This window comes from Populus trichocarpa, chromosome 4 (genome assembly GCF_000002775.5).
Source record: "Populus trichocarpa isolate Nisqually-1 chromosome 4, P.trichocarpa_v4.1, whole genome shotgun sequence".
NCBI classification, from domain to species: Eukaryota; Viridiplantae; Streptophyta; class Magnoliopsida; order Malpighiales; family Salicaceae; genus Populus; species Populus trichocarpa.
The window spans coordinates 15,476,906-15,548,055 of NC_037288.2; the positions used below are offsets into that span (position 1 = coordinate 15,476,906).

Sequence of the window (71,150 nt, forward strand, 5' to 3'; positions counted from 1 at the left end):
TCATAACACGTTGCTAGACATTGTACTTGATCTTTAAATATAAATCAATAAATTGATAATTAATTAATTAAGTTAATCTTATTTTATTTAGAATTATGATTTATATTTGGGTTAACCTAATAAGTCATACACATAAGAATCATTGGTCAGAAATCAAACTGAGATGATTAATCAAGTGTAACTTGATTGTAAATAAATTTTAGAAATTGAGGACTTGAATGTAATTAATATAGGGGATTACAATTCTAGACCTAAGAAAAAATCAAGTAGGGATTTGATTGAATAAATTTCTAAAATTATCTTGGAGTAATATGTGTGATATTATTTAGGAGGCAAATTGATTTATTTATTTTTATTTATAGGGTTTTTAGGTTTCTTTATAAATAGAATATTATGCATCTTATTTTTTTTGTACAGTACAGAACACCTGAAAAACACAAAATAAAAGAACTAGCACTCAAAGGCATAACAATCCCTCTCTTCTAAAAAGGTTAAGGAGATTTTTCATTAGTGGTTCGTTTGGATTACCGTTAAAGACGGACACTTGGAAGTCTTGTAGTTTGCGACACCCAGCCTTGAAGCAATTATTTAAAGTATAAAAAAAAAATATATATATATATATATATAATCTTTAGGTAATCTTTGTATAAACCCTAAAAAAACTCTAGATCTATCTATAACACGGTACTTGAAATTCCTGAAAAAAAAATTATATTTATTATTTTTATTGCATAGAAATATTTAGGAAAACCAACACCTTGCCCCTTCCCATCACATTATCTCATCTTGCATGTTATGAAGATGATGATTTAGAGCAACCATCCTTGACAAGACAAGGAGCGCATTTACATAGAGTGTATGTCTACCCTGCCATCCACATCGAATGCATGCCAGTAAAGGGGCGTTATATGTTGTTCATTGACCTGTGCTGAACATCCACTTTGCCACCTGAGTGAATTGTAAAATATTCAGAATGGTTCGTATATATTATCAAGGCATGAGCGTGACATCATAAGGAGATAGAGTGATATATATTTAATTTATTGGGTAAACTTTAAGAATCTCATTCCTATCATACAAGTCTCTTAATATTATAATTAATTAATTAATTAATTAATTAAATGTTTTTCAAATTACTAGTGGAACCATCAACTTAATTTCTCCTTGGTTGGTTTTGCTTCAAATATTAATTAAGATTTTCTATTCAAACCTAGCCTCATTTTCAGAATTCCCTTTTTGCTGGGGCACAAAGTGATTTCTCATTTATTAAATAAGTGTCTATAATAACACCAAATATCAACGACAAAGTGATTTCGTATTGTTGTGTTGGATCTATCCCCCGAGTCACGACTAAAACCATTGTTAATCTGGTGCTACAAGCAAACATCATAGCTTACCAATTATATCGATAGCCTACTCCAGTAAAACAGAGTTTATTTTATTATTATTATTATTATGCAATATAAAAGGGCTATCTCCCATTGTATAACCCAACATCCATTGGGCCCTCGGTGGAAAATAAAATAAAAAATAAAAAATCTGACACAGGCAAAGTGCTTGGAGATTCGAGGTAATCGGGATGCGCAGCATAACCGTGCTCGAATTCAGGGGTTATTTTTGTTGGCTTTAGTCATTGAGGTACAGAAGCAAAACCACAATAGCACACAGCAGAGCAAACTGAAATCAAATAGATGATGCTAGGCAACGCAAAGACTGTGAAGTCTGTTACAACTTACAAGCAAGCTTGCAAACCAAAAAAAAAAAAAAGGGGTACTTTAATCAGTTCAATGCCAAGAAGAAAGTAATGAAACCACGCTTGTTTGGGACAAAATCAGAGCCCATTGAGTGCTGCACATCGATACAGACAGAAATGTCTTGAAAAAGAAGATGAGAAATGGCATTTAAGGTACAAAACCAATATCCTTGAAGTATTCATGCTCCAAAGCACTCCTGGCGGTAATTCTTTTAGTGGGATCCAAGAAAAGCATTTTCTGATATGTAAAACATGCATACATAAGCAATTAATAGGGCATAAAACACGGCAAATATTATTAAGATTCAGTTGCATAAACTTCTTCGCATAGTGATAGTGTGGAGTATTGGGCATAACTATAAAATCCACTTACAGAGAGAAGATCCACACCAGCTTTTTCAAGAGTTGGAACTACAGTTGCCAAATCCTGCAAATTAAACCACGCATCAGAAACTTCCAAACAATACAACTCGTAAGTGAACTGAATGGCCCAAGGAAAAAAGAATGAAGAATGACACCTTAGAAGGCCACTTAGGGAATGCACTCTTGAAGTCGGGCAAAGAAGTAACTCCAGGCCAGGTGTCCTCATTTGGAGTACCCAAGATTCTTCACATGAAAACAACAATGAGTGAATAGGCATTAATAAATTAAATGCCTTTAAAATCAGTGTTTCTGTAACTTCTTCCATAACATATTTGTTTACAACAGCATGTGTGAACATCCCACGCAAATTGAACAGCTCTGCCACATTTACAGTATTTACGTCAAACAAGATAACTGTCCACACAAATGAAAAAACATGATGTAAATCACAGCCAAAGGCCAGGGAAGCCGTTACATATGAATTAACTTCAAAACAGAATAAGTTCCAGAAGAGGAGAGGATGAGAGGTGGAGGGCCATCCATGAGATGATGGTAACCCATATTGTAAATGACACAAGGTCTTGTTATAAATGTATAACAAAGAGGCTACTCATATTGGTTAACAAAACTATATCACACGACATTCTCCTAATTTAACTAGTCAGCTGTTTCGCATTATTAGCAATTTTGTGCAAGGCCAATAATTATGTCTCAAAATGTATTTCAACAAAAAAAATTAAAGGCTCTTAGCCCACTCATTCAAACAAAGGAAATGTGACAGCACTAAAGGTGCACAGTAAATATGGAACTTATGATTCCAAACTAGCCATTATAAACACTTTCTGTGGCAGCTTGGTTTGGGTTGTCTTAAACCACAACCAATTCAAGGTCAGGTTGATTCCTAGAATTTGAACCCAAACCCAGTCATTAGAACCAAAAGCCAATGCAACCCATATAGGGCTTGGTTCATTTGGATTGACTGGCTCAAAGGCTCTTTTGCGTTCCGCTTTTTCACAGTTTTGTCTTTTGTTAAAACCATGACTCAAATCAAAACAACTCAACGTTGATTTGAAAAAAGAAAAAATAAACTTACCACAGTAGAATCATCAAATATTGTATCTTATGAATAAACAACAAAACACAAATCAAGATGCACATGTGTTTTATATCGACACATCAGTTCTGAAGCAAAACTTTAACCCCTAATGTGAGATTGTTCCAAAGCAATCCTCATCTTCTAAATCAACCCAAGACACTGTAAAAAGCTAAAATCAGTTGCTTCACAGGTTGGCCTAGAGCAAATTATGCCATACTAAGAAAGACAAGGTTAGCCTCACTACTCCATCTTAATCTTAATGTTATCTTCACTTTCTTCTTACATGCCATAAGTTTATAGTGTTATAGTTTAATCTTTACTAGATGAAGAGAATTGAAAAGGGATGCAGAAAATAACTGTAGTATTGCTTGCCAGACAAATGCAATGTATCTAACAAACATTTTAAGAAAGCCAAAAGCGGTTGAGAAGTTGTAACACCTGAAAATTTTGAATAGTTCATCAATCTCCGAATCCCCTGGGAACAATGGCTTCTGGTTCACCATCTCAGCAAATATACATCCCACTGACCACACATCAACTGGAGTCGAGTAATGGCGAGATCCAAGCAGAATTTCAGGGGCTCTATACCACAGGGTAACAACCTACAGAGAAACACCAGATACCCAGAGAGTGTTGGCTGATAAAATTGCCAATATTTCATATGCCCAAATAAAACACCAATTATGATTGTCATATTATTTCCTACAAACACAGGAAAATAACAAAGAAAAGAAAACATCCAACAAAACTGGATATTTAATACTTCAAAGCTTCTACTTTTGTTTATCAGAAGAAAAGTTGATATTTAAATTCAGATATCATACCACTAATGATTTAGCAAACACAAATTCTAAATTTAGAGAAGTTAATCCAAACAAGACCCATACCTTGCATCACTATAATTAGTGCATGCCAAACGTGTGTGTGTGTGTGTGTGTGTCAATGAGAGCCAACTAGAATTGGGTGCATGTACATTTTTTGATTTGCTAGTGACAAGAGAAACGACCCCAGACCAGACACAAAATGCAAAAAGGCATGTTTTTTGCAGAAACAGATGCTTCTTTTGACAGTAAATAAACTAAATATTGTAATGATTCAGATTTAAGACATTCTAATCAAGTGTTTATTAGAATGCAGGTACATTAAGTTAAATAAAACCCAAGGCATACTGATACCTCATGTGTAAATGTCCTAACAGGTATACCAAATGCTCTAGCCAGTCCAAAATCTGCAAGCTTCAGCGCGTTGGTACGGCGATCAATAAGCAAATTCTGAGGTTTCAAATCTCGATGCAGAACTCTATGAGAATGGCAGTAAGCAATGCCACGGAGAATTTGATAAAGAAATGTCTGCAAATAGAAAAATAGTCCATATGTATTTAATCATGAGTATGATGATCACAACTATCACCAATCATTCATTCAAGTTGAGACAGAAAAGGTTAATCATGTTAATAGAGACCTGCAGAGAAGGAACACAAACACATAACCAAATGATTATAGAAGGAGGTATTCTAAAAGGAAGAACACATGAGCTTCTAGGGGGAAAGATCCGACTCACTTTAACTAGGCGTGGATCATTAGCAAATTCAGGAGAAGAATCCATGTGCTTCTTCAAATCCAAGTCTAGATACTCAAAAACCAAGTAAAGGCGCTTCTCACTGTGCACCACATCCTGCAGTCTGTCACCGGAATAAAAATCAGATAATTTGTTACATGAGAAATCAAAAGAAGGAAAGAAAAACGAAAGATTTAGACAGTTGAGGATGGTTAATGACAAAGGAGAATGAAAGTTATAGGGAAAAACAGTAGCAGAACCACAAACTAAGATGATTTGACACTACAAAAGTGGTGATAACTTTTATCAATTCATCAGAAGAAACTATTACAACTTAGTAAGGCGGTCATGTGTATAAACAATGAACAGACAGGCTGTGCAGCATCATTTAAACTTGCAAAAGATTTCCTTCTATGCTAGAAATCTAAACTCCCACTATAATCATCTAAGAAAGATGACAAGGAAAACTATCCACCCCCTTTTGCTTGTTTCCATGATATACAACAACACAACTCCATGTTTTCAACAAAATCTTGTGAAAGGCCTTTAGAAATATGTTGGAGGCCTAGTCCATAAGCATGCTTTCCAGGTTACCTCCGAAGGCTCTCTCACCTCAGGTGGGAGTTTCCTGTATAGTTTGGCATATGTTAAGGTAGTGAAAAGTTTAAAGGGAATGGAAATGACCTGACAATGTTACCATGCTGCATCTCTTTCAAGAGAGAAATTTCTCGGATAGCAGTGCTGGGTACGCCCTCGTCTTCCTGCTCCAAACGGATCTTCTTCAAAGCAATGGTCTCATTGGTGACACGATCACGAGCTTTGTAGACCACTCCGTAGGTTCCTTCACCAATTTTTTCCACTTTCTCATACTAAAACGAACAAATTAATTAAGTGATAGCCAAAAATCAATCAAACGCAAAATTAATGATGATTACATGAGGAATGTACAGAACACAACACAAATTGTTTAAGATGACTACCTGATCCATGGGAATGGGTATGGATTGGTCAAATCAAACACCGCCTCTCTCTCTGCAACAAACAAACAGAAAAGAGTTAGTAGCAATATCATGGAAGCGAATGTAGAAGCAGTGTGTAGTAGCAGAAGCAAAATCAATTACAGTGATTATTACAATCATAACAGGAGTTTGGGAAAGCAAAGAAAGAAAGAAACCCTAGCTTTTGCTATTGCTAGATTACATTGATAAATAATTGGGAGATCGATCTTACTTACCTCTTCTCTTACCAAGAAGAAAGAAAGAAAAGGAAGCACAGATACACAATCACTCACTCTGCAACTTTGTTGCTTTGCTCTTTACTCTCTTTTTTTTTTTCCCTCTCTCTCAGAAAGTAGCCACAGATGCTTTCTCTCTCCCTTTTTTTCCTTTAATTTCTCTCTTTTTAATTCAATTTATTACTAGATAAGTGGTTAGCGTTTCCTCAATTCATTTTTTTTTTTTAACATAAAAAATAATGCCCGGGCATTCTTAGCAAGTTCTAGAAAAAGAAGAAAAACCACGTTAACTCAATTATACAATTAAAAAAAAACGAAAATAAATTATCAGAATATTAAAATTGTTGCACCCACGCCGCAACTACTTTTAAAAATTAAATTCACAAGAAAAAATAGATTTTTTATTCTTTGATATAAAAAAATAATTTTAAAAAATCATCATTGGAATTTTCTAATATAAAAAGATACTTGTTTGGCCAGATATCAAAACAAAAAGGATTGACGTAATGATTTGTTTTGCCAAACATACCTTTAGCCCAAATCAAATTGAGTTGGTTGGGCATGAGGCCCAAGACCAACCATGCCCTAGCTTTTTTTTTTTGTTTTTCCTTTTTTTTTAAGGTTGGGTCCAACTCAGCCTATACAGGCTGGGCTAGACCCAGTCGGCCCGGCCTGGTCGCTACCCTAACCCAATGACCCGACTGGGCCTAGTCAGCAGGCGTGCATGAAACATTCGCACGCTTGCTACAGGAAATGATTAGTTAAAATTTAAAAGCTATAGTGTTAAGTGAATTACAATATAGCTAAACTCAGGAAAGCACTATAGTTTTTCTCACAAAATAATAAGAATTGTTGCAGTGTTTCCTATATGTTTATTTTTATTTTTATTTTTATTTAAATTATCTTTGTCGATTTTATTTTTTTTTAATAATGAGCTGGTTGAGAATTAAAATTGTAGTTTTCCTCACAAAACATTGTGAATTGCTACAGTGTTCCCCCACATTGTTTTTTTTTCTAAAATTATTTTTGTCGATTTTATTTTTTTAATATTGAGCTGGTTGAGAATTTAGTTTTGTATTTTTTTTCTTTAAAACATTGTGGATTGCTACATTGTTTTTCCACATGGTTTTTTTTGTTTTTTTTTTCAAAATTATCTTTTTGATTTTATTTTTTTAATATTAAGCTGGTTGAGAATTACAATTACAATAAAGTTAAATCATGTGGGGAAAGCATTGTAACTTTCCTCACAAAACAATGTGGATTGCTACAGTTTTTCTCCTACATGGTTTTTTTTGTTATATTTTTTCCAAAATTATCTTTGTCGATTTTATTTTTTTAAAATTGACAGTTACATGTGATTACAAGTAAGGCTAAATCATGTGGGGAAAGCACGGTAGCTTTCTTCGCAAAACATTATGGATTGTTATAGTGTTTCCCCACATGAATTTCTTTTTTTTTTTATGAATTTTTTCAAAATTATCTTTGTTAATTTTATTATGGAAAACATTGTAGCTTTCCTCACAAAACATTATGAATTGCTACAGTATTTCCCCATATTGTTTTTTTTGTTATATTTTTTTCAAAATTATCTTTGTCAATTTTATTTTTTTAATATTACAATTACAAGTAAGGTTAAATCATGTGGGGAAAGCTTTCCTCACAAAACATGCAAAAAGTTAAATCATGTAGAGAAAACACTGTAGCTTTTTCTCACAAAACATTGTAAATTACTACAACTCATTATATTCAGTCTCTAAATTTTTTATCACCAACATAACTTTTTTTTCCTCATAAAATATTAGCATCACACCTTCAGTTTATATTACTTATCTAGCACTAGTTCCAAGTATAACATCATCAGCGCACATTTGTTCCATGAGCTCGCAGGAATACGCGGCCATACCATCTAGTTACATTATAAAACAGGGGAAGAGATGAAGAGGGACTTACCTGCTTCAGACGTTGTTGGAGGACGAAGACCTGAGGTGGTGCTGGTTTGGGCGATGCTCCCTCCTCTGTTTTTGTCTTGCCTTGTGTGATTTTTGGTTTTGTGGCCTTTCTCCATTTATCCCATGTTTCTTGTTTTTGCTCTCTCTGGTTTTCTCCCTGGTTTTTCTATTCTTTTCGTTCTCTCGGTTCGTTGTTTTGTTTTCTCCCTTGTGTTTGTTCCTTCGCGTCTGTGTGTGTTTTGTTCTCAATCTTATGCTCTCCTCGATTCTCTCTGTCCTATGCTCCTCTGCTATTCTTCTATTTGTTTGTTTGTTCTCTCTCCTTCCTCTCTTTGCGCAACCTTTTCTCTGGCTTTTATAGCTAGAGAATGCCAAGCGTTTGTGCATCGTGGGGGTGAGGGACAGCAGCTGGGAGACGTGGTCCATGATTGAAATGGTTTTGGTGCCTTTACTGCTGAAACGGTTCCTAAGGAAGAAGGTGATGAATAGTTTTTTGAAACGGCGTCGTTTTCTTAATTAAAATTGTTATTTTCCATTTGGCCCCTGAACTTCTAACATTTAACAATTAGGTCCCTATTTCATTAATTAAATTAATTTCAAGCTCAATTAAGTCCCAAACTTATCAATTCTTCGTTTAAGCTCATGATTTCGTTAATTGAACTAATCCAAAGTTTAATTAAGTCCTCAAACTTATCAATTCTTCCAATTTTTGACCGATTGACTCCTATATTTATAATTCAATCCTTATTAGTTCTAAAACTTTTAATTTGTGTTGTCTTAAACCAATTCTCAAAATATTTTTGTATTCATTTATTTTTTTGTTTTTTTATTTTTTAAATTCAAAAATTGGGTTGTGACAAAAGGCAAAAATGATGACAATAAGAAGAAAATTAATGTTTTTCAAAAGAAACAAAATAACAAAACTTAATTATAAGATAACCCAACAAAATTGAAAAACAAAAGAGGATAAAATCACTTTGAGTAAACATAAACTGATATGTCAAATTCACAAGCGGAGTCACGAGGCCAAGCCAACCTCAAAGAAAACAAATTGAAAAAAAATAATGATATTTAATCCTCAACAATCCAAATGTAAAATGTTGAAATAAAAAATAAAATAAGTCAATAAAAAGAAGCTCGAAAAAATTAAACAACAATTAAGCTTGGGTATGACTCGTATGACTGCTAAATCTTGCAAGTTGCATCATGTGAACGGGATGCTAGCTAAAAAAATTGCTTTCAAGGGTAATTTGGTCATTGAAATGTGCTTCAGAAATAATAAATAAAAAAACAATCGAACCCCTAAAACTGAGTTAATTTTCTAAACCTACAACCCGTAAAATCCTAAATAAGTGTGCAATAAAGAAGCTCAATTCCAACAAATTGAATGTTGAAATATGAAAATGAGAAAAAAAATATCAATTTAAAAAATCAACCAAGGTAAAAAAAAAAATAGCAATCAAAAGAATGAGGATCAAATTTGATAGAAAAAAAAATTGAAGAATGATGAAATTATGAAAAAAAAAATCAATCTTAAAAATTCTCTCAAATTTAAAAAAATATAGGAATTAAAAGAATGAGGACCAAATATAACAAATAAAAAAAATAAATGAGGATGAAATTGAAAAAAAAACATAATTTTATAAATTATTTCAAATAAAACAAAAACCTATCAAAATGACAGGGATAAAATCTAAAGGCAAAAAACTTAAAGGGTTGCTCTGAGACTTTGGAGGGTCGACACGGAATTCGAGTAGGAGAAGAGAAGAGAAAAATAATTTATTTGTCCATCCTCAAACAAAATCATTTGACTACCTATTGGGTGCAAAATGATCTTTTACATATAATGTTTTTGTCATTATCATATTGATTAGAAACAAATTGATCTTTTTATATTTTAGATGTACAATGAAATGATTTAAACATCCTTAAAACTAAATAATTTAAAATTAGGGTCTAGAAGTTTTTCAGTCTTTTAATGATTTGATTGTTCCATGAAATTACTACATCACCCTTTAAAGAAAAAAAAAACTAAAACTAATATCCATGGGCATTTTTATTCTTTTCATGGTTTTTTCATATTAATTAATTTTAATGAGGGACAAATAAGTCTTTTAATAATTATAAATATAATTAAAAAAAAGTATTTGGTGAATTTTGAAAAATATAAATAAAAATTACATGGAATATTAATAAAAGTGGTTGATGTAAGATGAATTTTGATGATTTTTTTTTTGTAAAAAGCAAAACATAATTAAAATAAATATTTGTAAAAACTCCAATGATATAAATTTTGAAAACAAATATATTTATCTTGTTGAGTTTCCTTTGGTTACATTTTAAAAATAATGGCTATCTTAAAGAGAACGTATAGTCGTATATTATACAATAATCACAAAATTCCGTATCACAATATACACACGTGTGCCAAGCCAACTAAATTATTTCGTGTTTGTAAGAATCTTAGTGGTTGAAATTTAAGAGAAAGAGATGTAGAAAAGAGAAAATCTCTTTTGTAATAAATTATTATACTATAACTTTTTGCATCCTATGTTTTTGAATTTATTATTATTAATATATATTAAGATTTTGACATTTCGTTGTAACAATAAATTGTGAAATATAAATGTCCTTTTTACTTTCATAGATTGTTTTATTTTTTTAATTTCAAACTTAATTTAAAATTAAATATATTTTTTTAATTTAAAATCCAATAAAATATAAACTTATTTTTTGTTTTTTAATTGAATATTTTTATTTTAATTTCATCCTTTAAAATTGAATTGATTAAAAATTTATTTTTTTTGTTTTCTTTCTATAAAGTTATCTTAATATCCTGACCTGAGTTTATTAGGTTAACCTGGGTTGATTCATGTTATTTTTTGTCATTTTTTATTTGATTTTTTTTCAATTTAATCCTCCAACATTGAATTGATTGATAATTAAGTATCATAATATCCTTTTTTTATACTTTCTATGGAGTTATCATTGTCCTATAACTATGTGCTGGGCTGGTTGACTCTGATTTTTTTTTTTTTAGTTGATTTTTTTTTTAATTTTCATCCTTTAATATTGAGTTGATTGAGAATTAGTCTTCATGATTTATTTTAATTTGCGTTTAATGAGGTTATTCCGGTCTCATGACCAGGGTCACGAGTTTAATCAGTTGACTCGAGTGGTTTTTTGTGTCATTTTCTTCATTGATTTTTTTATTTCACTCTTCAATATTAAGTTGATTGAAAATTGAGTTTCATAATTTTTTTGATTTATTTTTTATGAGGTTATCCTGATCTCATGACCTCGTTTGGTGGGATAACCTATTTTGTGTTAACTCATTTTCTTGGTTGAGTTTTATTTTTAATTTCATCATATAACTTTTGGTTGATTGAGAATAGGGTTATCAGATATAGGTAGTGGATTTAACAAGTTAACCTGGGTTGATATGAATTGATTTAATATGTTATTGTTTCAATTTAAAAAAAAAAACAAATAAGATGTTGTCTTGATTTTTTTAGTTAAACTAAATTTTTATCGGTCGTTCGGGTTGTTTTTAAACCTGTCAAGTTGACTAAATCACATTAGGTTATTTCCTATATAGTTTAAAACAGAATTTATATTAAAAATCACGTTAATAATATCTAAAAAAAAATTATGTCCAAAAAAAACTTAATTCAACCCATAACACAACTCGAACAATGACATGGTTGATGTTGTTTTAATAAAGGTTGGATAGGAGTGCTTAGGCTTTAAAGTCCATACCGCACTTCTATTTTAGTTTTGTTTTTTTCTTTAAGGCACTTCTATATTTTTAGGTGATTTCTCAAGTGTATTTGGTATTGTGGTAGCTTTTGTGGTTATGATTTGAAAAAAGTTGTTTTATAAAAAGTATTTTTAGTTTAGTTTAATTTGTTATATATATGTTTGGTTAAAACTGTGGTTGAAATTGAGGTTGAATAAAAAGTAGTTTAATGTGTTTGGTAAAAAATATTTTTCAAATTGAGGTTATAAAATAACTAAAAAAATATATATATTAATATTGATGGTTTTTAATTTAAATATTGTAGATTTAACTACTACTATTACATCATTAAATAAATAATAATTTTATATCAAATATTTTTTATTGTTCCATTAACCTATCTACAATTCCATCACGCACAGTTATTAAACCCGGCCCGGCCCGGCGGGTCGACCCGGTGGCTGGACCGGTCCGGGTTTAACAAAAGACCGGCTATGGCAACAGCCCGGCCAAACCCGGGTGACCCGGGACCCGGGCGAACCAGAATGAGACCCGGTTTTTTTTTTTTTTTTTTTCAAATGTGGGATTTGAAACACATTAGTATATATACTCTATGTTCCCAAGAAAAAAGTCATGTTTTTTCAATGTGGGATAAAAAACCTTTTGGTTTAAATACTTCAACTTAAAAGGATAACATAATATTTTTTCAATGTGGGATTTGAAGCCCTTTCATATATATACACTATGTTCCCATGAAAAAAAACCATGTTTTTTCAATGTGAGATAAAAAACCTTTTGATTTAAATACTTCAACTTAAAAGGATAACATAATATCTTTTCAATGTGGGGTTTGAAGCCCTTTCATATATATACTCCATGTTCCCATAAAAAAAGTTATGTTTTTTCAATGTGGGATTTGAAACCCATTAATATATATACTATATGTTTCCAAGGAAAAAATTATGTTTTTTCAATGTGGGATAAAAAACTTTTTAAATATTCTTTTAAACTTCATAATATGTATAATCTATATTTACATGGATTTTTTCATATGAAATATTAAAACTTTATTTTTTTTTAAATTTTTCCGGGTTAATCCGGGTTGACCCGAGTTGACCCGGGTTGACCACTGAAACCCGGGACCCGGCCCCTTGGCCGGGTCAACCCCCGGGCCGGGTTTAATAACTATGCCATCACGTACAAAATTCATCCGATAAGGACTACAATTTCCATAGTTTTTTTAGAGTGCAACAAAATCAGGTAAAATATCATCAGGAACGAAATTGAGATTGCGATCAAATTCTGTAAATGTTACGTCATCATACGATCTCCTTCTAATTTATATAGTGTCATTGAGTAATATTAAATATTAGTTTTTCGAGTAAAACACAATAAAAAAAATGAATTGTTTTTACTGGATCAGACACAGTCCAATGCATTTAAGTTTAGACCGAATTCGATTCGGCCGGAAACAAAATTTAGGACGAACCCGGTCCATGCTGATAATGTACACCCAGATCGAGGCTAGCTGTAGTCAGATTGTGAACATGCAAAAGGCTTTTCTCCACTTCCTTTCTAACGACTTTCTCGAATTACATTACAAAGTTTAGAAAAATACGCCCCTAGAATAATACAAATGAAAAAAAAAAAAAAGACTTATCTTATTTTGTTAATTCTTGTCATCATTCTTTTAATTATTATTTTTTTAACTAAACCATATAATTGAATTTCATAATAGCAACCCATAATGTATCGTTGAAATAATTATTTTGCATAGCGCACAAAGAGTATGCTAAATGAAACAAACCCTAAAACATAAAACCATGGTTTGGTTAAAAAAACAGAAAACTTAAAGGTTGAAAATTATAGTGCTTCGTTTCCGCTCTGCAGGGCTGGAAAACAGAGGGGGATTGTCCAGGGGCGGGGCTTTGAAAAAGTTATAGACAATCAACTATTAGACTCTACATCTGGAAATACCCGGCGAAGAACATCACTCAATAATACTGCGAAGAACATCACTCAATAATACTGCTTCGTTTTGGCTCTGTCCTGTCTTCCAAACCTTGAACCCTGGAAGAAAGTAGTCAGCATCATTCCAACGTTTTAATAATGTCAAAGAGAAGGGACCTTGTACATCTCCTTGGGGATCTAAATAATGCCACAAAAAACTTCCCGGATCACAATCAATAATCTGAACATTATCTCTATGCCTCGGGCCTTCATCTTCTTCACTGTCGCTCAAATCAATCACCAGCACGTCCATCGAGCATTGACGGTGCTTGTTATCTTCTATGTTGACAGGCAGCATTTCATCGTTGCTCTCCCCGATGATGTTTGTTAATTGCTTTGGCTGATCTTCAACAAAATGCTGATGATCTGAAATAGAATCGTGAGATACCAATGAGCAATAAGAATTGAAGGTTAAGACTACCCTGCTGATTCTTGCACGGATGAGAAACCTTCTGAATAGAAATTAATTCATTCACGACGACCAAAGATAAGCAAATGAATTCCCTCCTTTTTAAAACCAATTCATAGTTTCTTCCCAAGAGAACGGAGTATAAAACATCTAAAATAAGCGAATTATACAGATTCTAACTTTCTGGCGGAATGATTCACTAACCTGACAGTGAACCAGACCTGATGAACCATAAAATGATGAAGCTGTAAGTGCCGGCATGCACACCTCCAATAGGAGGCAGGGGGATAAATGCATGGAAGGGAGGTTTGGCAAGGGGATGCAGCATCCTTTGTGGAGAAAAATCATTTCCCAACATGTTGAGGGATATGAGGGTTTAGAGTTAAGACTATATAAAACTAGCACAAGCAGGATTTCTTAAATTTTTATTGTTTGTTTTATAGGCAATCTTGCGAGTAGCATAGGTTGAAGTATGTTATGCAGCATCCTTTATTGCCCCCCGTCTAATTTAAAAAAATCAATTCAATTTTCCTAGTCTAATAAAAAATCTCACTATTTTCTGTCATTACCCCTTACCACCAAATGTGATAGAATTGCATCACTCCCTATGATAGAAAACAGTAACCAGAATGCCTGTAATACATCAAGTAAAATGATGAAGATATCTATGTTCATGTAAGGAACTTAGAGGAGAATATTGACCAAGCACTTCTAGAACATAATAATTTGTCGAACAATTTCCAGTTTCCTCCCCTCTGATCTAGATATCCTGATTCCAAATTCTCAAACAACAAAGAAAAAACAAAAAGATATCCCAATTCCAAATAATTGTATTACAAAGAGGAGGGAATAAAATATATGAAAGAGTATAATTTACCCATTCTGTTGCTCTGTTTTGGTGTTGCCAGGACAGCTTGGTTTCCTGCAGAAAGAAAGAAAATAATTTCAGATTGTTTAATAAAAATGAAGGAGTTATGCCTCACACCAATGCTGGAAGCTTTATACAAGGATTGGCATCCAAAATTACAACTCATTTTGACACATTTATTTTGGATGCTGGCTGATCTCAGGAAAAAAAAAAGAATATTTAACGTTTACTGCAAAGGAACCTTCCATAGACTCTGCTTGGTATCAGGAGATGAATGAGCAAGTTAATCCTGCATCAGTTCTACAGTACAAGAGGGGATATCTTAACTTTATGCATGCCAAATGTGCATCCAATGGATCAGTGTTTTAATACTTCAAATGATGATATTAAGACCTGTATGAATATATATAGGTTAACACAGCCACCCATACTCACATGCAAAGTTTTTTATACCATGGATGTTCTAAGGATACACACAGCAACAACTCCCTGATAAGTTATCCTGTAAACACAGGGTTCACCATATAGCTGACCAATCACCCTGTATAGAAGAGACAAAAACTGAAGAGGTCTTAAATTTCCTACAAGCTTACCATGCCATGTACTGTACCACAAGCTTCCTAGTATTTAAATATTAGACCTACTTATTTCCAAGCTTGGCTTGCTCGCAGCACGTATTTTGATTTCAAAACCCACAGTATGGAAGGATCGTGCAAGGCATTTTGCAATATGATAACTAATTTGCAAATTGCTTATAAATGATCCAGAATTGTCCGAACCCACATGTGAATCACTGCAGCCATGAAAATCAAGATACAATCTAAATCTTCACGATGTTTTTCAGAGAGTATGGATTTATTTTGTGGTTTCCCATTCCTATCTGACAAATTGGCAGCACTTCTACAGTGGATCACCAATGAGGTTGGTATGCCTTGTTATTTAGGACTAGATTGTTGTTTCTTTTTCCTACTTGAAAGGATGTCTTATTCTACATTTATTTATTATTCCTTTTCCATCTTTCTAATAAAAATTTCTTCTTTCATCTGAAAAAGGAAATACCCCAAATGCTTTCATAATCAAAGACAACAATTCTCCATTTCCCCAGTTGTAAATACCAGACCAAATAGATGCATGCACACACATGCAGTTGTGTGTTGTAAATATGCACCCACTTGAGGAGGAAAAAAAAATTCACCTTCTAGGAGTGCAACATCACTGGAAAGAAAAACTGAATGTTACTAACATACCTGCAGAATTCTTGCTGAAAGAAATCCAAGTCGAAGTTTTATTTGAAGCTACATCAGAATTGGGAATTTCCAGAACTCCATCCAGAGATGATTTTGGTGAACCATCATTTCCTTGTTTTATATTCACTGGAAAATCCTCTGGTGCAGGCTCGTCTTCTATTTCATCGGCTATGACTTTTGGAATGTCAAGCAATAGCCGTGTCTGTTCATCAGGAGTCTCAAGCAGCTTCTTTCTTTCCAAGTAATCAAACAGTGTAAAAGCTCAAGCGAGTTAAGGATTCAAAATATAATGCTGCAGCAGGTAGACAAAGAAAGAGGAAGTGTGATGCAGGAACAGATGAAAAGATGAACATGAGGCGGTGCATTTCTACAAACCAAGTCCTTTGGTGATATAGTTTATCATAGAAGGCAAAAAAGAAGGAAAGGGAAAACTTTGACTATTTTGTTTGAATGTAAAATGGTTCCTAGAGTTTTTTTTTTTTTAAAAAAAAAGAAAAAACCTTTATATAAAAAGAGAAGAAATTTACATGAAAAAAAGTTTTTCTACACATCTATTTTATGCTCAGTTCAAAGTATGGACAGCCTATCTCGTGGGAGTGGAATCAAAATTTAGTATAAATTAGACCCTAAACTTTGACTTTCTGAGAGAACCTAAATAGCCTATCAGTCATATGGATTAATGATTCTACCCATATGGATAGGATGTACACCATTAAATTAACATTTACTTCTAGAAAGTTTCATAGTGCCTTAGCAAAAACAAGCCTTAGCACGGAACTTCAAAGACACATCTATGTGTCGTTTATGATCCCATATCCTTTTTTCATTTTGAGCAGCCTCGACACACTCCCTTTTCCATTATTATGCTCTGATTGACCATCAACTTTTTGGCTTTGAAATCAAATTGTGACTAGTTTCTTCATAATACCAAAAAAGAAGAACTATGACATGCATACAATGATTCCTATGATTTGAATTTCCTCAAGGAAATTGTGACAGTTAACCAGCTCATCCACTATTTATTATCTGAAAAAATATGACTAGTAGCCTACAGCTTTTAAGAAGCAAAGCTTACCAGTCTTAACCAACATCAGTGGGCACCAGCCAGAGCCATGCAATTATTGAGCAATTTTCATTTTGAGCAGCCTCTACACACTCCCTTTTCCATTATTACACTCTGATTGAACCTCAACTTTTTGGTCTTGAAATCAAGTTGTGACAAGTTTCTTCATAATACCAAACAAGAAGAATGATGGCATGCATACAACGATTCCTGTGATTTGAATTTCCTCAAGGAAATAGTGATAGTTATCCAACTCATCCATGTTTAATTACCTGAAAAAATATGACTAGTAGTCCACAGCTTTTAAGAAGCAAAGCATACCAGCCTCAACCAACACTGGTGGGCACCAGCCAGAGCCAAGCAATTATTGAGCAATTTTGCTACCACTAATCATAGAGAATCACAAGTTATTTGATAAGCTCAATTGGATTGATTTTTGTCCTGAAGTACAGTGTTTCTTGCTGATAATCAGTGTCTTGTTATATTTATAATAGAGTTTAGACTGGATTATTTTAGTCTGGGAAACTTAATATATAATTCATTATATGTTGACTTCATAGTGCTACCAGAGGGAATAGTAATACCAAGAAAGGATATTCTCTACGCCAACCCTTTTCATTTGCCCGATCAATGAGCTTTTGAAGAAAAGCAAGTTCTCCACGAAGCCACTGAAACAAATCCACATTTAGTCGCTAAAAAATTGAAGAATCAAACCTTAAACAATTCATGAGGAACATGCATGATCCCCTGTATAGATGCTGGAACCAGTATTTGAAGTGGCTTTCTGTCACAGTTCATATATGATAATTACATTCAAAATCGGTATTTACAATTTAGCGTCAACCTATAATGAATTAGGTTTTCATAAAGCACATTAAAGAGAAACATAATGGACTAGTGAAGAATGGCTTCTTCCACACCAACATTTAAAGTCTGAGCAGGTTTTCATAAAGCATGTATAATGATTGGCAATAGACGCACATTTTGATACCTAGACATTCACAAGCCAAATGCACATGACAGAGAAACATAACGAATCAATAAAAAATGACATGTTCCATCAGGATTCCTTGTTCAATGAAAAAAAAAACATTTATAAATGTTATAGCATATCTAAAAACCTCAAAACAACAATAATGTAATAAACAATTCAAGCCACCATCCTTGAAACATTTGGCGATTTCTTACTTCTTGCTCTGTCAAAATAAAGATAGAATTAAGAACTATTTATCTTACAATACCATCAATGTAATGATTGTCCCTGTTATCATTTTGCATGGCATTCAGCACAAACGGTATGACAAGAAATAGGCATTAAGGAATGGCACAACGTTATAAAAGTTGAGCCTAGGTGTTTCACAAGTTTAGGGATTCTCTTGGAGGTTATAGCGGTTATTACAACTTTCCCAATTAACCACATTTGAGATGATAGATTTGCGAGTTGGATTCTCTACTTACTAGTGAAGTAATTCACTTCTATAGCGCAACCAAACTTGAGATGCATCAAGGGGCAAAATAAAGTGCTTGAGATTTCTCGTTATCAATATAAACTTGCTAATCTTTATAATTCAATACTTCAAACGTATAAATATCAATTTTGCAATGCATATTTAAGGCTCTCTTTTTCCTGCAGTATCTACTCATCTTTTTTATCTTTTTTACTACAATGGATAAAATTGCAAGATCATGGTCAATTAGCATTACAATCCCCTACAAGCTTGCATACAACAATATTTTGATGAAATTATAGTTCAGAGGTTGATGCCTGGTTTATCATTTTCATTTAAAATGCAAATGCACATTGTCCACATCTTTATAAATGCACTCTAAGTTTTTCATATTGGAACATCAAGAATATTTGTACTTTATATAGGGTTCTTGACACGTCAACCTCACTAGCAAAACAGTACAGAAACATTCAACAACCTGTAAGCAAATATGAACTATGAGGAGAACAGAAACAAGAAAAAGAGATAACCAACCATTTTGTTCATGGTTAAGTTTTCCTTTTAGTCAAGTACCTACATGCTTTGTTATATCTTCATGCAAAACTTGGGCCTTCTCTTCAAGCTCGACCTGTAAGAAGTTTAAAAGGTACATTAACAAAGGATTGAGGGATGGGGAACCTTAAAACAGACAACTCAATTACCAAGGCAAGCAAGACACATCTTGTTATCAGGTACAAAAATATACTAATATATAAATCTAGGGAGCCAGATGTCTAAGCAAACAGCGCAACATACCAGCAATCCTATAAGAAGCCATGTCATAGACTTTCTTCACGCACAGAGAATAGTGGTTACAAGTATTGTGACCCGTGCTTCGCCACGGGTCGGATAAATGTTTTTTGACAAAAAACAAAAAATAAATATGCAAGCTTTTCAAATTTATTTTTTAAAAAAATTATAATTATAAATCAAAAGGCCTATGAGAACTATTTGTTTCAATAAATGCAAAAAACAAAGTGTTAACGCGTTTATTCAGCTCGTCTAGCTGCAGGTCGAATAATTTTTTTTCCAACGCAAAAGAATTAATGTTTAGGTGTTATTTGCATGTTTTTTTACATCAAATAAAAAATATAACCATGAATCACAAAGTTGACGCTTACATATAATAAAATATAATAAGAATCATATACGTTAATAAAAATATGTAAGATCTCAAGCTATTTTTTAACATGGCCGAAAAATGGAACAATGTTGCAATTGCTATAGTGAAACACCATTTCCCTAGTTCCTTAGTTCGTGTACAAATAAATTTCCAAAAACAAAAAGTGTAAAGAAAAAAAACATTAAAAAAAAAATGATAAAAGAATAAAAAAATATGAACAAAAAGAAAGGTATAAATAGGACACGTGTAAAGAATAAAAAAATAATATTTTTTCAAAAAAAAAGTGTAAAGAAAAAAATGAAAAAACTAAAAAAACGTTAAAATCATGAATTTAGCATGCAAGTTATAATATTTTTTAAAAACAAATACCAATTATGCAGGTTGCTCCAATGTGTTTTTTTACACGAAAAATTAAAAGTGTCATTTGAAAAGCCTATGCAATCATCTAACTAAATAAATCAATAATCATTTATGTAAATAAAAAAATCATTAACAATAACCAAGAAAAAAACTGTATAGATGAGATATTTACCCAATTATGTTTACTTAACTTTTTTTATTTAAATAAACAAAAGATAAATTCATCCTAAAAAACTCGTGGCTTAAACAATAAATACAAACAAAAATGACTAAATAAACCCACACCATAAAAAATATTACAAAAGGCCGAACACATCAGAAAAATATAAGGAATGAACGTCTGCCGATATGATGGAAACATTTAATAAAAAAAAAGATTAAAAAAAAAGCCTCAAGTGAGCCCGGCAGCCAACTTGGGTGAATAAATCAAACACATGACCTAGGACATGAAATTGAGATGACCCCATAAATAGCAAAGAGAAAAAAATATTTGAAAAAAAAAATCTTTAAAAAAAGACCAAGTCGACCCGAACTAATCTTTCAGATCTATGACTTGGGTCACGCGACCAGGGTGACCCCATTAAAGGCAAACCTGAAAAAAACAAAGAAACAAGATTCTTAATCAAACAAATATTAAGGGATGAAACTAAGGGAAAAAAATCAATAAAAGAAACAATGCAAAACAAAACAAATAGCAATTAAAAGAATTGGAACTAAATTCAACATAAAAACCAACTGAAATTAAATGTTAAGGGAAAATTTAAATGAAATTAAATGTTTAGGGATGGAATTGAAAAAAACAAATCAATTAAGAAAATGATTAAAAAAATAACAATTAAAAGAATTGGCACCAAACTTGACATAAAAATTCAATGAAAAGAAATGCTCAAGGATGGAATTGAAGAAAAACAAATAAATCAAGAAAATGATTGAAACCAAAAAAATAGCAATTAAAAGAATGAGGATCAAATTTGACAAAAAAAAACTAACAGAATCAAACAACCAGTGATGAAATCTTAAAATAAAATCCAATTAAAAATAATCAATGTAAATAAAACAATTGCAATTAAAAAAAGAATGACTGAATCATAAGAAAAAAGAAATTGAAGGCTGGTATAATTTTTTGCATGGCCAGCACGTTATCCGAGGAAGAAAGAGAAGGAAAAGAAAGAGAAAAAAAGAAAAGCCAATTGGTGCCACCCATAGAGGAAGAGGACGCCAAGACACATTAAATGATGTGGCGGAAGCTTGATTTCAACCACCATCGTCAACCGCACGCGCCGCCCGAAGATGGCGAAGCAGCTAATGCGTGTCAGGCACGCGTCAACAGCCTTTTTTATGTTCACAAAACCAAAAATACCCTTATAACTAAACAACAATAACAAAAAAAAAAAAAAAACCTTATGAAATCACAACCAAGCTCTTGAAGCCAAGGCTAAAAAATTTGAATGGCAAGGGTAATGGAGTAATTCAATTATTCATAAAATTATAAAAAAAACAAAAAACAAAAAATGCCCCTGGAACTAAATAACAATAACAAAAAAAACCATTAGTAAATGACAATCAAGCCCCTGACACCAAAGCTAACAAATATGCATAGTAAGGGTACCTGTGTAATTCAATTGTTCATGACAAAATTGAAATTACCATACAACCCCTAGACCAAAGGTTCTGATTTTTTACTCTCTAAGAGCAATACGATAATTGCATTGTTATTAAAAAAAAATGAAAAGTCAGTGCTGCCCCCAAACAAATCAAGAATGACAAATTGGTTGTGTGCAAAGACTATCCTACCCCTCAAGTAAAGCTTTAAAAATGAAAGGAAGAAAGGTAAAGAGGTAATTTCACTGTAGCCCTAGACACATTTCACTATGAATAGACCACAATGAAAAACCCACGTGGTTTAGTATTTTACTTAATTTTCTTTCTTCTATGTCCATGAAATTTCTTTGCCAATCAAATATAAAGCTTAGGGCATGAAGAAATCCATACAAAAAACAAAAATATTGTTCAACATAATTCCCAACGAGAATAACCAGAGCTATAGAGGAAACACTACAAAACTAGGCAAGAGAATAGATAACTTACAATAGTTGGCCTCTTGAGTGAACCATCTCTTACTCTCTGATTCAGATCTTCACATTCTTCCTGCAACCAACAGAAACAAGGCTAAGAGTGAATGTCTACACCTTGACGTAATTGTCTATGAGCTTACATTTTGCAGAATCTTATCTGCAGCTACACAACAAAAATGTGGACACTGTTATCCACACCATATACGGCAGCTGCATCAGTTCTCCAACTTCTTATCGATACATTCAAGCCCATTTCTCAAGACCCTAACAAGACCTCATATTAAAAGTGAAACTCTAACTAAAAAGAACACAGAACCATGGTCTAATTTATTAAAAAAGTATTGATTCCTAGCACAGAATATAATTGGTTACTTGATATCAGCTGAGTTTTTAAGACTTGTAAGCATCTGCAAAACTTCAACGAAAATATGGGGCCAATAAGCAGTCAACAAGAAAAGAAGACAGTACCACATCTAGCTAGGTATAAGAGCCAATACAATGTGAAAACTAAGCAGTACTTAGAAAGAGCTAGCAAAATGTGTCGCTTACCTTAGAAAAGTTATCATCTGAAAGCATAGATATGCGGACATCTTTCATATAATTTGAAACTTCAAGAAGCATTTCAGTGTTAATACCATTAGCTCTGGAAGACTCCACTAAACCTAGAGAATAGACAACACAAACACCAAAAGTTAATCATCAATAGTAGAGATCAACAATTCCTAACAAATGTTTCCCTTCCAACAAAAATAATTAACACGTGTAATCCAAATATCATCGGTGGAATAAAAGAAATAATAATGATATCAAAGTGAATTAGCAAATAGAAGCTCAGAGGGGTTCATAAATAAGTATTGTTTTATAGCATAAGCAAAGGATGCAAATAACAGTAAGTAACCAACCAGTGACCTGCACGAGCATGTGAGAGTTTTTCTGGAGGTAATCATTAGGATCAGACTTGATTCTCACAAAGCTTCCAACAATTTTGCTTTGAAATGTTTCGGGGTTGTTCTTGGCAAGATCCTGAACCAAAAGCCTCTTCAAATAAACAAGCTTAATGTTATCAGGAACAATAGCAGCAAAACAGCTCTTGGGAGCTTCAAAAACCCTTTTCTTAGAATGACATTTTCTATCCGAGGCTGAACACTTGTGGCGTTGGTAGGCATTATTATCCTCGTCATCATCCGTAGTATCAAAGAAATCATCATCAGAACCAACTTTGTTTTCAGCAAAATGGGGTTCGAGGAGGTCATAGATTCGGATTCGATTGATGGTCTTCCTTCCAAAAAGAGGAAGAAGCCATTCATCGCAAAGAACCCTCTTCTTTTTTGTGGGGTGGAGGAGGTTGCGGTCGTTGACATACTTGTTAATGATGGCAGTAACATCGTACTGAGAAATCTGATTGGTGGTACCTGTACCAATAGATTGAAGGAATGCAATGAGGAGAGTGGAGCCCCATCCAGTAAATTCCAGTTTCCTAGGCGTTCGAGCCTTTCTTTTGGAGGTTGAAGGGGGAGCAAACAGTGGGGGGCCATCTGTATATTCTTCCATCCAAACAAAATCACCCATTTTTTTTCTTTTATTGATAATAATAATCACTCCCTCCCCTCCTTCACTGGTAGACTGCAGCTGCATGCAGGCAGAATAGATAACAATAATTGGTGATAATAATGATAATACAGTGAAGACAGAAAAGGCATCCATCCATCCGGTACATAAGAGAGAGAAAAGGCAGAAATTGATTGAATACACAGAAAAGAGGAGTGGATGCAAATTATATAATAATAATAATTATCCAATTTTTAATAAGACAAGGAAATGGAAAGGAATGGGAGCGAAACCAAACAAAAGCAGAAATTGAGTTAAATTCAATAATAGTAGTAGTAATAGTAGTAGAAATTGATAAAAAAAAAAATAAGTAAAAAAAGAAAACAGAAATTGGATTGCATTGAATACAGAGAAAGAAAGGAAATGGAAGAAAACGTACCCTTTTATTTACAGGAAAGAAAGGATAGTTTCTCCACTCCACTCCTGCGACAACTCTGCTCTATCAGTCTATCGCTTCGCTGCATACTCGCCTCTCTGGAGACACAGGGGAGTGAAGAACAAAGGCCAGGAGAGAAGGAAAGGAAAAGAAACGGACGTAGGTAGGTAGGGACTAAAATGTAATCTGCCTTTGCTTGTCTTTCTTTCTTGGGCTTCATCGCAAATCAGCAATTACCTCGCTGGCCCGTTCTTACGATTACCGGCTGGGCTTTCAGTTACCAACCCCTCTCCCTCTCATCAGTCATCACTACTATTTATTTTTATTTATTTTTTAATAGGCTGCTTAGTATTATAATATTATAATAAAAGTTATTTTTTAAAATATTTTTTATTTAGAAATATATTTAAATAATTTTTTTATATTTTTAAATTTATTTTTAATATCAATTTATTAAAATAATCTAAAAACATTAAAAAACTATTTTAAACAAAAACAAATTCTTTTTTTTAAACACATGGTCAGCCGCATCTCCAAACACATTTTTATTTTTTGTCTATTGTTGCCAAAACCGTTTATCCATTTACTTTAGTCCATGCTTGTTTGCCTTTTAGAAACTGACTAGTCTTGTGACCTTCCCTACGCCGCTGGCCAAAACTAATCTTGGAGTTGAAAAAATCAAGAGACCGCAAACGTGTTTTAAAAAGCGAGAAAAAATCGAGATTTGGTTCATAGACCCGGCTGGGTCAAAAATACATTTAGAATGACAGGAAGAAGAAGAAAAACAACAAAAATATATTTCAATCTAACAGATAGCGTCATAAAAAATAAAATAAAAAAGGGAAAGAAATGACCCAAGCAAAACTAAGATCATGTTTGGCAGTGTGGTTGCGGGTGCTTTTCAAATAACTTTTCGTGCCAAAATGCATGTCAATGATGTTTTTTTATTTTTTAAAAAATCATTTTTGATATCAGCACATCAAAACGATCCAAACCGTACAAACCATATTAAATTTTAGTAAAAAAAAAAATTCAAATTTTTTGGGAACGCAGCCGCGTTCCCAAACGTGCCCTAAGTGTGCTTGTCAGCATGCAACCCATGCACGAGGCCATGATAATTTTTAAAGAAGCCTAAAAAAAGGATAGAATGTAAAGTGCTGAAGTATAAAAAAGACCAATATCACTCGAGTCAACTTTTCAAACTCGTCACCTCGATCACAAGCTATGTGTAACACTATTGACGATAACCACGACTCTCAATTCGCAACCAGCTTGTTATCAGAGGATAAAATTAAAAAAAAAGTAATTAATTTAACAAAATTCTAAAAAAAAAACTAGTGATGTAAAAGAATAAAGACCAAATGCTAAGCAAAAAAATCAGGGTGAAAATAACATTGATTAATTCAAGGGTGGAATTTAAAAAAAAAACATTTTATAGAAGAAAATCAAATAAAATCAAAAGAAAAAAGATTAAATTTGAAACAAAAATAAAATAAGATGAAAAATAACATTTCAATGTCAGAAAATGAAAAAAAAATCAATTTGATAAAAGACATAAAACAATAGTACTATAAAAGAATAAAGACAAGATGCTAAACAAAAAACTAAAGGGTAACATTCATTATTTCAAGGGTAAAAAAAAAAATTCATTTCACAAAAGAACTTCTGACTAAAATTCATAATCAAAAGAAAGAGGGTCAAATCTGAAATTAAAATATAATAAAAGGAAAAGTAACATTTCAATGTTAAATGATGAAATTGAAAAAAAAAATCAATTTGATAAAAAACTAGAAAAAATAGTAATATAAAAGAATGAGGATCAAATGCTAATTAAAAAATAGGGGGTGATATTCATTGATTCAAGTGAAATTGAAAAAAATTAAATATTTCACAAAAGAAATCAAAATTGAAACCTGAAATCAGAAGAAAGAGGATCGAACCCAAAAACTAAGATAAAATACGAAGAAAAATAACATTTTTAATCAAGGATGAAGTTGAAAAAAAATTTAAAGTTTAGAAAAGAAATTAAGATAAAAATCATACAATTAAAAGTAAAAGGAATGAATCAAATACCAAGACAGAATAAAAGGACAATATTTTTTTATTGGACAACACATTTTCCAAAGCAAAGATAGAGAGGAAAGAAAGAAATTGTTATTGGATCCATATTGCCTAATGGACCACCACACGTGTCACCTCATATGGAAGAAGATGTCATGATCTTTCTAACATCGTTATAGATGGGCAATTTCCACCACCTATAGCCTTCACACACGCTTCTTGAAGGATACAGAGTGGTCTAACACGTTGACGCCTGCCTAGAACGCGTCAATAGTCTTTCTTCTTTACATATTATTTAAAAAAAAAATCAAATTGTCCTTGTCTTGATCCTATAACTATGAAAAGACCACAATGATAAGATGAACAAGCCCTTAGACCCTAATTTAAAAATTCTTGATCCAAAGGATAACCGAGTAAATTAATTATGGATTTTCAAAAGAAAAGGCAAACACGCACCTGTCTTCACCCAATAATTACAAAAAAAAAAAAGGAAAAGACAAATAAGCCCTTGTATCCAAGTTAAAATATATTTATTTCAAAGGGCAACAAAGTAAATTTATTATGCATTAAAAAAAAGATGAATTTGCCCCTTCATCAAATGTAGATTTTTTTTTATATTTCAAGAACATCTCAATCATTACACTGTATAATTAAAAATAGAAAGACATCTTAGAAACTAATCAAAATGATAATAACCAATTGGTCCTTGTGTAATTACAATTATACCCAGAGGCTATGTAAATGAGTTTTTTTAGAATGACAAAATAGTAATTACATTATTCTCATCCATGATGCACTGAGTCTGTGTGTATAGTGATTTCACCACCCTATTAAATATTTCTTAATTTTGAGGAAAAGTGAACAAATGAAAAGTAGATTATTTTATGATGCTTGGTAGTGTCATCTAAAATAAGTTGAAAAATACTTTTCAGTTTTAGTTATGCCATGAAAAATGGTTGGATATTACTTTTTAAATTTTAAATTTTTAAGTTCATTAAATGATTGGGGACCAAAGTTGACAAATAAAAAAGTTGAATGAGGATGAATTTGAAAAAAAATCCAATTTCATATATTATTTCAAATAAAATAACATCAATAAAAAAAATAAGGACTAAATTTGTAGATAAAAAAGTTAAAAGATGATAAAATGAGGACTAAATTTTTTGCAATTTCATAAATTATATCAAATAAAATAAATAATAATCAAAAGAATATGGATCAAATCAGATAGGTAAAAAAAAATTAATTAATAAAATGATAAGAGAAAAACAATTAACAATAAGAAGAATAAGGACCAAAGTTGATATAAAAATCAAATCAAATTAAATTTTAAGATATGAAATTAAAAAAAAAGATTCAAAACAAAATATGTAACAATCAACAAATTAATGACTAAATTTTCTTTTAATAGTAATTTAGTAATTTCAATTTTTTTTTATTTGCAAATTCTAAAAAGCATATTTCATTAAAAATAAAAGAAAAATATTTTTTTTTCTGAAAACTAAACTAATTTTTTTTACTAAAAAGAGTTGTTTATTATCAACTTTTATAATAAAAAAATTTAGAAAGTAATTTTTCAATGAAATAAACAATACCTTATTCTTGTTTATTTATTTAATACTTTCAGATATAACCAAATAATAAATCACCTCTTTTACGTGATGGATGAATGGATCTACATAGAATATGATAATTGTTATTGTTATTTCTTTCAATAATAAACATCTCAATTGAAATAGTTACCAGCAAGTGAATTAACTTTTTGGTTTTGTCTAGTTAACCATAAAGTCATTCATTCCAAGTCTTTAATTAATTTTTTCAAGGATGCATATTTTTTTTAATTATGGTGTTCTATTAATAAACTATTAATCTTTTTATTTATATATCATTGAAGATATAAATGATGCATGATTTAATGTTATATTTAATAAAGATTTTGATGACGATTACGAAAATACAATGAACTGTGTTGTAGACCACATTAATTATCATGGTTGTGAAGTCAATGGTGCTTCAGTAGGGGATGGTGATGCTAGAGATGTCGATGATGAAAATGACAACAACAACGATTACAGTAACAACGACGACAATGACAATGATAGTGATGAGGATTATGAATCTTTTTTACGGAGACAATTTGATATACATAAATTAATTTTAGGCACAGCCGGAGTTATAAACATGTATTATATTAATTATATGCATAAAGAACATTATATGGTTTCATACAATACATGTATGCGTTAGTTGAACAAAGTTTTTAGTGGTAATTAGAAACAATGTGTTAACATGTTCAGTATGGATACAATGACTTTGTTGAGCCTATTTAACGATTTAGAAACACAATATGGGTTAAAACCTTTAAGAATGATGAACGTTATTGAAAAATATGGCAATGTTTCTATATACAATAGCATTAAGGGCTTCGAATAGAGGAGCGTATGAGAGATTTTAGCATTCAGGTGAAATTATTAGTAAATGCATAAAGGAAGTCCTTACAACTAGGGGTGAGCAAAAAAATCAAAAAATCAAGAAAACCAAGAAAATCAGAAAAAAATAACTGAAAAAACCGAACCGTGAAAAAAAATCGATTAAAATTTTGAAAAAACCGGCCGATTCGATTCGATTTTGGTTTTATAAGCCTAAAACTGAAAAAACTGAATCGAACCCAAACCGAAAAAAACCGGAAAAAAACCGAGCCAAACCGGAAAAAAACCGAGTTAAACCGAGCCAAACCGAAAAAACCGAGCCAAACCGATTTGAATCGGTTTTTGTCCTAAAAAACCAAACCAAACCGAAACCGGTCGGTTTGAATCGGTTTCAGTTCGGTTTCAGTTTTTTTAAAAAAAAATATTTTGGTTTGGTTACTTTGTTTTGATAAAAACCGAACCAAACCAAAAATGATCACCCCTACTTACAACAACATGCTTGTTTGCTGTAGATGTTATAAAATTAGTAGATTTTGAATTCATAAATACTCTAGGAGAAATTGCAACGAATCCAAGATATATGCCACATTTCAAGGTAAGATGTATTTTATTTATTGTGGGTACAATCAATCTTATTGTTTAATGAATGTTTGTAATTAATTACAATCTAATTGTGTTTTTTTTCTTAGTGTAGAATCATGTCAGTGCAATTGATGACACACATGTTCGTAGAATCGTGTTAGTGCAATTGATGACACACATGTTCGTGCATATATATCATCTAAAAATAAAATTCCATTTATCGGAAGAAAATGTGTAACGACACAAAATGTTATAGCTGCTTGTAGTTTTGACAGGCAGTTCACATTGTGTAGGCAGGATGGGAAGACAATGCACACAATACACGTATTTTTCTTGAGACTATTGATAATAGTATTATAAAATTTTCTAAATCACCGGAACGTATTGATATGATATAAATTGAAGAACAACCACTATAAGTTTAATAGAATGCTTATTTAGTTATTGATTCTTAATGAAAAACTTATCATGTTGTTCTTAATTGCAGGTAAATACTATTTGGTTGATGTTGGATAACCCAATAAATATAGGTATTTAGGTTCATATAAAGGTGAGAGGTATCACTTACAAGATTTCAGGCGTCATGAACAACCAAGAGGCTGAGAAAAAGTGTTTAATCGTGCACCCTCATTACTATGTAATGCAATAGAATGTTCTTTTGGAGTATGGAAATAAAGATGGAGAATTTTACAAAACATGCTTGCTTATCCATACAAAACACAAATTCAGATTGTAGTTGCATCAATGACACTACATAACTATATTAGAAGGAGAACGCAAGATGATGTGGCTTTTACAAAATATGATAGCAATCCTAATTTTGTTCCCAAAGATTTTTTACTAATTTTGTTCCCAATAATTTTTTACTAGATGTTGTTGCTCGCTCAGATAGCAAAGGATCGCAAAGGCCTTCACATATGAATTTTGTATCCGATGAAATTGCAAATAGTTTGAAGAGACAATAAAAGGAGAACCTTCAAAAGGGATTATTCAATTAATTATGTAATAATAATTAAATCTACAATATTTAAATTGAAAATCTCCAATATTAATATATGTCATTTTAAGTAATTTCATTTCCAAACTTTACTACAAGAAGCATACCACATGAGTGTTTGAGGGTGTGGTAGCGATTGCTTTTCAAAGTGTTTTTTGCTCGGAAATAAATCAAAATAAGGTTTTTTTTTAAATTATTTTTGATATCAGCACATCCAAACAATCTAAAAACATCAAAAAATTAATTTGAAGTAAATAAAAATATAAAAAAAATTCATAATTTTTTAAAAGCGTTTTTAAAACGCAAAAATAAATAAAGTCTAACCAAATATATTAAACTATTTTTTATTCCACTTTAATTTTAACCATAATTTTAACTAAACATTTAATATTAAAATAAATCTCAACTAAAATTAATTTTTTTAAATCACAGCAATAAAAATTATCACATTATTGAATATACCCTAACTTCTCTTTATCTCATTTTTGGTCAATTTTTTTATTGGAAAAAGAATAAACCAAATCATATCAAGTTAATATATAATTACATCAACGGCATAATAAGAGATAGATTAAAACACATGGTGATGGTCGTCGTCGTTCATCGGCTTGATCTGGTCTAATGGAGGTTATCTATTTTGCTATAGATATAGGGGCGCAGATAGAATTTATTTATTTTTCATTTCAAAAGGTTTAGTTTGGAAAAATAGAAGTTGTGTTTATTTTTTAGGAAAAGGACATAAAAAAGGCGTCATGATGATGATGAGCATCGTGGCTGTCTGGGAGTAGATTTGGGGGTGCCTTCATTAACACGCACATCATCATTAGTATTATTACAAACACACAAAGAATTACTCTTAAAAATCTAATCGAGGCGCTCTCTCTCTCGATTTTTTATTTTTCTAGTAGTGTTTTATAATATAAATTAGGGTTTGGGAAATACGAGCTCCGCCAGTATTAGGTATTAGTAGCAGTAGAAGAGGAGGAGGAGGAGGAGGAGTGCGATTGGAATTGGAAGATTGGGAGGGAGACGAAGAAGATGGAGAACGGTGGTCGCGAAAGGAAATTAGCAGATAAGCTATCTGGATTATCCTTCAATAATAATAATGACTCCAGCCAAAACGACAACAACAACAACAACAACAACAGCTTGTTTCAGGTCATGAAAGCAGTCGAAGCTGCCGAGGCTACCATTAGGCAACAGGTTTTCTCCCCCGACAATAGATCCATTCTTACAATGAGCTACTTTCAATTCAAACATTTCCTGTTTATCTAATTATTTGCCAAACCCTGGTTATACCTTGCACCGGATTATTGTGTATAATCAGTAACGATGTTGGATTTTAATGCCAATGGTTTTGTTGTCAGGTGGAAGAGAATACGCTATTGAAGTCTGAACTTCAGAGCAAGACTCAGCAACTTGAAAAATATGTAATTACTGTGGATTTCAACCCCTTCTCATTACAATGGAGAACTGCTTCTCTTACACTTGGCCTTTTTTGTTTGGCAGAAAATAGAAGAACCTTTGACTGAAAGGTCTCATTCTGTTGATCAATGGAACGAGCGGGTTCATCAATCAGCATCATCTGCTGTTGCCGGTGATCCTACCAGTGTACTGGTTCCCAACAACGGGGATCCTGCCACCCAGAGTAATCTTTGGAAGCAGGTATCTGCATGCGCTTCTGCAAAACTTTTCCTTTGTTAACTCTTAGACTTATGAAACTTTTTATATTTGTTAGGATTTTGCTCTCAAGGTTCGTGAAAATGAAGAAGAGATTATGCAGTTAAGGAAACATCTTGCTGACTATTCTGTCAAGGTAGAATTAACATAACTAATCATCATTTGCTCACTCTGTGCTCACATTACATCATGGAAATTCATTTGTGTAATTTGGTTTTTGTTTATAGGAAGCACAAATTCGGAATGAAAAGTATGTTCTGGAAAAGCGCATTGCTTACATGCGACTGGCAAGTGTACCTTTTTTCCTTCTTTGCTTTGATCAAGAACCCCCCCTCCCATCGCTTTCTCTTCTAGTTTTTTCGAGGAGTATTTCAAAACAAATTTTAAATGAGCTTCATGCTGCAGGCCTTTGATCAACAGCAACAGGACCTTGTTGATGCTGCATCAAAAGCTCTATCATACAGACAAGATATAATCGAGGAGAACATACGTCTTACATATGAATTGCAAGTAGGTCTCTTCTTTTTTATTTCATTGTTTTGGGGTTGATTTTATGTTTTCTATTTCTTTCTTGGATATTTTCACTGTTTTATCCACCTTTAAACCAGAGAATTTGACTTAATCCTTTGATTCTTTAGGCTGCACAGCAAGAAAGATCCGCATTTGTATCGTCATTGCTGCCTCTTCTTGCGGAGTATTCTTTGCAGCCACCAGTTCTTGATGCTCAGTCTATTGTTAGCAATGTTAAGGTCAGTGCCAAATGCTTTTTAATGGTATATTGAGTATTTTATGCACACACAACCCTGATTTTTTTTTCATCATGTCTCCTTTCGGAGATTCTGGATTGAGCAAGTTTTCCACATTAAGCGATTGATGCTCCAGAATGACAGACATAAGTTTATTCTTGGACTAAAGTTTGCTAGTGGGCATTGACCTCCAACCAGACAAGGTTCTAATTATGGCTCACTCATATGCATCATGTTTTAGGAGTCTAATTAAATAAACTGATCTGATCACATCTGGGCTGAAACAACTTCTTTAGCTAGCAAACTCCTCTTTTAATTAAATTTTTTTACATGCTAACTTATCCAAAATAATGCATCGCAATATGCACAGCTCTCTTTTCTTTATTTCTTTTGATTTTTAGAGATGGCTACCATATAAGATGTGCGGTTTCATAGGGATGTGCTGTAATTCTGTTCTTAAAAGTATAGATACAGATGCTTGAATATTTCTGGCTATCGAGCGATATGACTGGAGCTTCCTTTTGAAAGGAGAACTTGAAAGACCTTGTCAGTATCTTGACTTATTCTCTTCCAATATCCCTTTCGTTCCTTATGTCGTTTCTCCCTGTAAAAACATTTTCTTGTTGGAGAAGGACATAATGGAGAGACTATCCAGGGATAGCGATGTTGTGTCAGGGTAGGTGCTGTTTTTTATTATTTCGTTTGAGAAGATCAGGTGATAGAGCACATAGGAAAAAACTTTTGAACAGTGACACCACTTTGAAGCATTTCTGAAGCTGACCTTAAACACCTGCCTTTTCCCTCTTGTTGTTTCATTTATGCATGCTATAAAATCACTTGCTTGCTGTTTACCAGCTGAAGTTTTATCGTGTAGGTGCTGTTCAGACATCTCCAGGAGAAGCTTATTCATACTGAGGTATGTTATGCAGACAAGAGGTTGTTATAGATAGTTCACGATTATTCATCTTATGTGATCTGTAATTAGCAAGTTAACTTAAGTTGTGGGAGTTTGAGATCTTTTGCTCCTCAGCTTATTATTTCCATATGAATGAATGGGTGTTGATTATCTTCTTTCCTTCTGTTCCAGTCAAAGCTCAAGGAGTCCCAGTATCAACTGGCACCTTGGCGTTCAGATGTGAACCACTCAAATTTTGCTCCACAGTCACCTTCTCATGCTGCTTTGGTATGTTTATATCTTACTGGAATTTCATCTAGCATTTCAAAATTATTTCTTTAAATGCTCATGTGTTTTACATGTCAGAGCAAAAGTGGACTTGAATTGGTGCCACAGCCATCATATTCCCATGGAAAGATACCTATGACTTCTTCTGATACTCAGACAGCAGCAGATTGGGATCCATTGAGTCACCATCAGAGTGGTTTGGCTGGTGGTGCTGCGAAAAATCTGGATCTTGATGATGCAGGGAGGTATTCACCTCTTGCTAGCAGGTGAGCCTGGTCAATGGAGACTGCTACTGTGAACTGAATGTACACTCTGCATTTGTTGGTGGGTTCTGTTTTCATTAAATTCTTGCATCAATTGGTCATATGTATGGTTTATTTTTTTTCTAAATAATGAAATCTCCATTCCTTCATTGGAAAATATTGTGCTTTTTACAATACTATTATCAACTTTTCTTTTTTAAAACAAAAGCACGTGCTAGCTTCTAATCATCAAAAAGAGAGAATGATGGTATGCTATGAGCTTTGCCTGAACTTTAATTCATCTTTTATGTTTCATTATTCTTCTTATTCCTTCATAAAATTTCTTCTTTCATTCTTCTTATTTTCAAGATGCGTTCCATATGAAAATCCTTAAAAGCTCTGCAACTTGAGCCAACAAAGGCAAGTAAACTGATTTTGTTTAAAAATACTTCCTCTGATATACTTGAGAAACCTTGGAAACAAACTGTACTGAACCCGTGGATCCACACAAGAGACCTATGCTTGGTCAGGGTTGATGTCTAGGTAGTAAACAGCCAAAGAATATTTGGTAGCATTGGAGACCTCATTTTTCCTTCTGATTGAATTCATTCTTCTGACTTTGTTGTACTCCACCATTTTAAGTAAAATTCAAAGGTTGTGCACCTTTCGCCTCACCAAAAATTAGACTGTCTTAGCAATAGAATTCTTATAATTTGGCTGCTGCATCGTGCAAATCCCTAAGCTGTGTATATCTAGAAATTCTTTAGATTAACTTTTGACAATCCATTTATCTCAATCATGCATACTTGTCTTCATCTTTCCCTTTCCCCTTCTTGCCTCTGGCAGGGAACTTATTTTTCTTCATTTATTCAGATTTGTACAGGCTTTCCTGTTTCTTTGAGGGATTTCTTGTGAATTTTCTCGATAATTTCTCATTATAAAAATTGTGCTATAGATGGAACAATTACTGCTTATACAAGCTGGTCTTGATCCAGTGACTTTGGCTTTTTACCAGGAATTCAGCAGCTCATGATACTCCGACACATTTTACAGTTTCCAGGGGTGATGCACAAGCTATTCATTATGGTGAAGAAACAACCAATAAACAAGTCATGTTTCGCGACCCTGTCAGCAACAGTGAGTTGGATGATCCTGAAGCAGAGGGACAACTGAACGAGAGAGAACCTCCGGCTAATTGGGGATCAGGAAACCCTCTATACTCAAATACATTGGATGATCCTGGCACCTCATATTCTCCTTACCTACCTCCAGTTCTTGAAGAACCTTCTTCTTCCTTTTCTGAGGGTGAGATTGTAGTGTTGTTGGAAGCTTGAGACATTCTTCTCCAAGAAAGTTTTTAGTTAAGTATTGTTGTTGAACATTCCCATTGGATGTATTATGATATGCAGCTGCAGATGATGATCCATTACCAGCAATAGAGGGCCTCCAAATTTCAGGCGAAGCACTTCCAGGAAGAGAACTCCAGGCATGCGGATACTCCATCAATGGAACAACCAGTTGTAATTTTGAGGTGTGATTCTGTCACTTAAATTCCCCATCCATTAGCATCTGGGTAGAATGTTAATGTTCCTCATAACCTCCTCTTTCTTCATTGGTAGTGGGTACGGCATTTGGAAGATGGATCTGTTAATTACATTGAAGGTATACTCTCTTTTTCATTCTTCTTTTTTTTCTCTACCTCAGGGCTGTTTCTTAATGAGTTTCTGGTTGCAGGAGCAAAACAACCAAACTATCTAGTTACTGCTGATGATGTTGAAACCTACCTTGCTATAGAAGTCCAGCCTCTGGATGACAGGAAGCGCAAGGTATAAGTTCTCAGTTTGGGCTGGTGATTCCCATGCGCTTGCAATAGTTGGTTCTTCGTGTGTGCTTGTGTCTTTTTCTTGTCTGGTTTTCTTTTTGGGTTTCCAAGTTCCTATGACAAGCTAGGTGACGTAGGACCAGGACAGAGATAAGATTTAGGAGAAAATAGAAGAAAGGGAAAGAAATAGAAGAATACTATAGGGAGAAAACAAAGGCTTCACAATTATCAAACTAAATTCAACCTCTTAAGCATTAGATTAGTGCTCTTATACACACACTAAAAACCTAATGAAATCCTGAAGTAAGATTGGAAATAGAATAGAGTCTTGACCAAAATAAAACTTCTAACTCATACTGAATATAGCTAGATTTATGAAATATATTCTAAATGAAATAAAATAATATCTCAAAATTTCCTAAGCAAATAATTTGAAAAGCTTTAATTCGTCCTGCACCACCAACAGTCTGATTAAATTTGATAAGGTATATATATATATATATAATTTATTTTTTTTCATTTTTTATTCTTTTTTAGATCTTATAGTTAATTTTTACCTCATCTCCTGGGATATATAGTTAGGCATCTTCTTAATTCACATGCAAGGGTTGCTACTTAAAGTGGAAAATGCCAAGCACATGCTGAGTTTAGACTCTCAGCTTTACAGGATGATCAGGAAGAGGTTAAGATCCTCAGTCTTTGTAGAACTTCCTATATGAAATTTTCCCTTTCATTTGCAGATATGTACAATTTAGAAAATGCCAACTGCTGCTTCTATTTCTCTTTCCCCGTCTTGGATCTCTCATGTTTTCTATCTCCATCTCCTTTCTCTTATTGATGGATTTTCTAGCTCCTTCTCTTCTTTATCTCCTTTATCTTATTCAATTTTGCTATCTGCTTCCTCTTATTGCTGGAAAACTAAACTTTAGCTCGTTGGCCATTGAAGACCAACATTTGGCAGAGCTTGGTAAAAAATTCAAAACAACCTAATAGGCTGTCAGATATGCACCTCCACAATTTCCCGTGCTCATGTTAGCGTCCTAACATGCTTTGAGCTCATTCTGCATCAGTTTTAGGGCTGTACGGTCATACTGGTTCTCTTGTTTTAATATAGGTTTTAATTATTGATTTGCCTCATGCCCTTTGCTGGCTGGGCCACTATACTTCTTTGTGACAGTTGCTGGTATAGCTTGCTTGGATCTTGATGCTTGAAGAACAAAGCATCGGAATTTAACAAGAATTTTGGTAAAAAATTGTCAGAAGTTGATTTAAGATTAAAAACAAAGAAGGCAAGATGGGAGGTTGTCTCTGTGAGATAGGCTTCCTTTTCATGTGTAATAGGTTTTACAACTGTGATAGGTTGGTAATGTAAAGGAATAGGTTTACTAAGGGTCTCTTGGTGTTCTGCTGCATACCTGCTGTTATGTAGGCCTTTTTTTTGTTTTACTTTTCTCCACTGTACATTAGTCTATTGACTATGCATTTGAATTGAATTGAGCTACATCTGCTTTTGAGTGTGCGTGGGGCGCTCTTGAGAGGGATTGCATCAGGTTGCATATTGGCATCTGAGTTTATTCATGTCTGCATGGGTAAAGAACTCGGAAATCCTTTCACGTGTCTTTTCTAAGTCCAAGTAATTGGAGCATATATATATATATATATTCAAGATATTTAGAATAATATTGAATCAGGTGATTAGATCTGCATACAAATTGGAGGTTTTGTTTGAGCCCATTCACAAAAGATACATAATATTTGAATGTGCTCATGCATGCACACAAGCATAATAGCTATCCTTGTTTAGCTTGTTGATAGTTTTGTGGTCAAGCAGAAGCGCTTCTTGGGTGGTCCTGATAAAAATGTTAATTTGAGTGATTACTATTGTCATCGCTACATATCTTAGTTGTCATATAAATTGTGAGTGAGATAACCTTTTTTATTTCTTAATGTCTCCAGGGGGAGCTTGTAAAGGTCTTTGCAAATGAGCACAAAAAGATCAGATATGGTTAGTAATTATGCTATAACATGCAGTTTCTATGGATTTTTGTTCTTTCTATTCTTTTATTCTTCCTTTTTTTTATGGGTTGTCCTTGTTACATCATAAAAGCATTGCATACTAAAAGTTGTCCTCTTGTTCTCCCCTTGTTATGGTCCTCACATTAGTTATAAAATCATCTTTGCACCCTCCCTATTCAATGTGGATCTTTTTTCTACTTGATTTTTCTTCCCTATCCAATCTTCTTCTTCTTCTTTTAACTTTGGTTGCCTATGGTCAACAGATACAAGTTCTTTATTTGTCGCCTATGTTGCTAGCAACAGTTTAGAAACTACCTTTCCCTCATTTACAAGTTAGGAACAGAAGTCTTCCTAATACTGTTTGCAGGTGGCATCAAAATTGGCCACTCCAAGCTGACAAACTCCTTTGTGGATTTTGGAAACCTATACTGAGGGCCACAGTTAGTCTTTAATATTTTTATATCATTGAATTGTTGCAGTTCCCTTTACAGTTCCTTTGCATTTTGATACCTTAATTTATTTTTTCTGGTCAAGTTGCTCACCATAGGATAAATGTTACAAATTGTCACTTTCCTGGTCACAGATCCTGAGATGCATGAACACATACAGAAGACTGTTTATAGTGGCCATGTTTCGTATAAAGTAGGCCTTACGGTATGAATCTATACACAAATTTTGTTCTCCATTTGTTATCAAGGTCTTACTGAAGACCTTTTATACATATTTTAAACAGGATGGATAGTAATTTGGTGTTTGATATTACAGACTGGATTTATTGATATATGGGAACCAGCTACTTTGGCCATCAAGAGGGAGGGCTACAGTATCAAGAGTGAATCGGGGGGTGTGGCTGTCACTGAGAAGTTTTCACCAACCATAAATGTATGCTCCTCTCTTCCTCCTCTTAATTTGTATGAAAGGCCTTGCAATCTAATGAAAAATGTGATCTCCTGATGCTAAAGAATGTAGAGTGCCAATTATGTTAAGTGCAACGAATGCCACTAAAGAAAATGTTTTCATGGCATACTAAAAAAACTGGGTACTTGCCTTGATGGGATGTGTTAACTTATTTTTAAACTCATGCCCCTATTAAGTGATGCCTTCATACCAGAATTGATAGTGGATGTTGTGCAAGTCTGTGAGTAATGTGGTATGCCATGGACCTTTCTACACACTTTTTTGTTGATCTTTATCCAGCAAATTTCTCGTCAAGAAATTGCATGGATGAAGATCGATTAATGCATAGTGCATGTGCATGGACACTTGTATCTTGCAGTATATGCACCCACTTTCTGGAGGAAAGTGGCAAAACACAGCAATGGCAATAGCTAGTTTCAATTATTGTAGTTATGATTAATTGACTTGCACTTGTTGAACCTGGTATGATGATAATACCAATATTTTTCATTTAAATGGAATTTAAGTCTGCTCAAAGGCTCCCTGTGATTGTGATCATCTTGTGAGTCTTGCAAGTTTAATGGTGCTGGGTTCATGCTCTCAGTCATTGAAGATTACCATCCTTTTGCCAATTGTTTATCTTTCAAAATCACAAAGGTGGTTGATGTCTTATTATGTTATTCTCATAATCTTCTCTTTTTTCTCCCTCTATAGGTTACAATTCCCTACGGACATGCTTTAGAATTTATATTAACTGATTCTACTGGCCGTCAGCATCTCTTACAAGCAGATGACAACTCAACAGATATCAGCTAGTAAGTTAGAATTTTTATTGTCCTTGGGTTTTCTTCCTGTTCCTCCACCATGGTCAAAAAGTAAAAGAAATAAGAACTACGTTTATCTTCCATATAATTATGAATTTGGTGCATAATATAGAGAATAAAACAAAATTACAGAACTGGATTGCTAAAGGTTCAAGTATTTTGATTTTTTGTGATTATGTGGACGGTTATGATAATTTTCTTGTCATTAATTTATTTTAAATAAAAGCACATATCCTCTTTCTTTTTTTCCCCCTAAAAAAAGTAATTGATGGGAACAGAACTCTTGGGAGTACCTCAAAATCTGTCATTCAATGGAAAAGGGAATCTTAGTTTTCTCTGTCTGGATCTGAATGCATCAGTAAGATTACATAAGATATGAAAGGGAGATTAAAGTCTCAAACAGCTAGATTTGTATCCACTTGTGCTTTTTGTAGAGTTGGTTTGGTTATGTTTGATGGCTAGTGGCTACTAAAGAAGTGTTTTTTTTTTTTTGTAAGTGTTTCTTCAAGAAAGTTAATGCATTATAATGTTGAAAATGGAATGGAAAAGAACAGGTTGAATATTAAAAGAAATTATAATCATGCATGACTCATGGTTCTTTCAAGGCATGACATGAAACTGGTTATAATCCATGGCTCTGTTGGAGCAAGGTATAAAACTGATTGTTCTCAAGACTTAAACCATGAACTCGGCTTTGGCTGCCCAAGCAATCAGTAAACCTTAGGATTATCTTGAGTTGGAAGTGCCATAATTTGCTAGCCTACTGTTGATCCTTGACATTGGCCAAGTTTGTCCCTGATCATGAGGTTACATTTGGCTTTTGAGCAGTCTGTAAAGGTTTTTGATTTTTCTTTTCCTTTCCTTTGTTTTTAGATTCCATTGATCCTTTATCCAATACGCCTCCTTCCTACTTGCTGCAACACTATATAGTTTGCTCATTCCAAATTTTGTTGCTGTTCCTGTCCTATTCAGATGCTTAACCTTTCATGCACTCTTTTTTGCAGTGCAAGAGATACAATTGTTCTCACGTTGAGATTATTTATCAAACAGGTATGGTTCTTGTACCTTCTTTTCTGCCCTCTTCTTCTTTGTGAATTTCATGGAATCCTGTGACTTGTATGTGCCATGTATATCTATACAATATACAACAATGCAAGCTACATTACAAATTGTGCATTCTGGTATATGTAGCATTGGGGTTTATAAGAATGTGAGGGTGTTGGGGTTAGGGGTGATGAAAGGGTTTTGTTGAGAAATGTGGTAGTGCGACTCATTAGCTGTTGTATGCTCTTTCCGTGCGAAGGGTTGCCTGATTCTGTGGACGCTTCATTCAATGCTGTTCTTTCACAATAAGATAATGTATGAAAGAACAACTCTGTTGAGTTGGCTCTCATTAAAACAGGATTTTCACTCTTATTGGCTGTTGCAGTTTGGTGAAAGAAAGAAAGGAAAGAAAAGAAGTATATTTTCCATCAAGTGAGGGAACAACATTTTTTGAGACGTCAAGCCTGGGAATAGCATTCTGAACTTGTTGAAACCTGTGTACAATCTGTTGTATGCAATGAGCTTGAGTTGTAATTGCAAGGGCATTAGTGCTTATTTCTTGTCATACTAGTCTCTCAGCTTACTCTATTTTGTAATTAGAAACTCATTTTAAAGGAAAGAGAAACCGTGTTGATTGGGGAAGTTAACCCGATGTAGCCATGAAGATCGAGGTGGCTTTTACGAAATCTCAGCCTCTTCCATGCAACTGTATTCTTCTGCTTAGAACTTCTTACACACAGCGGTTTGAAGATGAGTTGTATTCAACTTGGTACGCATGTAATATTCTTTTTTTTCACAAAAAAAAAAAAAAAAACTCGTATCAGAGACCCCACTTAGGGAAGGGATAGATAGGTGGATGCCAGGCGAGATACATGCTTTCAATTTGGGAAATGCAGCTATCAGCATTATATCGCATGATGCATCTAGTTAACTGAGAGTGAGGTATATGGAGGGAGACATGAAGGCTACGATGGCTTTCGCATTTCTTTCGTGGGGAAAAGCGTCGTGGTGGTGGTGGTGTTAATGAGATGCCTCAAATTGTTTCCAGGCCCCTCGACATCCCCAAAGGCTGGACCTTCTCTGTTGCAGAAGAGGGCTGGAGCGGGGAGTGTGTGTGTGTGTGTATATATATATATATTTTGAGCTGTGAAAATAAGAATAAGAAAAATGATTAGTTAAAAAAAATCCAAAATGAAAATGAAAATTTGTATAATAAGCAATAATAAAAGCAAATCTTTTTAAAATTGTTTTTCGATTCAAAATGAATTAAAATCACTTAGTGTATGGTAACATGGTGTAAAATATTTTTTGAAAGTGTGGTTTTTTATAATTTTTTTTACATTAACATATTAAAATATTATTTTAATGTTTTTTTAAATAAAAAAAATTAAAAAACCAAATACATGTTAGGAAATGTTTCATAATTTTTTATATTAATATATTAAAACTATTGAAAAACAATATTAATTTAATATTCTTTTAAATAAAAAAAATAAAAAAAAACATTTTAAAAAGTAGAAGTTACCAAACACATGTTAGAAAATATTTCATATTACTGAGTCACTGACACTTTTAGTTTCTTTTTTAGTTCCTACAAACAAAATCAAAAAACAAGGATTTTTGTTTTGTCCTTTCCATTTAATTAGATTTCTGAATTCATCCGTACAAAACTTGGATCCGGTGTTTTCATCAAGTTGTAAGCCCAATAAGGAATTTGTGCTTAAGGGGCTGTATAATAGGAAGAAAATAGAATTTTGATTGAGTGGGCTGTTGGGCTGGGCTCCTTACCCTCTTCTCTCCCTCTCCTCCGGCCGCGTTACTGTACTGTTGGGTGTAGAAACGACATCGGTTTGAGGCGTTGTTACTTTAAGTGAGAGCGCATTTCGAGTCTAGAAGCTTACCCAACCCACCGAGGGAGGGCTGGCAGCCATTTTTCGTTTTTAAGAGGATTAAAAGTTTAAACATACAAGCACACAAACAGTCCGTATCTTCTTCTCCTCTCGTCTCCTTTTCTAGGGTTTTCTACCTGTATAACCTAAACAAGCGAAAAGGAAGGATGCACGCTCCAGTTCTCGTTCTCAGTAAGTTCTAAAACCCTAATTTCTTCTTTCAAATATTAAAAAAAAAAAATAACAATTACAATAATAAATGAAAAATGTGTGGCCGCTGCTGCAGGGGATTCGTTGAAACGAGAATCAGGAACGAAGGTACATCATGCCAACATACAGGCTGCAAAGGCAGTTGCCGATATCATCAGGACCACCTTAGGTCCGCGGTCCATGTTGAAGATGCTTCTCGATGCCAGCGGTGGTATTGTTGTTACCAACGACGGCAATGCAATCCTCCGTGAGTTAGATCTGGCTCATCCTGCTGCCAAATCCATGATTGAATTGAGTCGCACTCAAGACGAAGAAGTCGGTGACGGAACGACCTCTGTCATTGTTCTCGGTCGGTACCACGTCGTGTATTTTTTTTCCTTTTAAAAGAAAACTACTTATTGAACCTATCACTACTGATTTTAATTGGATGAATGAAAATAGGGGGAGAGATGCTTCATGTTGCTGAAGCTTTCATCGAAAAGAGCTATCATCCTACTGTCATTTGCCGAGGTAACTTAACTGGTTCTACATCTTTTCTTTTTATAATAAAATTAATTGGATCATCAGCTTCTTTCTCACTAACTAACTAACTCACTTTGTTAATTATTTATATTTCCATTGCTGCAGCCTACAGTAAAGCTCTGGAGGATGCTATTGCCGTGCTTGACAAAATTGCTGTGTCCATTGATGTCAACGATCGTAAGTTGTTGCTCCTTAACTTTCTGATTGTTATTGTTTATCAAGATTCTTCCTTTTTCTTGGTGGTGTTATTTCCGTTTCAATTTACTTCTTTTGGTCAATGGTTGAATCTTGTTATGTTTTTAATTTGAGTTTATATTGAGGGAGAGGATTAGTGGTTGGTTTTTTTCTTAGTTGGAATCTGTAATATTCACCCTCTCCTTACTAGTGCTGATAACCTAGAAGCTTTGCTAGGTTTTTTTTTTCCTTAATATGAAAAAGATAAAGATGAAGGTTTATAAAGAACACCCTGTTGTAGGAGTTCAACTATTTTTACTGGGAATGTAGTACTCATTTCATATAATATAAAGGATTGTAGGGTCATTGTGGGGTGCTGAAAAATTATCCTTTTGGTTTTGTTGTTTTAGTAACTTATGGATATATATGACAGGTCCGGCAATGTTGGGTCTGGTCAAGAGTTGCATAGGCACAAAGTTCACTAGTCAATTTGGGGACTTAATTGCTGTAAGTATCCTTTGCATTCTAATGGTTTATACAAATGGCATTTTGTTGACTTCTGTTTTGGTCATTTCTTTTATCTGAACCGTGAAATTTCTTAATACTCTCATTTGGGATGCCGAACTATCCAAGTTTATTGGATGCTTTTAAATGTGAGATTTCAATCTCTTTGTTTGATATGATTATGCATGGTTCACTTTGTGTTTTTGTCCCTGATTATAACAATGTGAAGATCTTTGAGGTGTAAATTTTGCATTCTTCATTTAATGAATTGTGGATGAGGAATATTTATGCAAACAATGTATCCATGTTGCTACTAGAAGGAAACATAGTTGAATAAAGTTGGACTATTCATTGAAACTATTTCCTTGCTGATGAATAGACGACACTTCCATAAAAAAGAAGCAGAAGCACAGTATTTGGTGATGCGGTGCTGATATTTTTATTGCATTTCCTTATTTCCTGCCTTGGTTTTAAAATATTCTGAATACAGGGAGTACCTTGAACATTAATCATTGTCCCATGCCTTGTTCTTATCTGGTCAAATTTTACTTCCTTTAAGCTAAGTACTTACTAACTTCTAGGATCTAGCAATTGATGCCACCTCAACAGTTGGTGTTGACCTTGGCCAAGGGTTGCGGGAAGTTGACATTAAGAAATACATTAAGGTTGAGAAGGTGCCTGGCAGCCAGTTGGAAGATTCGAAGGTTCTTAAAGGGGTTATGTTTAACAAAGATGTGGTTGCCCCAGGAAAAATGAAAAGAAAAATTCCCAATCCGCGCATTATTCTTCTTGATTGCCCCGTTGAATATAAGAAAGGAGAGAACCAGACAAATGCCGAGCTGGTTAGAGAAGAAGACTGGGAAGTCCTGTTGAAAATGGAAGAGGAATACATAGAGAATATGTGTGTGCAGATACTTAAGTTCAAACCGGATTTGGTAATCACAGAGAAGGGTCTCAGTGATTTAGCATGCCACTATCTGAGCAAAGCTGGTGTTAGTGCAATCAGGAGGCTGAGGAAGACTGATAATAACAGAATTGCCAAGGCATGTGGGGCCACCATTGTTAACAGGCCAGATGAGTTGCAAGAGTCTGATGTTGGTACTGGGGCTGGCTTATTTGAGGTTAAGAAAATTGGGGATGAATTCTTTGCTTTCATTGTTGATTGCAAAGATCCAAAGGCTTGTACTGTTCTCTTGAGAGGTGCCAGCAAGGATCTTCTGAATGAAGTGGAAAGAAACTTGCAGGTATTGAATGGTTTAACTGTCAAACTCCTCTCTGTTATTATTTTTTTTTTAAATATTCCTCAGCCATCTGATGTTCTAAATCTTGTTCTCAATATAGGATGCCATGGCTGTAGCAAGAAATATACTCAAGAATCCAAAACTCCTTCCTGGTGGGGGTGCTACAGAATTAACTGTATCTGCTGCTCTGAAGCAAAAAAGTTCATCCATCGAAGGCATAGAAAAGGTGAATGATTAAAATCTCTTGCACCAATGGATCACCCTTCAATAAGTTTTAGATTTGACCAACTGTTACGCAAATTTTTTTGAGGATGAAATTAGGATATGTATTATAGTTAACATGATTTTCCTTAATGTTATTTCTACTGGTTGTGAAACAGTGGCCTTATGAAGCTGCTGCTATAGCTTTCGAGGCTATACCAAGGACATTGGCTCAGAATTGTGGTGTTAATGTGATCCGAACCATGACTGCTCTGCAAGGAAAGGTATGAACCTTTTTTTGTAGTATGCTTTTGCAGAATAAAAGCTCTGCCTACGGATTCCACTCATCCATCTTCTGGTTATTTTGTGTCTAATTCATTACTGCAGCATGCGAATGGTGAAAATGCATGGATTGGCATAGATGGGAACACTGGTGAAATTACTGATATGAAAGAGAGGAAGGTATAATATTGTAGTTTCAAGTCCTGTTGCTTTGTTCTTCAAATGGAGGTCAGATAATGACCCCTTTATGCAAATATTCTTTTGCATCTTAGTTTAATCCCCATAGTTGATTGGTTTGGTCCTTTTACATCTGTGATATGATTACCTTATCTTTGTCTTCACATATTCTTATATAAAGTTAACTAGATAGATATGTTATGGTGATGGTGGTGATTGAATTCTCAAGTCCACAAAATCTGTTTTGTTCTGATAACCATCTGCCCGTGTCATCAGATATGGGATGCATACAATGTCAAAGCACAAACCTTCAAAACAGCAATCGAGTCCGCTTGCATGCTTCTGAGAATTGATGACATTGTGAGTGGAATCAAGAAGAAGCAGGCCCCTGGAGCCCAGGGTCCATCCAAGCCTAAGATTGAGACAGAAGCAGATGCAGACAGCGAGCAGATACTTCCCGACTGAAGATGTTAGTTACTATTTGAACTGACTTTCCTCAAAAGAAAGCCACTTTCTTTTCTTCAGCTGTTCTATTCAAGTTTTGATTAGGGAGTGCGTTTCTTCAAAGTTTTGGGCCTATTTGTCTGAATCTGCCTGCCGGTGTTGTGGAGCATATAGTTATTGTATGCTACTCTTATTAGTTAGTGGTAGTGTCCAGTCTGAATTTCTTCATCTACATAAACTGTATTGACGTGGTTCTCTTTTCTCTTCTTTTTTGCCTTCTTGTTGTCTTACGCATCTCTTTGAAAGAAAATACTTGCTTTGGGAGTTTGTTGTATGATTTTAGGAACGGGGGTCATGTTGGTATTATAAATTATGCAAAGTGGTGGGTCCCCAGACAGGCACCTCTAAAGTTTTGCCAAGATTCGGTCTAGGGCAGCATTTCTATTTGTTTGATAGATCAGGAACACGATGATGAAGAGCCGCGGAACGAAGGGGGTCTGCTTATCCCTTTGTGCAAAATCCGAAGGATGAAAGCAAAGAATTGAGAAGGCACACTAGCTCAAAACGTGACAGGTAGACGTGGTCCCCGCAATGCTGCGGGTTTGTGTTAAGTCTTTGTGAGTATGTTTTTTTTAAAATAATAAAAATCTAATAATTCAGGTTATAATTTTGACTAAATAATTAGTCCACGAAAATCCCTGTCCGTCAAAGCCTGCTGATATTTTTTAAAAAAATAATGTTATTTTTATATATTTATAAAATAAAAAAAAAAAGAATTGTCTCGGGTCAACACTTTTAGCCCTAATTAATCTAGGTTAACCAATCTCACTTGAGACTTACTTGGGTTGATTCCTGGGTTTAATTTGAAAAGCATGTGATAAATAATTTTTAAATTCTTCACATAAGTCATTGGAGTATAAGCATTATATATGGAAAAACAGAGAAGTCTAATATTCAATAAATTCAATGTTGAATAATAAAATCAGGAAAAAAATTAATTACATGAATGATCTAAAATAAAAATAGTAATTAAAAAAATAAGGGTGAAAATCAAATAAAAAATAAATTAAAGGGCAAGAGAAATTCTTTGAAAATAAAAAAATTAACAAAAGGATAAAAAATCAAAAGAATAAGGACTAAATTATAGCCTGGACTGGGTTGAATAAACTAGTTTTATTTTAATAAAATGATAAAAAACAATTGGCAACAATGGTAAACGAATATTTTTTTTTTAAAAAAATGATCATGATAACTTTGGAAAAAAAAAACCACCTTAGGAAGTATGTAATTAGATTAAAAAAAAAAAAACTCAGCTCGAGCAAACTCGAGATTACATGATAAACATGTAAACTGAGTAATAAGGGACGACCCAACTTGAATTAACTCTCAAAACCTATGGTCCAAGTAATGAGATCAGGATAACCTAATAAATCAATTATTTAAAACTTGACTTGCCCCTGTGGTTTGACTTATTACCCGGGTGATATAGGGCCTAGAACAAGTCAGGTTTCAATAAAAATAAAGGGAGGATTGACCCATTATTATCCGATTAAAAATAGACCTCGGGAAAACCTACTCAAAACCCTTTCACCATTTTTTTAAAATTTCTTTTTAAAATGCTGTCATTTTTTATATGGTTTCAAAAAAAATTAGAAATCAAAACAATAGGGACCGAACTAGAAAAAAAAAATATGCCAAATTGAAATTGAAGGACTAAGTTGAAAACAAATAAAATTTCTATAAAAAGATCAAAAAAATATTAGATATCAAAAGAATAAGGATTGAAATTGAAATAATGAACAAAAAGAGGACAAACTCATATTTTTTTGGGAAGAGAGAGAAAAGAAAGGAAAAAAAAATAAAAGGCCAACTGATGACAAACGGTCACATCAACGACTACACGTGTCGCACCTGGTGGAAGAGAATGCGATGACGCGTCCAATGACACGACCAAAGGGCTTGTTCGGTCACTGGGAGATGCCTCACGCACTGCTCAAAGGGCATGGCGTCTCCCATGCGCTGACGCATGGTGAGCACGCGTCGATAACTTTATTGATTAAAAAATTAATGTTTCGAAACAAAAGGACAAAACTACCCTCCATGTTATGAGATTCACAATAAAACCTATTTGAAAAGACCAAAAGGCCCCAAGGTCCATGGTTATTTTCTTCTTGACTACAAGGGCAAAGTCGGCTTTTAACTGTTCTTAAAAAAAAAGACTACAATATCCTTTATCAACCCCTTTAACTTTTTTTTTTAAATCAAGGGTAATTAAGTATTTTACAATTTAAAAATTATGGAAAAAGCATATACACCCCCATACAATCATTAAATGACTAATGAGCTATGTAAAAATACCAAAATACCCCCCAAACCGAGACTTGTGTTTTTTTTTTGGAAGGGCAAACATGTCATTTCATAGTAGAGGTGAATAGGAAAATATGTTTATGGGTACAAGGAATTTATTTGCCTTCTGTTATAGTTGTTTTTTAATAATTTGTAAAGAGAAAAATAAAGAAGAAAGAAAAGGAGAAAAAACAAATACTAGAGGCATACTAAAACTTTGATTATGACATCATTGATACCATAAAAAAGATCTTGATGAGAAGAATTCAATAATACCAAGAAAGGTCACCAACGATAACTCGAGTGGACTTCACTTGCCGTCAAAGAAAAGTAAACCATCCACCTTCATTAGGTAGCAAGTGTGACATACTCAGATCACCATCAATGACTTTTTGATGTTGTTGGATTTGTCTTGTTGATATCTATTTGATGGTATCGATGGTGTCGTAATCAGAACTTCAAAGTGTTTCTAGAATCTATTTTTTATTTTTTTCTATCTTCTCTATCTTTTCCATTTCATATTTTTTTAAAAAAAATTGCAGCTATTCTAACGTTATTTAAAATAGCGACAAGTTACAAATATTATGTTTTCCACCAATAATATCTACAAACTGTATTATTTTGCTAAAATTTGTAAAGTGCACTGTTCCGCAGATATTTCTCATTAACAGTGCAATTTTTTTTTAAAAAAAAATTCAAATTATAACGCTGCGAGGTTTTAGCCGGCAGATAAGAAGGCAGCATCTTTGTTGTCATACAATTATCGGGCTTTGATTCATGTTAAAGTCAGCATCTTTGTTGTCACACAATTATTGCACTTGATTCGCGTGGATGATTATACACATTCTAAGGGAATTAAATAGATAAGACTGAGACTAGTGTTATTTACAAGGAGGATATTGGAGAATTACCTTCCCTCTGTTTTCAATGTTCTCTCTTTCTTTCTCCCTTCCTCCCTTTTCCTTTGTATGATTATGGCAACCTCTCTTTGATGCTGTGTTTGGAGAAAGAAAATTAATGATGCCATGGAAATACTTTTCCGGACCCCTTTTGGTGAAAAGGAGGAATACAACATCCCAGATTGCCAGTGTTGGTGCCGACATTTGTCCTATTGAAAGCCTTGAATACGAGTAAGAAACTCGCCTGTCTTTCTGCTGCGTTCTTCTTTTGTGTGGTTTGAAGTCATTCATTCACAGAAAGATAAGATGTTTTGTTCTCTCTTGGAAATTGGAAATGTTCTAGGATATATATATATATATGCTGTATAGCCTAATTTAGTCCGGCGTTCATTTGCCAACTTCATCTAGAAACTCGAGGAAATCAAGATGGTTCAATTTTATTTCTTTATTTATTTTGTTCAAGTGATGAATGTTCGATCAATGTATGCTTGTGCATTGAACAAAATAAAAATTAACCTTCTTCTTTGTATCTTTAAAGGTGGAAACTATATAAATAACTTACAGCATTTGATTCATGAATTCTCTCATAACTTGTAGAATCTAATATCTGTAGAATCTTAGCTCATGAGTAAGCAGCAGTAAGCTCAGTCCATCACAATCTCATGAATGATTGCTGTTGACATGTCGTGTTTCTCTTATCTTGGGGTGGTAGATACATCGGAGCTGAGAACCTGTTGCAATGACGAAAAGGGGAACGTCTGATTTTAAAACATTTGCTTCTGCTAATTGGCAGTTTGTTAATAATGGTCTCAAAATTTGCTCTTGCCAAGTTTCTGGGGGGCCAAGCCTTACTCTTTCAGTTTATTAGCCCGAGTGGGTCATTCGAGAAAAAACCCTTTGTAAGGTTCTAGTTGCATCACCATCATTTTCAGTCTTTCCTGTACTGAAAAAAAAGAAGCTAAAATACCAGCTTTCATGCATTTATCGACGAGAGAATCTTGAAATGCTTACTACTTATCTCTGGTAGTTCATTCTTTGTGTGCCCAACTGCATCCTCAAAAATGATGTGATCTTTTTTTTTGGATTTCTATTATAATGAGTTTTTAACCATTGGCAATGCATTTGAATCCTGACTTGGTTCGCTTGCCAATTCTATATGATAACTAGGACATGGTAATGGCTCCAGTGCAGATATTACAAGGCTTTTGCAGCATTTGCTGGTTGCAACATAGTCTTGGCAACTGCTGCTGCAGCTCTATGTGCTTTCATTGCTCCAGCAGCAGCAGGCCCTGGTATTCCTTAGGTGAAAGCCTATCTTAATGGCAATGATGCTCATTCTATATCGGCTTCCAGAACCAGATCTATACCGCATGTTACACAAGTATATAGACATAGACGATGGAGAATGACCTAGCCCGTCACTCTTTGATTGTGAGACCAAGCCCATCCAAGTCCATCAAATTGTATTTTATTTGAGTTATTTATTTAGATTTTCTTATGTTTGACAATATTATTTAGCGAATTGAGTCTAGTAACTGGTTGTTTTTAAAGTTTATTATTTATATGTGATTTTTATAGATATTATGTTCAGTTTTTTATTATTCGATAAAATGATAATAAAATGACAGATTATTTGTCTATCTGAATTCTCTCTTCTTCCTAGCTATAACAACTTCTTTCTTTGCTATAAAAACTTGTTTTCTCTGCCTTAATTCACTTGGTTTATTGTTTTGCATCAAATTTGATATAAAAACACGGTCTTTTGTTCGGTTCCTAAATTTCAATTCAATAGAGATGATACACCTTAGACCTGTAGAGAGTTCTCATTAATAAATAAAAAAATGTAACATTCTCATTTTTCAGCACAATTGTATCTATACATGATACGTATACAATGATATTGGGATCAATTTTTTTTCTCATACTTTTATACAAATTATCATGTTATTTATTTTACCAAAATTTCAACAGAGTTTCTTCTATATCTGAACAATACCAAGTTATTGACCACTTTATACACAACACAACCAACTCCACCACCACATCAGTCCAGCCATCCCGGACCTTATCTTATATCAATATCAATATTCCTCAACATTATCACACAAATTTATTTCCATAATATATATATACAATATAAATCATAATTATTTCTTCAAAGTCATAAGACATACAATAAGTAAAAAGAAAAGAAATAAAAAACATGTAGTAAGTAAATTAGATGCATAATGCTAACATCCATAAGTTTACAAAAGATTTAATTATAGGATAAGTAAAAAATGCTATTAATTATACATAAAAAGCATACAAGTACGAAATTATATCTAATATAACAGTTTAATCCTTATAGTTATATTAGTCCTGCTTTGCGGTATATAGTGGTCGTACACATATATACATCAAAAGAATAAATAATTTAATACTACAATTTATAATTTACTCCAACATACATAAACAATTCGAACAACTCAAAAATACTATTACTTATTATGTTACAAATGTTCAGGGTTTCCATTTAATTATAATATCAATTACCATATTATTTCCCAACTTCAAGTCTCATATTCACAATTACTCGTTAATGCATATTTCCATTAACAATAGAAAATACAAACATTGACTTTCATTCAAAAATAAAAACAACATAATAGGAGTTTTCATTCAACAATGAAAACAACAAGCATTGACTTTCATTCAACAATGAAAGCAATATAACAGAGGTTTCCATTCAACAATGAAAATCACAAACAATGGCTTCCATTTAACAATGAAAGCAACATAGCATTGTCTACTGTTTATTAATGATAGCAACATAACAGTGGTTTTCATTCAACGATAGAAACAACAAACAATGGCTTCTATTTAACAATAAAAGAAACAAATCATTGGTTGTCGTTCATCAACAGTAACAATATAATCCTTGATTTTCTTAACATAATCAATTTTCCAAACACAACCTTTGTCATTTCTACCTCATATCCTTTTGTTTTCTTTTTCCCCACTTCATATACCATACACAATTTTGTTTCAAAAAATTATCAAATATGATGAAATCTCAAAAAATAAATTATATAATAAAAAAGATAAGGTACGTAAGCACCTACCTGCACCTACAACTGAGCATGCTCCTCCTACTGCAGAAGATACTACTCATGGTGCCTCTCCTGAATCCAGAGAAGGTATCATAAATTAATATTTTTATCATCTCATAGCATACCACTATTTCTTTAACTTAAATCCTATTATATAATTCATATTCAAAGTCATATTTATCATTTTCTCCAATTAACCCCAAGTATACTAAATACTTCTCACCTATAACTTATCATCGATGATTTCCTTAATATTATATCAACTCTTAAATAATCAAATTCAATTAATACTTCATTTTCAATTCCCCCCTCATTTTGTATACATATTTAGCCACAAATCTTTCTTCTTTTCTTTTCATTTCTAATGCTTTTCTTTAACTTTATCATAGTTCAATTTATCATTTCTACATTACAAAACTATTATTTAAACACAACACACTCATTTATATATTTTTACTAACTCTTCCTTTCAATACTACAATTAACAAATATTCCAAAATGTTAATAAAAATTGATAACATGATCTAATTTCCTTCTAATAATCTCTTAACATAGAACTTTACACTAATTCCTTATGATATTAACACATAAACATCAAAAGAATACTTCCCCCTTTTCTTCCTACACTTGGCCGGCCACCTCCACTTAAATCCTCACTATGTTGTCTTCTTAATAATACTAATTTCACATCTATAACACTTTTTTTCTACATGTTTTAGTATTTCTAACACTAATTTACAAAACCCACAAATTGTAAATCATGAACCCTAATTAACACAATTAAGAATTTCATTAAAATAAATTGAACTTCCTCGTAACTTGTTCATATGAGCTTAGATCATCTTACCAAACAACATTTTGCTCTCCAAATGCTATCCAAGTGCAACTTTCCGAAGCTTTCCTCTACTTTCTTCAATTTCTTCACTTTCTCTATCTAAAACCTTACTTTCTCTTCCTTAATCTCACTTAATCAATCCTAAAACATGGTTTTCCTAAGAAATGATGTACAAATTGGCATGTTCTCACAAGGTTGCTCTCTTTTTCTCACAAATTTCTTTCTTCTTTTTCTTCCCCAAATGACCGACCACCATATATATATAGATAGCCAACAATTTATTTAGTTCCCACTGTGTCCCTAATTTTATACCTTTTATGTTTCATGGGTAATATGTCCAAGCTTAATGTTGGTGAAATGAAATTTCATTAAACTTTATTTCACAGCATTCCTTCCCTGCAAGATTATTTTCATTTAGTTTTTATTTGTGTTTATATATTTTTTTATTTTTTAGCTATTTTTCATATTTTTATTTTTAAAACTATCACATAATCATTTTATTTCAAATTTTCAAAATCTTTTATCAACCTCTTAGTACAACTATTCCATTTACAAACTTCACATAACATTTACTTAACTATCCTTATAGATATTTTCCAAGGATTTACAAAAAATCTCAATACATCACTATTTATAATCCACACCTAAACAACCTATAAACCCAAACTTAGACACACTACCATTCCCTCCCCACACTCGATAGATTCAAACATACCGATAATAATAATCAGCCCATGAATCACAATAGATTCATTGTTCTCAGCAGCAATAATAGGCCGATGCAATGGATCCTCAACTACCACCACTCACGGTGCCATACTGTCTTGTGATGACAACCCCTTCTTCACATTGCCGATCGCAACCCACAAAGCACCACATCTCTCCTCAACAATAATAAACATAACAACATTAGTAAATCCAGTCTACCACAACAACTTTGGTCATCTAGTGCCAAAGACCAAGTGCAGTGTACACCAGCCAACAAATTGGGTCTCAATCCCTAAGGTTCTTATATCATTCTTTCCACAGCACCACCAAGTGGTGAATTCAGATTTGACAATGTTGATCCAAGTAATCTAGCATGTTCAATTAGTAATCTGGTCAGAAAGTCATTTATCCTCTTAGATTCATTGAATTTTACTTCACTAGGTTTTATGCTTGTTTTTCTAGATTTAACATTGATACTACCTTGGTGCCAATGATAAAGATATCACATCTTCCATCTTACCTGTTATTTTCATTTGTTAGCCTATTTCACTATTTATTTTTGATATCTAGTTCTCTTTGTTAATTCCGAAGCTGTGCTAAATTTGTGGGAAATTATGACATTGTGTTTGGTTACATGTTTGCTTTAGAGGTTTAACATTGCATGCTTGTGATTTTCTTGATCTAGTTTGTGATTGGTAATCTCCAAAATAAACCAAAAGGTAAATATTCATTTTATTTTTGTATTGCATTTTACTTGCAAGAATTATTTGTGATCTCACTCATAATCCTAGGTTAGTATTGCATGCATTTACGTAGTGGTCGTCTAGTATCCATTCCTAAGTTTATATTTACCATGAATTTGACTTCTAGAAATGCCCTTAGGGACATTCAAGAGCAACTATAACTTATGCGAGTTGAAATGACCAATATGTTCAATCAAGTAAACAATCTTTCTAGGATAATGAAGGTCATAAAGACTTTACAAGTAAGGTAGTATAGTGAGAGAACATTATAATAATAACTAATGACACCGTTAAAGGCCAGTTCACCATATAAATCATCAACATAACCGCAACCAGGGTTGCCACGACTATGATGACCCTGATGAATGATAGTAAACATTCCAATAATAATTATTAAAGGCCAACTCACCATAGAAATTGTAAACCTAATCACAATTAAGATCATCATAACTACAATGACCCTTGAAGATCGAGTTATGGAGCATATCAATGTAGAAGCCCTAACTTTTAAGGGTTATATTGATCCATGGATTTTTACTAGGTGGATTCATGATATTGATCACTTTTTTAATTGATATAATTTGTCTTAAAAATAAAAATAAGGTTTGCGAAAATAAAATTTGGTGATGCTGCCCAATTATATTGGGATAATGTTGAAGAATCTTTGGTTTAGAGAGATTAACACCCTATTAGTGATTGAGTCGAGATGAAACAAAAGTTACCGGAAAAATACCTACCCTGGTCCTATAGAGGAAATATCTTAGATCAGTAGAATAGTCTAAGACAAGAAAATAAGTCTGCTAATGAATATATGACACAATTCGACGAGTATATAATAAGGTGTGTAGTTAGTGAGGATGATGTAATGACTTTGAGTAAGTTTTGTAAGGATTTGAATGATAATCTTAAAAGAGAGGTTGTACTTTGAGGTGTGTTTACCCTTGACGAAGTTTATACACTAATGTAAAACTACAAGTTGGTCTTGAAAAGACAATGGACGAAACATCTAGATCCCTGTAGTGTCCCTACTAGATCCTAGTTTAGTAATAATAATTCTTTACCTTATAAACTCAATCCTACTATTACCTGGGTTCCTAAAAAGGACAAGGGTAAAAATATTTTCCATGAAGCACCTAAAATGAGTTCAAGAATTCAGGGTTTTAAATATTACGATTTTGATCATATCTCCTCTAGTTGTCCCATAAAGACCTTATTTATCACTAATTAAAATAATATTAGTAATGAGAGCAATTATGATGATGAAGTGTATGAACTTGACCTCGATGACTTTTAAGGTTTATATGAGAAGGATAAGGATGGTTTTAATCTACTAGGTTGTGTTTGATCTATATCTGTTTAGATTGAGCAAAACCTTCTAGGATTGGAGACGACTAGACTAGGTGTAGTTTAATACGCCTTGACGCAACCTAAAAGGGTTGAAGATTGGAGAAGAACTATTGTCTTCCACATTGAAATTAAATGCCCATAAAGGTTGCAAGGTCATCATAGATAATGGGAGTTGTATCAATGTAATACATCAATAACAATTAAGGAGATATGTTTTTTTCCCTATCAAGTTCTTAAACTATTAGGATGAAATTTGGCATGATGTGATTACCATAAATGTAGGACATGTCACTATTTTATGACAATCAAATTCTTGCTTATTCACTTTTCAAGGCAAGAAGATAAAACTCATTGGACTATCACTAAGGCTTAATGACAGTAGCAAGAAGAAAACAAGTGAAAGCAAATGGACTTATAATTATAAGTCCAAAGGAGTTTGAAAATGAGGTTCATGAAAAATCTATTGTGTTTGCCTTAGTTGCCAATGAGATTGTAGGAGACTCTTTAGATGAAAAACCTAAAAAGGTAATGCAGTGTTGTAAGAGTTTCAGGATATCTTTCCATCTAAACTCTTTGATGTCTTACCTCTTATACATGACATTCAACACGTCATAGACTTTGTTCCTAGTGCTACATTGCCAAACTTGCTCCACGACATGATGAACCCCAGTGATCTATAAAGGCAAGTTAATGAGCTATTACAAAAGAGATTATAAAAGAGAACTTAAATCCTTATGAAGTGCCTGCCTTTTTAACCTAAGAAAGATGGTTCTTGGAGGATGTGCGTGGATAGTCAAGTCATTAATAGGATTACTATTGAGTATCATTTTTCTATTTCTAGATTGGATGGCATGTTAGATATGAAGAAAGGAGCCCAATTTTTTTTTAAGATGGATTTAAAAAATAGATATCATTAGATTATGATCCGTCCCAAAGATGAATAGAAAACCATATTTAAGACCAAAGATGGATTACATGGGTGGCTAGTCATGTTTTTTGTCATTTCCAATGACCCATTACTTTTTTAAGAGTGTTCAAATATGCGCTTAAGCTTTTCATGGAAAAACTTTGGTGGTATACTTTGATGATATCCTCATTTACAACAAAACCAAAAGGCAACGTTTAAATCACCTTATTCAGGTCTATACCACCCTAAGGAAAAAAAAAAGTTTGTTTACTAATGTGAAAAGGGGTTCCTTTTTTCATAAATCAAGTGATTTTCTAAGGATTTATAGTATCATGTGAGGGAGTCTCTGTTGGTCCTCAAAAGGTTTAAGCGATCGTAAATTGGCCTGAACCTAGGAATATTTATGATTGTTGGACTTCTTGATTGTAGGGTTGAAATTGAGAATTCATATAACAAGGTTAAATCTTCATTTCCTAATGGTAAGGTTGGAATTGAGAAATCTTGATAACAAGGGTTCAATTTGAGATTCTCGATGATAGGGTTCAATTTGAGATTCCTGATGATATGGTTGAATATGAGATTTTTTTATGACAAGGTTACATTTGAGATTTCCTGATTGTAGGGTTGAACTGGAGATTCCTGATTATAAGGGTGAATTTGAGATTCCTGATGACGGGATTGAAATTGAGATTCTTGATAATAGAGTTAAAAATAGAGATTCATGGTGATAAAGTTTAAAAAATTGAGATTCCTTTATTGAAGGATTGAACCAGAGATTTCTAATGACAAAATTAAATTGGAGATTCCTGATGACAAGGTTACATTTGAGATTTCCTTATTGCAATGTTGAACTGAAGATCCTGATGACAAAGTTCAATTTAAGATTCCTGATGATAGAGTTAAATTTGAAAATTCCTGATAATAAGGTTAAAATTAAAGATTCCTGATGACAAGGTTAAATTTAGGATTCTTAGTGATAGGGTTAAAATTGGATATTCCTGATAACAAGGTTAAAGTGAAGATTTCTTGATTGCAGGGTTGAATTTGAGATTCTTCAAGACAAGATTAAAATTGAGAATTTCTGATGACAAGGTTAAATATTCCTTTTCTAATATTAGGGTTGGAATTGAGAATCATTGATAACAAGATTAAAATTGAGAATTTTTAATGACATGGTTGAGTTTTCCTTTCCTAATGGTAGGTGGCAAAGTGGTGCTATAATTCAATTTTTCACGCCTCAATGAAAACTACCCCATTTAAAGCTATATATGGCTACCTTCCCCTAGTATCATAAATTTCATTCTAGGTTCATCAAACAATCAAGTAGTTGAAACTCAAGTATAGTAGAGAGAAGAAATTTTAGAACAATAAAATACAATTTTACTAAGATACAAGTTAGGCAGAAGAAATATGCAGAAAAAAAATCTTGAGTTGAAAGTGGAAGAATGGGTTTACTTGAACCTCCATCCATTTCAATAGTCCAGCATGTAAAGAAACGAAAGCCAAAAGTTAGCGTTCAAATACTATGAATTGTTTAAAATCACAAAGAGGATATGAAAGGTGGGTTACCATCTAAAATTACTTGATGAGGCAAGGATTCATAACACTTTACATGTCTCTCTTTTCAAGAATTAGTAAGGACAAGGTTCTAGAACCAAGACTTCCCATTTTCAATTTAATAAAAAGGACCCAAATTGAACCCATGAAAAATTTAGATTGAAAAAGCCAACCAATGAGAATAAAGGTTATAAAAGAGGTGTTGGTCATGTGGAAAGGCTAGTAAATGGAAGATGATGAATGGGTTATGGAATCATGGTTGAAAAACACCTACCCTCACCTTGAGGGATAAGTTTTTTAAGGGGGAAAGGGTTGTGGTGATCCTGGAGTAAGACGAAGAAAGAAAACCCTAATTCTTCTCTTCTGAAAATGAAAGAGCTTACTTTACAGGTGAGGAGATTGAATCGTGGGAGACGAAAGGCTGGAGGAAATAAAGCACATGTCAACAAGAAGATATGAAGTTAGTGAATGAACGACGAAGAATAGGCTTAGGAAAAGATGACTTACATGGATGACTGAGATTGCTCCTTTCTCCACTAGCTAACGCATGTCCGAGGATAATTTTGCCCACCAAAATAACGTAGTACAAGTTAGATGAAAGAATCAAGAAACGATCGTATTTTGAGGAGAAGACAAGTCAAAGTTCATAACAGTCCATAAATCATAACTTACCGAATTTTAAATTCAAATTCAAATCCCTAACTTTGTAAATAAATAAGGGAGGAGGATTGGCAAAAAGAGGTAGGAAAAATGCTTTGAAGCAAATCACATGATCCAAGAGGCTTGGGCTTCTTTGAATTTGTATAGAAATTTTTTTTTTTTTTTAATTTGATCCTTTGTAATCAATTTTTTTTTAATTCAATAAAGAACCGGACTCTATCCAATTCATAAACTTTTTTAATCTTACCAATTCCATCTGAATTTCTTAAGGTTCATCACAGATTGCTTGAAGTATAAATTAGAGTGTTTCCATGAGGAGAGGATTTTGTTGTTGGTTAGAATCAAGTTAAGCTTGTTGGCTTATTTTTAGTTCTTTGTCTTTTTAGTGAAATCCATGAAGTGGTGAGAAGACAGAAGTGGGCTGGATTAGAATCTCTGATTTCAGGGGTTTTGAATTCTGATTTGAATCAATTATTATTTTAGGATTATTTTTATTAGTTGTTGCAATTTTCTTTTTATTAAAACTCTAGTTTGGCTATAAAATAACCAAGGTGTATTGAAAATTTTTCAAACTTTTCCGAAACATCAGCTATCCTAAACTCCATTCCTACTCTAATCATTTGCGGTGTGTCTGTATTATCTTGTTCTTCCTTCTCAGAATGGTGTTTTATCTGATCTAAAGGGTTGAACGTCATTTATTTTCCCATCATATATCATACCCTTAATTGCCTTAGAAATTCCAGCCCCCATATTCCTGTATCATCTTTATGCATGGTGAAGTTTTCATCCAAGCAACCCGCAGACCTGCAAGCAGGAGAAGAACTCTAACCTGTGAGCAGAAAACCAAATGACTACGTCACAGCGGAATCATTACAAAGGCAATTGCATCAGTGCCCACGAGAACAGTAGCTTTTGCCACAACTGTGTCCTCCATTTGTGTAGAACAGAAGCAAATCTTCTGGATCCTGAATCCTAATGTTGTCCCTACAGAATATCTGGAGTAGGCATTTGGGGTTCAAGTTCAACAGAATAGAAATGTCTTTATTCAGTGAGTGGAAGGATTCGACGAGTTCTTAACACATTAGAATAATTAAGAGTAATATTTCTGTTAAATTCAAGTGAGGCAGACACTAAACTATGCAGGTTCCTGCATAATTATTGTACTCAGCCTCATGCAACGAAGTCAAAGCAAGCAAGCAAACAAACGAAAATACAATACAAAAACATGTCACTGGGATACATTCAGCTATTTCTGTAAATTCAATAAGAGATCCGCCACCAATTTACAACCTTTACAGATCACAGTCCGCTCTATAACATTTACGCATAAGTAGATAAGAAAAGCTTATAACATCTTGATTTACTACCCTTTTAGATGATTCCAACACATTTTTTTTCTCTTCCACCTTCGAATTGTTGTTTTCTTGTACTTCCATATTCTAAATCTTTGTCGATCCCTCAACCAGCCAGAGTAATTCTTTCCATGCTCGCATTCAATGAAGTCTGATAAATCATCTATAACTTTGGATTTTGCATACTTCCCTAGCACGCACTTCAGGAAGATCTCACCATTGCAGGTTTCCTTAGCATCTTCCATGCTGGCAACAGAATCCAACTCATTCATGATGGAGCCATATTCTGAAGTTCCTGCTTGATTGTGTTGTTTTCTGTCGTTGGAACATATGGTGGAGCGTGTTCTGAATTAAACAATAAAAGCCGGGGAGAAATAGGTGATGTTATCATTTCTCTTGACACAAGCAGTCTAAAAAAAGAAAAAAGTATGAAATTTATCACCAAAAAGTAAATAAACATCAAAAAAAAAAAACTGGCAGCAAGCAGATTTCAACAGTATAGACGCCATAAAATTTGAACAATCAATTTGATGCACTGTAGACATGGTTCATTCCTGTATAGTGACCAAAGTGGTTAACGCTACAGCCCTCTTGACCAAATGACCAGCAGAAACCAAACAAACCCTAGTTCTGGCATAGAACTTCAACATTTTCGTTGTAGTTTATGAGATAACGCCATTATTTCACTAGTATATATAAATTACAACAACATTAAGATTCATTTTAATACAAAATAAGTCTCTTATTTCAAAAACTATCAAATAATTTCAGAAATCAAAGTGAAGATTATGAATACACATCTGCAATGACCTAGTAACTTTTAGCAAAAACAACTAGTCACTAGTGCATTTGATACAGCTTCATCCACATTAATTATTAACTATCTAGATGCGCAAAGCTTAAAGGCATATAAACAATAGCATTTTGAAATACAAAAGCATGGAGAGAAAAATCCTTTTGGGAAAATTGTAAGTGCCTATATGTAACTTACAATATTACATTAACAAAAACCAACAGAAAGTCGAAAAACAAAACAACAATAACTAAAGATGCTAAACTTGAGTTATTTAATTTTCCCTGTTCGCAATTTTTACACCATCAAGATAAACGACTCTGCATAAACAGCAGACAAAGTACAATCCTCAACAAATAAGGCCTGCCACAAGAAATTAATGACAAGTAGGTTGCATGCAACAGAAAAGAAATGGAGCATGGTATCTTAAAGCAAAAATCTATCAATAAAGGTGAAGGTGTCCAGTAAAGTTGAAATCAATCGTGAAGAGGCAAGATCATTTACCTCAAGTACATCTCCTGAATCTTTTGAATTTTCGATGAAACTATTTGGCTAGATTTTGAGATTGCCATGACCTGCATCATTATTGGAAAATGTTAATGGGTTGGAAACATAGCAACAGAAAACTGAGAAGGCCAGTGAAGTAAGAAACCAAACTTACCCCTTCAGATTTATCAGAGGATTTAGATGAAAAGGATTCCAAGCTGGAACCAAATAATGAATCCACTGCAGCGAGATCCCCCTCTTCAATAATAAACATATTCAACACTACCATAAGTGCAAATAAACAGTCCTTTACTAAAAAATCAAGCCCGCTAGCATAACTCAATGACAGCAACCCCGAAAAGTGAAAAAACATCCACCTGGACTTCTTATGCCTTGCAGGGTGAGATTGCAATGTTTCACATAAGAATTTTTGAATTGGTAGACTGATACTGAAGTGCTCAAAACAACCAAGAATATCCACTATAACATCGTAGCCCTTGCATGAAGACACATCTTCCAGTGATTTCAGGCAAACTGAAGACCTAAGATGCTTTACATACCATATAGCTTGCAACAATGAGCTACTCATTAATTTCAAGATGGAAGCGAGAAGATAAATGTCTTGAGAGCTGGTTTCCTCCTTTTTGTACAGTAAAGTGTCACCAATATCGTTAGATGGATATCTAAGTATTATGCAACTTAAGATTGACAGAATCTCATCTTTAAACGATTCATCAACAATGCACAGGCTCTCCTTCATGAAGGCAATAGAGGCAGCCACCAGTTCAGAATTTGTTCTAGAAGACATACTGCTTAAATAGGAATTCCATGCATCATATGACTTGGAAATTAGATGATGCAGTTTGTCTCTTGTGGCTGGATGAAGAAAAGATTCAAAATTCAGCTTACTACTGCTCCCATGCAAACCTGATCTGATAAAAGAACCATTGTCACCCAAAAAATCATCAACATGCAAACTAGACATGTGCCTAGTATACAAGAAGATAGACCTTTCAAATGCCTCTGTATAGCAATCCATAAGTTTAGGATCCAGCATCGTATTTGGTTGAGGCATACAAATACCAATGGCTTCAGAAACCATTAAAATCAAGTATGCCTGAAACAATTTGGGTGCAGAAAGCATGATGGGATTGAGAAGCAATGATAAGGCTGCCGGCAAACTCATTTCAGGAATTCTGAAATCCTCCCCGTGGCACCAAAATAATCTGTTGAGGAAATTTTCAAAAGCTTGCTCATCAGAAAGTGATACGACAAAATGAGCACAAATCACCTCCAGAACGCTTCCAATATTACCATGCCCAGAGGGGCACACAAATAGCCTTTCGCTTCGGGAAGGTGCAGAATCAATCATCACAAAATTCTGTCTCAATGTTTGACGCACCAAAAGCTCATCTGCAAATACCTAAAGATGATACCTAAATATTAAGTTGGGTTTGGCTGCTGAAACTCTCATAAAAAAGCAACTATGAGCTGTCAGGAGAAAAAGGAAAGCATGAGAAGGAAATGAAAGGAGAAAAGGCTTCATACAAATGAGGTCATCCCTTTAAATAGATAGGCCATACCATGAACTTTTTAATACAACTGAATTTCTGTCAAAGAAACTAGCATTGAGGAAAAATTTGGATCATCACCATCAGGCAGATTACAAATGTACCACCGTCCCAAATAGGATCGTCACAAAATTTGGTTCTCTCTGATAAACCTGGATTTCTTTCACATTATGCAAATAAATGCCTGCCCCTATCATCTTAAGAAAACCAAATATTGAGCTCTAGTGAGACTTAGCGACGCCTCAGGTTATGATAAATCCAGGTCTAAAACCCATCTCATGTCCAGGAAATAAAAAGATCTAGATGAGATGAGATTATTCTCGATCCATAGGAATGAAGCGGTATATTTTGAATTCATTGAAGACAACCTAGGGATGCATAAAAGGCACACCTGATGTCAAGAAATCTACATTCTACTTATTTCCAAGTCCTCCAAGCCATAATTTATGAACTTAAATTAAGCAGTACTCTTGCAAAATTGAAAACAAGATATATCTCATAACCCAAAAAAACACTAGTATCACCAAAGAAAAGAAAAGGGATGCAAAAACGAAAAGGTCGACCTCAAGAACAGCACATAGAAATGCATAGCGCGGATCAGAAGGCTTCCATAAACATAAAGAAGCAACAAACTCCTCAGTAATAGAGGTGGTGCAATCATCACTAACACTTTGACGAGAAGTCAACTTCTTGAAAGTAATAGAACTCTTTCCATTTCGACCACTTAACTCTGTAGCAACCAGTCTGCTAAGCATGGAAAGAATACCCAAACCCTTCTGTATGAGAAGAGGCTGGTCATGTTCAATCAAAACCAGCATAACCAAACAGCATCTCAGAAGCAATGTCAGTTCTTCAATCAGGAAACATTTTCCATTATCAGCGGCCGAAACATTATGCTCATGTAAAGCAGAGAATAACCCATGAAACCTATCCTCAAGCTGCTTAAACAAAATATCAGACAGGCAGTTGATGTCTTTAAGTTCGAAGTTGAGCCGACATTTCTTAAGCTTCATGTCTGGGAAACTGCCACTTATGGGGGTCTTCAGAGTAGACAAATGGTGAAGCAGAGCATACAATCTTTTAAGGCTGGGTGGATTTAGACCCTGCATGGAAATTGAAGTAAAGACAAAATGTTTTCAAAATGTGCTGCATAGAATTAGATAAAGGGGGGTTTACTAACCTGTGGAGATTGAATTGCAGAGATGAGATGCTTGATCATCCCCTTGGATTTCTTGGCAACCATTTCTTGACAAAATCTTTTAAGTCCGGTCTTTTTTGACAATTCTGAAAACAGAAAGGTTAACAAACAAGCCAACTCAGTTTCATTGTCTGTGAAAAGGCAGGGCGGGGCAGCCTGGCAGGGGTTCGAGGACTAGTGTAAGAAAGGGGGGAAGGAAGGAAGGAGAACTCAACTGTCAGTAGGAAAAAGAAAAAAACCCAACCTTTATTGTTACCCAATAGGGCACAGCCCACAACAACCTTTGATTAATATGATGAGCTTTTGTTGTTAGGCCCAGCTCATCATCATAGATATCAAACCCGGTCTAGGTTAGGATGTTGAGTTTAATCACATGGGTTAACTTAGATCAATCCAAAAAAATTTAAAAAAATATATTTAAAGTTCTAATATCCCACATGAAAAAGTTAAAAAACAATTCATGCGAATGTATGTTATATATACTGTAAATAATGAAATTTTAAAGATTTTTTTAAAATATTTTTTTAACCATATACTAGAAAGATTATATCTTCTCTTTTAAGTTGAAATAATTAAATAAAAAAAAATTATTTCATATTGAAAAAACACAATTTTTTTTTCTTGTGAACATGAAGTATATATAATAATAGACTTTTAATCCCTCGTTGAAAAAATAAAAATTTATTCTAATATTTATAGTAAACTTTAGTATGCGTTAGTAACCAATAAAGAAATGATGGTAGACTAGCACACATAAAATTACACCAAGTAGGAGAAAAACCTTTGATTGCCTCTCCATTCGCGCGAGGCAACACCTATTTCTTTGCTATTCATCAATTTATTTTTTTTGTTTGCAAAGAAAATGTAATTTTTGCTCTGCATGGGAATGTTCGTGCTCATGGACATGCTATATAAGTATACTAGCTATTTGACCTCCTCGTCTTCGCTGAGTTGTAATTTTTTTTTCTTTAAAAAAATCATGGACATGCATGCTATTTTCTAAAAAAAAACATTCAAAGAATAAAAAAACTCATGTAAATATCTAATCAAAAAAATTGATAATAATTTATATAAATAAAAAATAATTGTTAACAATTATAAAAAGACAAGTTGGAAAAATTAAGAGATAAATGCAGGCCAAGATATTTAATATCACAATACAAGTCATTTACCCGGTTATGTTTAATGAATTTATTTATGAAAATCAACTTGTTACAAAAAGGAAAAAAAAACTTTACACAAGGCTGCACATTAAAAATACTGTAAAAAATAAATTTTTTTATTTTAAAAAATAAGTTTAATCTATATATAAAAAAATATAGATGGATCATACTAACCTTATAAAAAACTTAAACACACTCAATATAATAAAAAAAATAATTGCTATTTCAATAAAGCTAAATAAGCAAAACAAATCACAAATAAAGTGCGTTAATCAAAACATTAATGCAAAAACTATTTTAAAAAATACATATAAAAGTATTATTCTTCTAAAATAAACAAAATTATATATATATAAAATGAGGTCAAGTGTTGTGAGCTAGGTAAGCCTAGCCGAGCGCCTGACCCGCAAAAAAAGGGTATGCGCGCAAGCCTACAAGTTTAGGCCCACGCGTGCAAGCCTATATTTTATTTTTTGAAGTTAATGGGGCAAATGACACGTCGTCTACCCTATTTTTTCACCAAAACAATAGACGACGCATCATCTATAATTGTCCAAAAAAGCGGTTGGAAAAATAGGGCTTTTGTTTTTTCAACCCAAAAAATTACCTTTAACTTATTTTTAACCAAAAGCACCAGGAAACACCTTGGAACCTTGTTTAACCAATCATTGACCTTAAAAAACGCAGCAAAAAAAAAACCGCCTTAAAATCCATAATCAACCCAAAACCAAAAATCTTTTATAGCTCAAATATGTTTTTTTTTTTAAGTGTTTTCAAGGTAAGAGAACACTTAATCTTAACCCTCCTCATCATATAGAACAATTTGACGCAAAAATCAGGTGTTTTAGTGGCCAAGATCGTTGTCAATAATAACTTTATCTCTTTAAGCCGGAACTTGGCGATTCCCTCCCTCCCCTCTACCGAAACAAAAACTAAAAAGAGAAGAAAATGAAGTATAGTATCAAAATATAATATTTAGAAATTATAAGGATCGATTATCTAATAGTTTAAAAAGATAGGGACTAAAATGAACTTTTCAAACAAATTATAGTGCCGACACCCATGTTACTTGTGTTTTTAACCCAAACCCTATTTCTTTATATTATACTCTCACCTCCCAAAAAATACGTGATTGGGCTCCAATATGGGATCAAAAGAGCTCAATTGTATATAAAAAAAGTTTGAGGATTAAATTAAAATATTTTAAAAATCCCACTATTAAAATCCACAATGAAATGTGAAATGATGAACAATAAAATGGCTACAATAAAAAAGCCACACTATTTATAGTTTCTTTTAATATATAAAAATGTAGATTAAATCAAAGAATAAAATTTCATGTTGTTGCGAAGATGTTGGAAAAAAAATGGGTCTACGCCGGTTTTTGTCATGTCATAGGTTGACCTAAGTTAAGGTTGTCAATTCCATTTCGTTTCGCCCGGAATGGCCGAAACATTCCATACCAATTAAAAAAACGGAACAAAACAGAACAATTTTCATCTCATTTTAAATCTTGGTCCGTTTCGGATTTTTCGGCTAAATTTCGATGTGAACGTTCCAGTTTCATTATACATGTTCCGTTCCGCTCTTGAAAAGCCATTGAATCAAATTGAACCTTATTCAATTTAATTAATTAAACCACCCAAGTATAAAAAAGATCTTTTTCATTACTATTTTCAATAACAATGATATTAATAATAATATTGAAAATTATTATTATTATTATTATTTTCATTAACAATGTTATTAATTTTTTAAAATTAGATTTATCATTAATATATATGGTTTATATTTATGTTGTTTTTTTCATGTTTATACTTTGTAGGAATTTGAGCTAAGGAATGCTTTAGATTCCATTAGCCTTGATAACATTGACCTAACTTTATATTTAAAATATTTGTGTTAAAACATTTTACTTTCATAATATTTTGATATTTTGTTTAAGTTGAATTACTTTAAGTTAAAGATCTATTTAATCTTGACTATTTAGAAATATTTTAAATTTTGAAATTATATTTGTTTGGCATGATGTTTGTATTGCATAATTTATAATTAATTTATCTTGAATTTGAATTATGTTTGTTGAGAATATATATATATATATATATATATATATATATATATATATATATATATATGAACAGTACAACCCCGAAACGGCACGCCGAAACACTCTGAAATTGAAACATTTCATTTCAATTGAAAAAATAAAATACCTATTGAAATGGAATTGACAACCTTACGGGTCAAGTGAAATTTATCGGACCAATTGCAATTCTATTTTTTAACCTATTTCATACCCAATCAAGATCTTAGGTCATTTGGATCTTGCGTCAACCCGTTAAGACAAATAAATTTTTATGTTTGTTGCAAGGATGTTGAAAAAAAATGGATTTATGCCGGTTTTTATCGTGTCACAGGTTGACCCAATTGATCAAATGAAATTTATCAAACCAATTGCGTTCTATTTTTTCCAGACCCAATCAAGATATTAAATTATCCGGATCTCGGGTCAATCCACTAAGAGGCTGTTTGTCTTTGCGGTAGCTGCTGTGTTTTTGTTCAAACGCAGATAATATGGTGTTTGGTTAAAAAATGAAGCTGCAATTTGGTTCATGGGACCCATTAAAAATGAGTTTCAACCTCAGGTTTTGGCGAAGCAATTTTTTCATGCTTCTCATCCAGCGTTCTGTATTTTTACGTTTCACTCTCCACTGTTAACACTAAGCCCTTCCCTTCAACTCACGGCAAGCAACTCCTCACCACCAACAACACAAAAAGCTCCCATCCTCCGGCCGACAGCCAACAACTCCTCCCCTCTTCACCGTGGTCAGCAACAACAGCCACTACGTATGTAATAGCAGAACCAACTCCACCTTCAACCAAACCCGATCTGTCCAAGCCATGACAGAATCTCCTTCAGCAGCTCCTGCACGCCGACCTCCTCCTTTTCGCTAGTTGCTCCTCTTGGTCACAGCCCCCTAAGCTATTGATAGAACCCATCTAAAAATAATAGATACAGGGAAGAAAAATAATATCAAATCTTTATGCTGAGTTTTTTTTTTTTTTTTTGCAGGTTTCGGCTAGCTCTCACTGATGGGATAAAAAAAATATCTTCCATTATAATTGATTTCGCACTTTCAAAACAGATATTTTAAGTTATTATGTTTTAAAAAATGTTTTTAAAATATAATATTTAAAATTGTTGTATTTTAAAAGCGTGATGTTTAAATATATCATGTTTTTTAATAATAATAATATTTATTAAATTTCATGCTTATAAAATAATAAAAAATATCGTTCTTGTCGAATGAATTTTGTATGTGATAAAATTATAGATAGTTTAATGGAACAATAAAAAATATTTTATATAAATTATTATTTATTTCATGATGTAATAGCAGTAGTTAAATCGATAATATTTCAATGAAAAACTATCAATATTAATATGTGTTTTTTTAATTATTTTATAACCTCAGTTTGAAAAACATTTTTTAACCAAACACATTAAACTACTTTTTGTTCAACCTCAATTTCAACCACAGTTTTAACCAAACATATATTTTTCCAAACTAACCTCAACTAAAAACATTTTTTATAAAATAACTTTTTTAAAATTACAACGACAACAGCTACTACAATACCAAACATACTCTAACACTTAGAACCACGAGTAAAAGACAAGTGAGAGTAATGGAGGGAAGAGATTAGTGAGTGACACTTTTTGGTTTTGGTTTTGGAGGCAATAGCCGCCAATGCCACAAACCAAAACACACATCTTTTCGTTTTCGCCTCGTTTCCCGCTCATTGTTTTCCCTTGAAACCCACCATCACCTTTTACCTTTTCATCTGGTTCCTGTCATTCACCCTACCCAACCTAATCCAACTCAGACCACCACAAAGCAGAAGCAATTGTTTGCTGATTAGGGAAGGAGAGAAAGAAAGATGGGATCTTCATCTATATTGGATATAACAACAAATGACCCAGTTGATAATTCTACTTTTTCCGCATCATCAGGTATTCATCCAATCTCAATCCACTTGTTGTCCGTTTGATGATTGGATTATGGTTGGTTCGTTTGTTTTTCACTATTTTTTTTTTAATTTAAAATTTGATCAAGGTGTATTGATATTCATCTACACATGCAGTCAAAGGCAAAGCATCCGACTTTCTTTCACCAAAAACTCAAACCCAATATACAAGTAAAAACTGTACAAAATATAAAAACATGTGGTGCATAGACAGGGAGTTGTAAAGTTTCTGCTAGAAAACAAAACCTGTTCATCATTTGGGACATCTTGAAATATGAGAATATAGATTTCCTTCCTTCGTGTATAAAAAGTTGCAGTGCATACTCTTGACTGTAATGAGTCCTGTTCGCATTTGCCAAGTGTACCTCATGCATGTAGTTTGCCGTTCGTGGGAGCATTATTAGCCTTCTTGATTTGATGGTTGCGTAACCCTGTTATTTGCGCCGGTGTAATAAAAGTTTCAGGGCATGTTCCGAACTGCGGTCAACTATGATTGGAAATGCGAAATGCATTATATATTAGCTTTCTCCATCTGGTGGCTTTGTAACCCTGTTACTTGCCGCCATTGTATTTAAAGGCATCGTTTGATATTTTGTTCAAGTATGTTCTGAAAATGCTGAAAGCATTGATTATCAGCTTTCTTGATTTGCTGGGTTTTTTTTTTAAACCCTTTTAATTGCCACTGTTGTAATACAAATTCCAGGGCACGTTTGATATTTCAGTTAAGTAGGATTGGAAATGCGCAGAGATTCAATTACTAGCCATCTTGATATGGCGGGTCTGTAACCCTATTATTTTGCCTATGGTCATCAAAGTTTTACTCGTTTGGAAAAAATGCTCAAGTGCATTTTGAAGTCCGGTTCGGAAATGTGAACAACATCGATTTGATACCCTGAAATGCGATCAATTCGATGCCTTCCAACCCTACCGTACTTCCAATTGCACCAGAAGATGACTTTTTTGTGGCACTCAAAGTC

The 71,150-nt window shown here is 33.4% G+C and overlaps 6 protein-coding genes and 1 long non-coding RNA gene across 9 annotated transcripts in view; 4 read left to right on the top strand and 3 right to left on the bottom strand.

The window, feature by feature from the left end:
* Nucleotides 1–1,669: 1,669 nt before the first annotated feature.
* On the bottom strand, nt 1,670–6,170 carry LOC7472581 (cell division control protein 2 homolog A). The gene is made up of 9 exons (XM_002305968.4): nt 6,004–6,170; nt 5,750–5,801; nt 5,454–5,638; nt 4,773–4,893; nt 4,388–4,561; nt 3,651–3,814; nt 2,272–2,359; nt 2,127–2,180; nt 1,670–1,991 (listed from the first exon to the last, which is right to left on the bottom strand). The coding sequence occupies exons 2-9, from the start codon at nt 5,756–5,758 to the stop codon at nt 1,902–1,904; spliced, it is 885 nt and encodes a 294-aa protein (XP_002306004.1). The 5' UTR covers nt 5,759–5,801; nt 6,004–6,170; the 3' UTR covers nt 1,670–1,901.
* A 7,511-nt stretch (nt 6,171–13,681) lies between these two features.
* LOC18097744 (uncharacterized protein At5g08430) lies at nt 13,682–24,487 on the bottom strand. The gene is made up of 9 exons (XM_024599758.2): nt 24,321–24,487; nt 23,236–23,962; nt 22,883–22,995; nt 22,347–22,406; nt 19,314–19,364; nt 17,886–17,956; nt 16,226–16,479; nt 14,988–15,032; nt 13,682–14,067 (listed from the first exon to the last, which is right to left on the bottom strand). Exons 2-9 carry the CDS (start codon nt 23,900–23,902, stop codon nt 13,682–13,684), a joined length of 1,647 nt encoding a protein of 548 aa, XP_024455526.1. The 5' UTR covers nt 23,903–23,962; nt 24,321–24,487.
* A 6,472-nt stretch (nt 24,488–30,959) lies between these two features.
* On the top strand, nt 30,960–41,526 carry LOC7463010 (uncharacterized). 2 transcript variants are annotated; one of them, XM_052451926.1, is made up of 20 exons: nt 30,960–31,589; nt 31,754–31,816; nt 31,896–32,051; nt 32,140–32,202; nt 32,294–32,353; nt 32,472–32,576; nt 32,705–32,815; nt 33,687–33,728; nt 33,900–33,995; nt 34,074–34,261; nt 35,253–35,542; nt 35,647–35,768; nt 35,857–35,899; nt 35,972–36,063; nt 38,016–38,064; nt 38,659–38,729; nt 38,841–38,957; nt 39,687–39,787; nt 40,801–40,846; nt 41,226–41,526. In XM_052451926.1, the coding sequence occupies exons 1-20, from the start codon at nt 31,425–31,427 to the stop codon at nt 41,274–41,276; spliced, it is 2,031 nt and encodes a 676-aa protein (XP_052307886.1). In that variant the 5' UTR covers nt 30,960–31,424; the 3' UTR covers nt 41,277–41,526. The 2 variants fall into 2 exon arrangements, with proteins under 2 accessions (XP_052307886.1, XP_006384363.1); XM_006384301.3 differs by having other exon boundaries at nt 30,961–31,589; nt 32,125–32,202.
* A 1,214-nt stretch (nt 41,527–42,740) lies between these two features.
* LOC7472582 (T-complex protein 1 subunit gamma) lies at nt 42,741–46,751 on the top strand. Its single transcript, XM_002305309.4, has 10 exons — nt 42,741–42,921; nt 43,016–43,288; nt 43,381–43,449; nt 43,567–43,638; nt 44,069–44,142; nt 44,721–45,383; nt 45,481–45,606; nt 45,761–45,865; nt 45,969–46,043; nt 46,317–46,751. Exons 1-10 carry the CDS (start codon nt 42,897–42,899, stop codon nt 46,503–46,505), a joined length of 1,671 nt encoding a protein of 556 aa, XP_002305345.1. The 5' UTR covers nt 42,741–42,896; the 3' UTR covers nt 46,506–46,751.
* Nucleotides 46,752–49,476: 2,725 nt separating this feature from the next.
* LOC112327110 (uncharacterized) lies at nt 49,477–51,369 on the top strand. Its single transcript, XR_002981150.2, has 2 exons — nt 49,477–49,960; nt 50,897–51,369. It is a non-coding gene; the product is annotated as an uncharacterized LOC112327110 (long non-coding RNA).
* Nucleotides 51,370–60,789: 9,420 nt separating this feature from the next.
* LOC7463011 (uncharacterized) lies at nt 60,790–65,212 on the bottom strand. Of its 2 annotated transcripts, none has more exons than XM_024598662.2 (5): nt 64,961–65,212; nt 64,344–64,883; nt 62,385–63,632; nt 62,228–62,298; nt 60,790–61,340 (listed from the first exon to the last, which is right to left on the bottom strand). In XM_024598662.2, the coding sequence occupies exons 1-5, from the start codon at nt 65,021–65,023 to the stop codon at nt 61,199–61,201; spliced, it is 2,064 nt and encodes a 687-aa protein (XP_024454430.1). In that variant the 5' UTR covers nt 65,024–65,212; the 3' UTR covers nt 60,790–61,198. The 2 variants fall into 2 exon arrangements, with proteins under 2 accessions (XP_024454430.1, XP_002306006.1); XM_002305970.4 differs by having other exon boundaries at nt 60,790–61,275; nt 64,961–65,211.
* Nucleotides 65,213–69,861: 4,649 nt separating this feature from the next.
* LOC7463012 (DNA (cytosine-5)-methyltransferase 1) overlaps nt 69,862–71,150 on the top strand; it is a 7,985-nt gene continuing 6,696 nt past the window's right edge. Inside the window, exon 1 of the mRNA XM_052451908.1 lies at nt 69,862–70,159. Within this exon, the coding sequence (XP_052307868.1) occupies nt 70,087–70,159 (73 nt within the window). The 5' untranslated portion in view covers nt 69,862–70,086. The remainder of the gene's footprint in view (nt 70,160–71,150) is intronic.

What these genes read in the sequence shown, in the direction of transcription:
- LOC7472582 (XM_002305309.4), top strand. Translation starts at nt 42,897, where the DNA reads ATGCACGCTCCAGTTCTCGTTCTCA. An exon ending in AAGTGGAAAGAAACTTGCAG is followed by an intron (nt 45,384 to 45,480) that starts GTATTGAATGGT and finishes TTCTCAATATAG; the next exon opens with GATGCCATGGCTGTAGCAAG. An exon ending in CCATCGAAGGCATAGAAAAG is followed by an intron (nt 45,607 to 45,760) that starts GTGAATGATTAA and finishes GTTGTGAAACAG; the next exon opens with TGGCCTTATGAAGCTGCTGC.
- LOC7472581 (XM_002305968.4), bottom strand. An exon ending in CAGCATGGTAACATTGTCAG is followed by an intron (nt 4,894 to 5,453) that starts GTCATTTCCATT and finishes TTCCGGTGACAG; the next exon opens with ACTGCAGGATGTGGTGCACA. An exon ending in TTAGGACATTTACACATGAG is followed by an intron (nt 3,815 to 4,387) that starts GTATCAGTATGC and finishes GTTTCTCTGTAG; the next exon opens with GTTGTTACCCTGTGGTATAG.
- LOC7463010 (XM_006384301.3), top strand. Translation starts at nt 31,425, where the DNA reads ATGGAGAACGGTGGTCGCGAAAGGAAATTAGCAGATAAGCTATCTGGA. An exon ending in CTCAGCAACTTGAAAAATAT is followed by an intron (nt 31,817 to 31,895) that starts GTAATTACTGTG and finishes TTTGTTTGGCAG; the next exon opens with AAAATAGAAGAACCTTTGAC. An exon ending in CGTATAAAGTAGGCCTTACG is followed by an intron (nt 38,730 to 38,840) that starts GTATGAATCTAT and finishes TTGATATTACAG; the next exon opens with ACTGGATTTATTGATATATG.
- LOC18097744 (XM_024599758.2), bottom strand. Translation starts at nt 23,902, where the DNA reads ATGGGTGATTTTGTTTGGATGGAAGAATATACAGATGGCCCCCCACTG. An exon ending in CATGCTCGTGCAGGTCACTG is followed by an intron (nt 22,996 to 23,235) that starts GTTGGTTACTTA and finishes TCTATTCTCTAG; the next exon opens with GTTTAGTGGAGTCTTCCAGA. An exon ending in AAAACAGAGCAACAGAATGG is followed by an intron (nt 14,068 to 14,987) that starts GTAAATTATACT and finishes ATTCTATTTCAG; the next exon opens with ATCATCAGCATTTTGTTGAA.
- LOC7463011 (XM_002305970.4), bottom strand. Translation starts at nt 65,023, where the DNA reads ATGGTTGCCAAGAAATCCAAGGGGATGATCAAGCATCTCATCTCTGCA. An exon ending in TTCTATGTGCTGTTCTTGAG is followed by an intron (nt 63,633 to 64,343) that starts GTCGACCTTTTC and finishes TATCATCTTTAG; the next exon opens with GTATTTGCAGATGAGCTTTT. An exon ending in ATTCAGGAGATGTACTTGAG is followed by an intron (nt 61,276 to 62,227) that starts GTAAATGATCTT and finishes TGTTTAATTCAG; the next exon opens with AACACGCTCCACCATATGTT.